The sequence below is a fragment of the Lolium rigidum genome, chromosome 3 (assembly GCF_022539505.1).
Source record: "Lolium rigidum isolate FL_2022 chromosome 3, APGP_CSIRO_Lrig_0.1, whole genome shotgun sequence".
In the NCBI taxonomy this organism is placed as follows: Eukaryota; Viridiplantae; Streptophyta; class Magnoliopsida; order Poales; family Poaceae; genus Lolium; species Lolium rigidum.
This window is the reverse complement of record NC_061510.1, coordinates 189,163,832-189,233,559: the sequence shown is the minus strand read 5'-3', so window position 1 is coordinate 189,233,559 and position 69,728 is coordinate 189,163,832. Positions and strand designations below refer to the sequence as shown.

Here is a 69,728-nt window from a genome sequence, read left to right as displayed (position 1 = left end):
TTGGATGGCATGCTACTTCATGCAAATACCCTATGCTCAATCGGGTACATCGACCAAGACGCAAGCCATGGAGACCAAGCCATTGGAGAGAGAGCTGGAAATGAAGAAGATGGAGCTACGGCGCCCCAGCCGGAACTTCCGCCCTCCGGGACCGGAACTTCCGGCCGGATGCCTCCCGGATGCTCTCAAGATGCTTCCCGGCGCCCGAGAAACGGGGTCCAGCCGGAACTTCCGCCCCCAAGGACCGGAACTTCCGCCCACGGAACTTCCGCCCAAGTTCCGCCCAAGTTCCGAAAGTCGTCGAAAACCTTCTTGGATGTTCTTTGCGGGACAATGGCGCATTTCGGAACAAGGCCGGAACTTGGCCGGAACTTCCGCCTCGACCGGAACTTCCGCCCCTCCGGACCGGAACTTCCGCCCCGACCGGAACTTCCGCCCATGATGACCGGAACTTCCGCCCCATCGAACTTCGACTACAATGACACTTTTAGTTGTAACTTATCCCTTCGCCCCACCTACTATATATAGCCTAGTTGGCTCGGATCCGAGATTAGACTTGATGTGAAATTAAACACGAGCTTAGCTCACCCTTGTGGGAACCCTACCTAGATCTATGATCTTGTACCCACCGGGCTCCTTATCGACTTGTCAAGATCTCTTTGGTGACTTCTACCGTTTGTTTGATCTTTTGCTTGCACTTCTACCTATTTGGTCTTTTGCTTGCACTTCCATCAACCTTCCGGTCTTTTCACCCTTCTAGATCTTGCGAGCTTCGATTGTCGATCTCTTTGCGGGACTTCTACCGGAAGGTCTTTTCTCGCAACCTCTATCGAGTAGGTGTATCGGGCCTACGAGGGAAAACCGGTTTGTGTGCGTGTGTGTGTTGTATCCCCACGATTCCCCCTCGCGTTCCTCGTGTTCATCGTGTTCATCCACCTACCCCCACGAGTTCCACCCAAATCCGTGAAGATCGGGCACATCCAAGGACTTAGTCCTCATCAGAAGCTAATGGAACATTATTAGGATCAACATTAGTCCTATCATTCGCAAGCATAGACATAATAGCATCAACCTTATCATTCAAGGAAGAGGATTCTTCAACAGAATTTACCTTCTTACCTTGTGGAGCTCTTTCAGTGTGCCATTCGAGTAATTAACCATCATATTATCAAGGTGCTTTGTTGCTTCACCAAGAGTGATGGACATAAAGGTACCTCCAGCAGCTGAATCCAATAAATTCCGCGAAGAAAAATTTAGTCCTGCATAGAAGGTTTGGATGATCATCCAAGTAGTCAGTCCATGGGTTGGGCAATTTTTAACCGAGAGATTTCATTCTTTCCCAAGCTTGAGCAACATGTTCATTATCCAATTGTTTAAAATTCATTATGCTACTCCTCAAAGATATAATTTTAGCGGGGGGATAATATCTACCAATAAAAGCATCCTTGCATTTAGTCCAGGAATCAATACTATTCTTAGGCGAGAGATAGCAACTAATCTTTAGCTCTTCCTCTTAATGAGAAAGGGAACAATTTTAATTTTATAATGTCACCATCTACATCTTTATACTTTTGCATTTCACATAGTTCAACAAAATTATTGAGATGGGCGAGCGACATCATCGGAACTAACACCGAGAAAATTGCTCTCGCATAACAAGATTTAGTAAAGCGAGGTTTAATTTCAAAGAATTCCACTTGTAGTAGCAGGTGGAGCAATAGGTGTGCATAAGAAATCATTATTATTTGTGCTAGTGAAGTCACACAACTTAGTATTTTCGGGGTTGGCCATTTTAGCAATAGTAAATAAAGCAAACTAGATAAAGTAAATGCAAGTAAACTAATTTTTTTGTGTTTTCGATATAGCAAACAAGACAGCAAATAAAGTAAAGCTAGCAACTAATTTTTTTGTGTTTTGATATAAGTGCAGCAAACAAAGTAGTAAATAAAATAAAGCAAGACAAAAACAAAGGTAAAGAGATTGAGAAGTGGAGACTCCCTTTGCAGCGTGTCTTGATCTCCCCGGCAACGGCGCCAGAAAAAGAGCTTGATGGCGTGTATTTCACACGTTCGTTGGGCAACCCCAAGAGGAAGGTATGATGCGCACAGCGGCAAGTTTTCCCTCAGAAAGAAACCAAGGTTTATCGAACCAGGAGGAGCCAAGAAGCACGTTGAAGGTTGATGGCGGGGGGATGTAGTGCGGCGCAACACCAGAGATTCCGGCGCCAACGTGGAACCTGCACAACACAACCAAAGTACTTTGCCCCAACGAAACAGTGAGGTTGTCAATCTCACCGGCTTGCTTGTAACAAAGGATTAACCGTATTGTGTGGAAGATGATTGTTTGCGAGAGAAAACGGTAAAAACAAGTATTGCGGCAGATTTGTATTTCGGTATTGAAGAATGGACCGGGGTCCACGGTTCACTAGAGGTGTCTCTCCCATAAGATAAAAGCATGTTGGGTGAACAAATTACAGTCGGGCAATTGACAAATAGAGAGAGCATAACAATGCACATACATGACATGATAAGTATAGTGAGATTTATTTGGGCATTACGACAAAGTACATAGACCGCCATCCAAGCTGCATCTATGCCTAAAAAGTCCACCTTCGAGGTTATCGTCCGAACCCCCTCCGGTATTAAGTTGCTAAACAACGAGACAATTGCATTAAGTATGGTGCGTAATATAATCAACAACTACATCCTCGGACATAGCGCCAATGTTTTATCCCTAGTGGCAACAGCACAACACAACCTTAGAACTTTACGTCACTTGTCCCAGGTGTCAATGCGGGCGTGAACCCACTATCGAGCATAAATACTCCCTCTTGGAGTTAAAAGTAAAAACTTGGCCAGAGCCTCTACTAGAAACGGAGAGCATGCAAGATCATAAACAACACATGTATAATAACTTGATAATTAACATGACATGGTATTCTCTATCCATCGGATCCCGACAAACACAACATAGAGTATTACGGATAGATGATCTTGATCATGTTAGGCAGCTCACAAGATCCAACAATGAAGCACAATGAGGAGAAGACAACCATCTAGCTACTTGCTATGGACCCATAGTCCGAGGGTGAACTACTCACTCATCACTCCGGAGGCGACCATGGCGGTGTAGAGTCCTCCGGGAGATGAATCCCCTCTCCGGCGGGGTGCCGGAGGAGATCTCCCGAGAATCCCCGAGATGGGATCGGCGGCGACGGCGTCTCGGTAAGGTTTTCCGTATCGTGGTTTTCGCATCGGGGGTTTCGCGACGGAGGCTTTAAGTAGGCGGAAGGGCGAGTCGGGGGCCGGACGAGGGGCCCACACTATAGGTCGGCGCGGCCAGGGCTTGGGCCGCGCCGCCTATAGCTTGGCCACCTCGTGGCCCCACTTCGTGTGTTCTTCGGTCTTCCGGAAGCTCCGGTGGAAAAATAGGGCCACTGGGTCTTCGTTTCGTCCAATTCCGAGAATATTTCGTTACTAGGATTTACGAAACCAAAAACACCGAGAAAACGAGAGCTGGCACTTCGGCATCTTGTTAATAGGTTAGTTCCAGAAAATGCACTAATATGACATAAAGTGTGCATAAAACATGTAGGTATCATCAATAATATGGCATAGAACATAAGAAATTATCGATACGTCGGAGACGTATCAGACAACATAACCCAGAAATATGACCTTATCTTTGCAAAATGTGCACTTCTCAAGATTACCATAGAGTTTGCTATCACGCAACACTTGCAAAACATGTCGAATATGTATAATATGATCAGATTCATTGCGGCTGTAGATTAATATGTCATCAGAATACACAACCACAAACTTGCCAATAAAATCACGCAAAACATGGTTCATCGAGTCTCATGAAAGTGCTAGGTGCATTAGTTAAACCAAAAGGCATTACTAACCACTCATACAAACCAAATTTTGTTTTAAAGGCGGTTTTCCACTCATCCCCTTCTTTCATCCTAATTTGATGATAACCACTACGCAAATCAATTTTAGTGAAAACAGCAACACCACTCAATTCATCTAGCATATCCTCTAAACGGGAATAGGATGACGATATCGAATAGTAATGTTGTTTATCGCTCTACAATCTACGCACATACGCCATGTACCATCTTTCTTAGGAACAAGAATAACGAGGAACAGCACAAGGACTAAGGCTTATGCGGATATAACCTTTGTCGAGTAGCGCTTGTACTTGCTTCCGTATCTCCTTCGTCTCTTCGGGATTCGTTCTATATGGCTCCCTATTGGGCGGCGATGCTCCGGGGATCAAGTCAATTTGATGCTCAATACCTCGCAATGGTGGAAGTCCTGCGGGTACCTCTTCCGGAAACACGTCGCTGAATTCCTGCAAAACATTAGAAACACCAAGAGGAAGAGGGGTCATGTCGTTAGAAACCAAAACCGTACCCATGTACATAAGCACAAGAGGCATGGCTGTAGGATCCTCACTAAATTCTCTCATGTCTTGTTTGGTGGCTAATGAGACTAAGGAATGCACTCTCTCACTTTTCGTTATATCACTCACGGCATTACAATTCTCTCGCATATCTATGGATGCATCCTCCAAGTTCACTTCAATCTTCTGACGAGACTCATTGACAATTTCTTGTGGTGACATAGAGCTGTAAGTTAATTTTCTTGCCCTTGAACTCCAAGTGATATGTATTGGCGCGGCCATTGTGTTGCACTGAACGGTCATAGAGCCATGGCCGGCCCAACGACAGGTGACAAACCGTCATAGGAACCACATCAAAGTCAATGGAATCCTTATACGGTCCAATCTCAAAATCAACACGCACCATGTGGCTCACCTTCATCTCACCATTATTGCTCAACCACTTGAATATAATATGGATGCGGGTGCGGTAGATACTTCGGTTTCAGCTTGGCACATAACTCTTTGCTTGCTAAATTGCGACAACTTCCGCCATCAATAATGACCTTGCAAGCTTTATCGGGACCAACTAGTGCCTTTGTTTGGAACAAATTACAGTAGTTGTGTAGATGCACTCGATTGCACATTAAGAACACGCTGCGAGACAACAATAGTTTGAGCTTCGGAAGGAAAGCATCAAAACCATCACTATCATAATCATCCTCATCACGGAGCATTTGGATCAACATCATCTCCGAGTTTCATACTCATTGTCCTCATTAATGATCATAACTTTGCGGTTAGGACAATCTCGCTTGAAGTGACCCTTGCCACCACATGTATGACAAGCCATATCGCGATTGCGCGCTGTCGACATGTTAGAACTAGTTCCACTTGCTGCAGGAGCGGGCTTCTTTGTGTTGGTAACACTAGAGACCGGCTTGCTAGACGAAGAAGGAACATCCGCAGGGCGCGATGACGGCGCCATGGAGGGCGGCGCGCGGGGTGTGTAACGCCCAGCGCCTGTAGCACGGCCCTTCATTTGTAGTTCTTCAGCCAACTGTGATTCAACTTCTCTTGCATGATGTAGCAACTCATTCATAGTAGCATAAGTGTGATGACGCACAATGCCCTTGATGTTAAATCTGAGACCATTCGAAATCTCGTAGTGTCATCTCAAGAGACTCACGGACACGGGCACGTTGCATAAGCATCTCCATCTCCATGTAGTAAGCATCAAGCTGTCAACACACCTTGTTTCAATTGGGTCAACTTGTCAAAGACGGAACGCAAGTAATTGGTAGGCACAAAACGAGCTCTCATTGCCGCCTTCATAGCACGCCATGTGATAATAGGCAGCTCACCATCTTCTTCTCGAGCACTCACAAGTCCATCCCACCAACGCAATGCATAGCCATCAAATTCGAGAGGAAGCAAGCTTGATCTTCCTATCTTCGGTATAGTCGGGATGTAAACGCCATAATCTCTCAATCTTCGGCTCCCATGTAAGATATTCTTCAACATCGGTACCTCCTTCAAATGCTGGGAATTGAGAACTTGGGTTTACCCAAACCATCTTCTTGTTGTTGAGGAACACGTTGGGCTCCGACGGGGACAAAACCACGACCACGGAAATCACCAACACCACGGCCAATACCACGACCCATACCACGCCCTTGAGCATTAGCAGCTTCAGCATTGTCGCCTTGCACACTGCCATCATCATCATGCGGTGGTTGTTGTGGTTGCACCATCGTACGTATCTCAGCAACGGCGGTTGTCAAAGCTTGTATAGATGCTTGAAGAGTCGTCACCGATGTTTGAACGGTGTGAACCGCTGTAGTCGCCTCATCGACCTTCAAGTGGACACCTTGCATTTCCTTGTCCAACACATCACTAGCAACTCGGATTTCACGTTGCAAATGATCACGAAGACCCTCATATTCACGCCAAGTAAGCTGGTGTAGCGGCGTCCTTTTTCTGCATCACATCAACATTCTCCGTAGAAGACATGATTAGTAGGTTAGTGCACTAAACAAAAATCTTTGGTGGTACTCTCACAACTCACTCAAAGCTGATAAGAAAGGTAAATCTTACCGCTCCAAAGTGAATTAGGATTGCTTACCAACTTGGATTGACGGACTAGTGCACGGATGTAGCGAAGCGAATATCAAGGGTATAAGAACAATCACACGACAAAGCGAGGATATATGTGGGGCTGTAGGTGGGCTACCTATTTGCACCAATAACAAGCTCTAGCGCTGACCGTAGACAACCAATGATACTCACACAAGACGATATAATGGGGCAATGCAACTATATGTGGGAAAGGTTGCAATGCACTAGAGAGACGCTAGCAAAGCTCAACGAGAAAGGCACAAGATTGCTCAACTACGGGTGCAGTAAAGTAAACTTAGGCCCTCACTTGATTCAACTAGCACTTCACTTTTCTTTTTGGATTTTTCTTTTTGTATAACACACGCATCTATGTAGCTCTTTTTGCTTCTTTTCAATTTTCTCTTTTTTTTTGACTCAACTCCTTGATAACACGGCCAACAGAAATTGCAAAGCACCAAAACCCTAACGAGCAGCCTGTCGAGCGGTAAAACTAGTCTCTTACGGGAAGTTCCTAGTCACTTTATATCGAAAGGTCTGTGTCTATGGTTGGGAACAAGCACAACTGTACGCTATGTGGACTCGGAGTAACAAACTGACACACTATGATAAACTAGATGATAGAGAAAACACAAACCCTAACAATTCTACTAGATGAAAGATAAAGATACGCAAAAACAACTACGAAAAGCAACTAAAACTCGAAATTAGTGCAATCTAAGGCTATGGCAAACCCTAACCCTAACTTTTTATGGCTTTTTCTGGATAGGAAAACACTCACAACTCAACTATGGGGTGGATTGTGGATGGCTTACCGAGAAAAACTGGAAATCTGATACCAAGATGATATGGGGTGGCCCGTTCTTCTCAGTAAGCAACGGGTGGTGATGAACACGTGATGGTAGCAGCGGATGAAATCGATGATGATGAGGAGGATAACTTGTATGACGCCGACGAAGTCTCTCGATTGATTCCTGATGCCAATGCAACAGCTCTCAACCACTGCAAGATATTCGCAACTCCACACACTTGCGCACGTAGCCGCCAACCACGAAGCGGTAGATTGCAATCTTCTAATCCCCAATGGAACGACGAGATCACACAAACTTTCAGTAGCATAAAACTCCAGATCGCAACGAATTGGAGAGTTGGGGAACAATAGTTTTGCTTAGCAAACAACTATGAACTAGGGTTTATCTTAAACGTGGTCTCAAGCCGCTAGGGGGTCGTCCAAGGCACTTATATAGGCGTCCGGGACGAGTTCCGGTCGAAAAATACAAGTAAAACCGACCCGGAATAGATGCGGGTCGAGACGGACTCGGACCGAGTCCGGTCCGGAATCCGGTCAACCGGGCCGTGGACCGGACGGGCCGGTCCGTGGTCCGGTCAACCGGGCTGTGGACCGGAAACTTCGCAACTTTCCGGTTTTACCCGGTAAGATAAATCTCATCCGGTTGGCGGCCGGTTGCCGACCGGTCGGCCAGGACCGGGGACCAGGGCTGGCGGTGCGAGGCCGGTCTCGGCCGGGTTCCGGACCGGCCCGGACGTCGTCTTCTCCTCTCGCGCATGCCTCCCGCTCCTCCCTCGCGCGTACATGAGATATCTTCATGTCCGGCTCCATGTCCAGCTTCACGGCCATCTTGACGTCCGTCTTCATGTCCGATTGCTCCTCTCCTCGTGCGATGCTTGTCTCCTCTTGATACCGATGACACATAAGTAATAGGACTTAGGCGAGTATAAAGTTCTCATCAATCAAAGTATCGTTTAGAAACAAGTTCACATGTTGTTTAAGTAGCTTCGCACGAGCTCTTGTAATTGGTCCAATCCGAACTTCATTGGACTTGAGCTTCACAGCAGGTTCATCTTCATTTGTTAATGACGGAGGTAGTGGTGAAGTAGGGATGTCCTCATCAAGAGGTGTCGTGGTACGGCGGGGCGACGCGTGGCCAGTACATGTCTATGGCGTGCGCGTGCGCGACGCGAGCGGCATGCTGGCGATTTTGGGCGCGTGATCTCCGGGGTGTGTCGGCGTCCTTGCGATCAACGGCGAGTACCGTCGTACTCAGGAGATCCAGGGGGATCTGGAGGACATGGTGGTCGAGTGTTGCCACTATAAGAGATCTGATATACTATGACGAGCTCAAGACGTCATGCAATAGCAATAAACGTCACGGAAGACCCCTACATGACGTAACTTGAGCGTCACGGCCATCGTCATGGAATCCCCGTCACAGATTACTCCCTCGTGACGCGGCGCACGAGAAAACGTCATGAAGTACGGATGACATCACACATGATGTCAGCACCTAGGATACCTTCTTATGCTTGGGAAACGTCACAGATGTGAATGACATCATATGTGACGTCATTTAATTATTTTAGAAAAAATTATAATTTTTCAATTTCTATTTTTCAATTTTTCAATTTTTTATCTTCCCCAAAACAAATATTTATTTCGTGTATATTTTTCATATATGTTTTAGGCAGAAATAATATTTATTTTTCCCATTTTTTCTGGGCATTGTTCTGTGGAACTATTTTTGCATTTCAATAATAAAAATTTAATGTATACATTAGATTTTGAACTAAAATTAATTGTAAATACATATGACAACATATATTTAAGTGCCATTGAAATCACAATATATATCTAGCTCACAACCAGATATCATCGTACATAACTAAATAATTTTACTATAATAATGGCATCCTCGCGCCATCAAGTATGTTGCCTAGTTTTGAGTTGCATGTTTGTGTAAAAGTAAGCTAATAACGTTGGCACGTCGATCTTGCTTCTTTTCTATGCTTAGTCGAGAAAATAGTTGCTAACCTTTTAGGATAAAAAAAGGAGAAATCTTATCAAATAAAACCAAGTGGCATCCCTCTCACAAGCATTCCATCAAACACCTCTTGTGCACATGTAGAAAAAATGAGCTAGCATACACCTCCACCTTCACCACCAAGGAAAAAATGAGGTGGGGGGTGGCTGGCTGCTTCTATATATATAGGGGGGGACATTTTGTCGCGGGCCGTATTACGACCCGCGAAAAAAGGGTGGCCACGTCGCTCCTAACCCTTTTGTCGCGGGTCGTAATACGGCCCGCGACAAAGGCCGCGACAAAAGCCTCCGCGCGCTCCACATGGTTTCGGGGCGACGTGGCCAGGCCATTTGTCGCGGGTGCAGGCGCGCCCGCGACAAAAGGCTCCCACGGAAGCCCTGTTTTCCACTAGTGATAGTTCTCAATTCTTCATGTTGCTTCCTTTGCATCTCTACTAGAAGTGTAGCCCCTTGTATACCGAGTGCTCATCTTCTGGTCGTGCTTGACTTCTTTTAGTTTCCATAGAAATCTGTATTAGAAAAGCATCATCCGTCAAGTTAGATAAAGGTGATATGGTCAATTAAACTTACAAAAACATAGTAGGAGCTGTAGTAAACACATACAAAATATATCATTGCCTTTCATGGAGCAAATAAGCAAAAACAAGTCATCAAGTAGCTCCACTAGCACAGATACAACCAAGGACATAGCAAGCAGCACAAAAACAACCAGCAGCACAACAAGCAACCAACAGCATAGCAAGCAGGATGCAACCAACAACATATCAAGTAACAATAAATACAGCCAACAACAACATATCAAGTAACCAAAGTCAGAGAGAAATCTTACATAAGATAACCATGTTTTCCTGTTCATTACGAACACCCCTTTTTTATATTAGGACAGAACACTTGGTCCAGCACAAGTAATGGAAGACATGTTGCGTGAGGCATGGAACTACAATGAGCTTGGTAGAATACTTACAAGTTGGCAGAAATGGGTAGGATCGGGCACACTTTCTTCCTTGTGGCTTTGTAGAAGCTTGCTTTGGCTGATTCAAACAAAATGGGAAAAAAAACCGGTGGTGAATCAACATTTACTCATAAATAATGGTCTTAACAAGTTGAAATCTGCATCTACTAATAAGATAGTAAATAGCAACCATGCCACTAGCTGTACACTTAAGGTCACATGTATTGCCAATTTAAATCACAAGCATGCCAACAATACATTTACAAGAGTGAAACTTAAATCTGAAACTATTTGACTACCATGTACAAATCTGCACTTGTAATAAACAAGTTAACTCATCAACTCTGTGGTCTTAACAACATGACTCCACTTAACTCTTTATTGGGACAATACACAAGAAGATGATCATAAACAGAATGCTGCTACAGTAGTTCTAACTTCTAGATTGGACTGTAATTTCGGAGATAGCATACATCGCTTCAATTTCAAAATCCATATTCCTTTTAGACAATCGTGTGCATAAAACACTCATTAACATAGTCATACTGATTCTATGCTAGCAAAAAAAAGTACCGCAGTGTACACCAAAAACAGAGATGTGTGTGCCTCTGTTTAGCTAGTTAACATATGTATACTACACTCTTGTGTGCAACACGCTAAAGGACTACAAATCAAAAGCTCACTTCACAAGAGCAAGTGATTCACTTTCTTTTAGTTAGCTAAAGATGATTATAAGATCTAAGAAAAAAATGCATATTTTTTGTATGCTTAAAAACATGTCAAGAATAATCATAAATTGTCCATAGATACTCTGTTTTGATACACATAAAATCAAATATTCCTGCTATCTTTTCCCCTTAAAAATGTTTATGAACTCACCAACAACCATGTACCAGCAAGAAAGGAAACCATTAATCGGAAAATCAACGGTCTGGTGACTCAACACTGATATACACATGCTCATGAACAGGTTAGAAAGAAGGGCATCATCTAGTATGTATGAAACTAACTTACATTACCTTTTCCTTTGACATATGTGGAGTTGGCTCATGCTCCTCTTCTGCATCACCAGCCTCCTCATCATCATTTGGCTCATATTTGGAGCCACTGCCACCATCCTCACCTTTGCGCCTCTGTTATTTGAATTCTGACCGTATAGCAGTTGACTATCTTCCGTATGTCCGCAAGAGGCCCTGACTCCTCAGCCATGCACTTCTTAATCCATGCCAACCTGTTTCTATCATACTTCGGAGTTGCGGGCAGCATTGTACTACCTAGCCAAGGATATCATGAAACATTAGTAGCAAAATATGTTAACATATAACGGTAAGATTTAGAAAAGAATTGACCATGAGCATACTGTCAGTTATTTGACAAAGGCCTTATGTACATGTCTAGCTGACCCTCTTAGCAATATCATGACTCACTTTATCTCTTTAATAAGGAAAAGCATGTAAACAAAGCATCACCTCAAAAGCATTTAGTTTCAGGACAGATTGTAGTAGTTTCAGCACATAGGTTTATGTTTTAGCATGCTTGTCTCCGTGTAGATTTGAAAAAAATGCTGAACCAAACTACTTACGTTGGATTCTTACTCTACTTCTGCATAATTCCTATAACTAAAGTAATCCTGTAACAGAATTCATACAATCAGCTCGAGTACCTACATGAAACATAAACTCGGGCGTAGCTTGTTGTAGTGTGAAGTGCATGAGATGGAATCAAAGAATAAGATTTGCAGGTACTCGCTATATATGTTCATCAGTAAGTTCACAGACCTGCTAGCACCGCAAAAAAGGAACAAATAAGAAGCAGACCTGTTGTATCCCACAAGCCGAGGTTGATGGTGTTCCTGTGGACAACAACGTTGGCGCTGAAGTTGTCGAAGACAGTCGGGACGTCCTGTACATCCCAAGCAACATATACTAAGCCACGAGTCGGAAATGCAAAACAATATACTAGACAATGTTACTGTATATATTGGCATAATGAGTTATGCACTGCCGCTGGATAATATTCATAGTGGAATACAGTAGAAAAATAAGTTGTTTTGCTTGGATGGGAACAAGAATCTGTCTAGGGGTCAGCCGATGGAGGGAATGAAAAGTGATACTAGTGAGATTCTACTATTCTTGTGATTTGGTATCCAGGTGAAGGAACTTACGTATGGAAAAAATCAGGCATTGAAACTGACGTGAGGAAGCCACTAATTCGTCACATGAACCTCCATCCACATATATTGATAGGTAAATACTATCTATCATAGTCCGATGGACAGCGAAACATCGGACTCATCCGATGCCGTCCGATTCCAGATACATCACATGGCCCGTACGCACGGTGGTTTCTCAGTTTTTTTTTTTTTTTGGGTCCGTTAATATCGGACGTTACCACCTCCACCTCCGATATTTTTGGTCAGCAACCTTTCAAATCGATCCCAAAAATCCCGCAACCTTCCTCAGTTTTCGTCGCTACAGCTCGTCTTCCCTGCCTCGCCGATGACCACGCCTCCATGCCGTTGTCCCGAGCGCCGCCGCCTCATGCTTACGAGAAGGATTATGTGGCCCTCCTCGCCATTCTCGATCCAAGCATGTGTCCTAGCGAGGTGATAGCGCCCAATACGACCACACGAGCCGCTGAACGTGCGGCCGGGACTGGGTCAGGTGCAGCAGCTAGCCGGGCACGCCGGGGCCGACGGTCGCAGCTCCATCCGGGCCTCATGCATGCTGCACCTGTTGTTGTGGGACTTCACGTCGCCGCCCCTCCCGCCTTACCGTTATCTAAACCACCGTCCATGTCATCGTCAATGGAAAGGCTGATGAGGCACCTCGAGTCGTCGATGAGCAATTGAGCACGTCCTCGTACAGGTATGCAGAATAATGCTTTCCTCTCCTTTGTGCTGGCTCACCTTGGCAGCGGCCGTGCCGCGTCCTCGACTTGCATAGGTTACAATTCATCTCCTCAACTGATCTACTCATTGTAAGTGATGCCCTTCGCTAAAATGTATCCAAGTTGCAGATTTTTCTCCGCCCATGCCAATGCGACAACTAGGCCGTTCAGAAAAAAAGAAGCATGGCCACCATCTGTAAGGAGCACAACCACCATTTGAAGGAAGCACGACCAGCGTTGGAAATTAGCATGACCCTCATATGAAGGAAGCACGGCTACCGCCGCGAGGATGCATTCCCCAACTGGACAGAAGCAAGACAACTACGGGAAGGAAGCATATTGGCAAAACCAAAACCAAGATGCCACATTTTATTGTATGGAAGCAAACACAATACACAGAGAGTATAGGATTCGTCAAGGGCGGGGGTTGCATGCATAGAAGCATGGTGTTGGTGCATATTACTAAAATATGTAAATTCATTTTAATATACTATATTTTTCCATGGAAGCAAATCTCCATTCAATAGGAGCAAATATTTATTCCATTAGAAGCACACATCCGGTTAGAGAAAATATTTATTTCGTGGAAGAAAAAATATGAGCAAATTTTGGGATTTTGAAGCAAGGCGAACCAGTACAGGAAACAAGCGGTGGAAGCATGACTGTTACTTTGAAGATACAATTTCATGTGCATAAGAAGGGAATGTGCTTAGTACATGAAACAAATGTAACTTCAGAGAGTTCGTCTACTTGCCACAACTTGTGTACAGTGTTGTGTTAAAAGAAATTATGCATTTGATATAGAATTTGTATCTGTAGGAGTTTAAAAAAATGCTATGCAGCAAAAGCTATGTATCAGTGAGCAGATCGAGGGGAGCATATTTGTAGAGTTTTCGAAACATTCTTGATGAAAGATTGAGCATAACAATAGTTGTGACTTAAGCGACTTAACGAAGCAAGATTATGTGATATTTTTCTTCAATGCGAACAAAGGTTCGTGGTTGGAAGCAAATGATTGTATGAATTAGTTTCCTTCAAATTAAATACCAGCAATAGTAGAACAAGATATGGGAGAAAAGGATTCAGGTGATCCGCCTCCATTGCTTTCCAGCAGGAGATAACTGAATTGTTGATTTACTACCGAGATTGCAAATCCTGGAAGCACCTAGATGCAGATTTTTGGAAGCAGGCATTGGATTCGATCTGCAGGCGGGACCTGATACGGGAGTAGTTAATTCTAGGCACGCTATTAGCGACGTTAACCAAAACTACCTAAAATAACGCGGGGTAGGTTTCCAGATCGTACGGAACGTGTGCTTCCTATCGAACGGCCTTCGACTGGTCCGATCTGATTGATATACTCCATGAATAGAGCTTCCTAATTCAGTCAACATTCTTTAAAAGATAGACCAACCTAGCTAAATACGTAGCACCCAAGTGTGATGTGTTATTATTATAAAACAAGTTTGGAAGCAATGTACATGTACCATGAACAAAATATGCAAACCAAATTATAAAGTAAAGTGATAGATTGCATAACTGCACTTGGTATTTACTGAACAAACACATGAATATGCCAATTTGAAACTGCATGGTTGCACTTCAGTTTGTAAAGAAATTTCAGTGACCCATTTGATCAGACAAAAAACATGAAAGATGTAGCTGTATCCTACAACGAGGTTTCTGTGACCAATCTAATTAGATAATAGATATATAGGAGTTGCGCAACATGTCCATTAATTTGCCTCAACTGCATATGTATCCTTCGATCTTGATAGGAAAATGTATCTCTAGATCTGTCACTAACATTTTCCCTATGGACGTATATAAACATAACTTTGGAATTGAATACGCGGCCAGCTATCTTCGCAAAAAGTTGGCTGCTGGCCAATACCATTATCCTCTACGGTTGGAATAGGAGGTTGTTACCTTGAGGAAGGCCGGCGGCGTTCTCGCGATTGTAGGCATAGGCGTTCTCGTGGATGCAGAAAAACCCGTGGGAGGAAACCAGGGAAGGACGCAGAGGACGTCGTGGGGGTGAGGCCGGCGGCTCCCATTCCACCGGTGAGGAGGATGGCGATGTTCGAGCGGGCTGGGGCACGGAGGAGAAGGTCACGGGTGAAGCCGGAAGCCCCAAACTGCAGATTGGGAGGGCAGCGCCATGTGACCTGGCCGGGGTGGGTGGATCAGAGGGTGCCTTCGATGGATCTGGTTCGTGGCGATAATGGGGAAGAGAGGAGGGGAAAGAGGGGAAGTGGAGAGAATGGCTCCCGCTCTGGAAAAATAGGGGTTGGATATTTTTCAAGTGACCGACAATTGGAACACAAGGTGTTGTCAGCCGAAATATTGAGAATTGGAGGGAAAATGGATTTTTTGGTGGAAAATTCCTCAATCAATAGTCTCCGCTTTTCTCAACGTGTGCGTACAGCTCAATAGATCGCACCAAGTACGGAGTATAGCTGAAGTGCCATCTTTTTCTTGATCGATGAAGCAGTTGTTGCCTACCTACACGAAGCTAGCAGGATGGAACATATCTTAGCGTACAGATCGCCTGGCAGGTAAATTAGTCAAAATTGTTCATCACCAAATCTTGTCGCACATTCCTTCCTCAGCTATATATTTAATAAGATATTTATTTATTTATTCCCCAATATGTGGATCTCACCTTTAGCTCATCTCGTTATTATAACGCAATACTATTTTCAGCGGTTGTGACCCATTCACGCTCATCATGGAAAGTATAGAGTCGTCACAGAATATGCTGATGTATGACGGTGATTGTGTGATCGTCACGGATATTAGAAAATACATGACATCATAGGCAAAACGTCACACATTATGATGTTATGTGACGTTACATACCACCGTCATGAGGGTTTTCGTCACAGTATATCAGATCTCTTGTAGTGTGCGTGGAGAGAAAAGAGGGGGTGCGGCATGGTGTGTGACATGGCCGGCATGGCCATGTCCTTGCCTCCATAGGGTTCCTCCTAGGGTTGCTGTGCAAGCATGAGTGAGAGAGGGAACCAGGGGACAGGTTAGAGTAGCTTTGGGCAGTAGGTTTGGCCAAGACACTATTTCAAATGGTGTTTGCAATTAACCCATAATTTCCCAATTCAAATTCTTGCCAAATTTGGTTGAGTTCATATGGTTGCAAAATTTGAAAGTGGTGAGTTTGGTTAAGTTGTAAATCACCAGAGACAACCATGTGTGGTGGTGGAATTTTAAAAATCAAAGAATAGCAAAATTTGACAAAGTGGGATTGTTGCTCATATTAAAAAGTCTCAACTTTGCATGAGCATGGTTTTTGATCCAAGATGATTTTGGCATGGTGGTCTTTACCAAAGTTGTTCACCTTGATGTGCTCTTGGATGACATGCAAAGAATTGGAAAAGTTTAGTTTGAAAAACTTGAGATAGAGGGGCTCAAAGTAGTGACCAGAATATAAATGGCAGATTTGACCATTATTCTATGTGAGCACAATTTGAGTTTGGATTTGATTTGATTTGTATTTATTTGATTCCAAAAGTTGTAATAAGTGTTTAGTAACATAATACAACTAATGGTGAAGGCCAAATTGGTCTAGATCAAAGATTTGTAAAAATGGCATATGCCATATGTTAGGGTTTTTAGGGTTTTATTCTTATTTGATTTCTTTCTCTTTTTGGTTTATTTGGTTTGTGATCTGCACTTGATCACTTTAGGGTTTTAGAGTTTATCATATAAACAACAAAACAATCATCATGGCATATCACTCAAAATGCACAAGTCCTATGCATGGCACTATATGCAATTTAATTTTTTTTGTTGGTTCTGAATTTTGGATCTCTGGAATTCTTCTTCTTCCTTTATTTGAAATTTGGGATGTTACACCCCACACCACACCTGGGCGCGGGCCCACTCCTGGCCGCGCCACCAGGTGGTGAGGGCACCCTGGTGCCCCTCCGCCTATATATGCTCCCCTTCGCCTATATATGCTCCCAGACGTGAAAACCCTAAAGAGATAAGCCACGATACGAGAAAATTTCTAGAGCCGCCGCCATCGCGAAGCCAAGTTCGGGGGACAGAAGTCTCTGTTCCGGCACTCTGCCGGGACGGGGAATTGCCCCCGGAATCCATCTCCATCGACACCACCGCCATCTTCATCGCCACAGCTGTCTCCCATAATGAGGAGGGAGTGGTTCTCCCTCGAGGCTGAGGGCTCTACCGGTAGCTATGTGGTTCATCTCTCTCTCCCATGATGTGATCTATATGAATGTGTAGATGTTACTCTTGTCTATTATGCACTCTAAAGGTTACTTTGAATATGAACTCCGGATGTTGTGGAGCTTGTTTACTCCGGCTTGAGGGAGCTCTTGTAGCCCTACACAATGAATGGTGTTTGTTATCCAACAAGAGAGTGTTTGAGAGTAGTACTTATTTGTTCATCTATGTGATCATAGGCTTTGCAATCTAGATGTCTTATGCTATTCAAGTGGATTTTACTTATGTGATCTCCGGAGACTCCTTGTCCCACGTGTGTAAAGGTGACAGTGTGTGCACCGTGTGGGTCTCTTAGGCTATATTTCACAGAATACTTGTTCACCGGGTTATGAATTGAGTTGGATGTATCTATGAAATTGTGGTGTGTTAGTACCTCCTATGAATGCTCACAGTGACAGCGTGGGGTGTTTATTAGTACTTGGGAATACATCTTTAAGGTTTGCTTTGCTGCCCTACACGGTGAATTAGTGTTCGTTATCCCGCCAGAGAGTAATTCAGAATAGCATAGTGAAGTTCTTATTTATATTCAATTATGATTGCAATGTTGAGAGTGTCCAGTAGTGAAAGTAGGATCCCTAGGCCTTGTTTCTAAGCATTGAAACAACGTTTCCAACAAGCTACATGTTTACTTGCTGCCATATTTATTTCAGATTGTTATTACCACTCATATTCATCCATATTACTTGTATTTCACTATCTCTTCGCCGAACTAGTGCACCTATACATCTGACAAGTGTATTAGGTGTGTTGGGAACATAAGAGACTTCTTGTATCTTAATTGCAGGGTTGCTTGAGAGGGATATCTCTGACCTCTACCTCCCTGAGTTCGATAAACCTTGGGTGATTCACTCAAGGGAAACTTGCTGCTGTTCTACAAACCTCTGCTCTTGGAGGCCCAACACTCTCTACAGGAATAGAAGCGTGCGTAGACATCAAGCTATTTTCTGGCGCCGTTGACGGGGAGGTAAGGTAAAAGGTATTCACATCCTCCGACTACTAAGCTATTTCCTAGCATTGTTGCGGGTGTGTGAGTGCTCGAAGATATTTCCTTTAGATCCTGCAATTATATCTTTTTGTTTCTTGTTTTCACTAGTTAGGCTTAATGGAAAACAACAACAAAATGAGAGATCTTTATGAACTTTATCTTGAATTAGGACATGATGTGTTTGAAGAGAGAATTAAAAAACCCATGGAACTTTATATGCATGCTAATGGGAATGTTATTAGTATGAATGCTTTGAACACCATTGTTGCTAATGCTATGGAAAATTCTAAGCTTGGGGAAGCTGGTTTTGATGAGCATGATATTTTTAGTCCCCCAAGTTTTGAGGAGAAAATTTTCTTTGATGATACTTTACCTCCTATTTATGATGATTATAATGATAGTGGTATTTTGGTGCCACCTACTATGGAGGATAAAGGTTATTATGATTATACCATGCCTGCAATTTATGATGATTACAATGATGGTTATGATAGTTTTACTCCCACTATTACTAATAAAATTGATTATTCTTATGTGGAGAGTAATGATTTTATGCATGTAGCTCATGATAAGAATGTTTCATGTGATAGTTATATTGTTGAGTTTGTTCATGATGCTACTGAAAGTTATTATGAGAGAGGGAAACATGGTTATATGCATCTTAATAATATTAAGTTTCCCCTCTTTATGTTGAGAATCTTGAAGTTTAGCTTGTGTTTCCTTTCTATGCTTGTTGCATTATGCTTACATGACTTGTTTATTTACAAGATTCTTTTTCATAGGAAGTGGGTTAGGCTTAAATGTGTTTTGAATTTGCTTCTTGATGCTCTCTTTTGCTTCAACTCTTATTTCTTGCGCGAGCATCATTAAAATTACTGAGCCCATCTTAATAGCTATAAAGAAAGCACTTCTTGGGAGATAACCCATGTATGTTTTTATTACTGTTTTGTTGAGTCTTGGAAGTTTTTACTACTGTAGCAACCTCTCCTTATCTTTACTTTATTGCATTGTTGTGCCAAGTAAAGTCTCTAATAGTAAAGTTGATACTAGATTTGGATTGCTGCGCAGAAACAGATTTCTACCTGTCACAAATTTGCGTACATCTCTCTGTAGAAGAATCAAAAAATTCTGCCAATTTACGTGCGTGATCCTCCGATATGTACGCAACTTTCATTAGTTTTGAGCTTTTTCATCTGAGCCTATTAAGTGCCACTAAAAAATTCGTCTTTACGGACTGTTCTGTTTTGACAGATTCTGCCTTTTATTTCACATTGCCTCTTTTGCTATGTTGAATGGATTTCTTTGTTCCATTAACTTTCAGTAGCTTTGGGCAATGTCCAGAAGTGTTAAGAATGATTGTGTCCTCTCTGAACATGTGAATTTTTGATTATGCACTGACCCTCTAATGAGTTTGTTTTAAGTTTGGTGTGGAGGAAGTTTTCAAGGGTCAAGAGAAGAGAATGATATACTATGATCAAGAAGAGTGAAAAGTCTAAGCTTGGGGATGCCCCCGTGGTTCATCCCTGCATGTTTCAAGAAGACTCAAGCATCTAAGCTTGGGGATGCCCAAGGCATCCCCTTCTTCATCAACAACTTATCAGGTCACCTCTAGTGAAACTATATTTTTATTCCGTCACATCTTATGTACTTTACTTGGAGCGTCTGTGTGCTTTTATTTTCGTTTTGTTATTTTCATTCTCTGAATAAATCGGATCCTATCATGCTTGTGTGGGAGAGAGACACGCTCCGCTTTTTCATATGAACACTAGTGTTCTTCGCTTTTACTTTTAATGTTCAACGGCGAAAGTTGATCGCTTCACTTATTGTTATTTGGTTGGAAACAGAAAATGCTTCATGTGGTAATTGGTATATTATCTTGAATAATTTGATACTTGGCAATTGTTTTGCTCAATAGATCATGTTTAAGATGTTGCATCATATACTTTGCACCTATTAATGAAAAACTACTGTAGAGCTTGTTGAAATTTGGTTTGCATGATTGGTCTCTCTAAGGTCTAGATATTTTCTGGTGAAGTGTTTGAACAACAAGGAAGACAGTGTAGAGTCTTATAATGCTTGCAATATGTTCTTATGTAAGTTTTGTTGTATCGGTTCATACTTGTGTTTGCTTCAAACAACCTTGCTAGCCAAAGCCTTATACTGAGAGGAAATACTTCTCGTGCATCCAAATCCTTGAGCCAAAACCTATGCATTTGTGTCCACCATACCTACCTACTATGTGGTATTTCTCTACCATTTGTGTCCACCATACCTCAAGTAAATTACTTGAGTGCTACCTTTAAAATTTCATTCCTTGTCTTTGCAATACATAGCTCATGGGAAAATAGCCTTAAAACTATTGTGGTATTGAATATGTTGCTATGTATCATATTTCTTATAAGTTGCTTGTTGAGCGGTAACCATGTTTCTGGGGACGCCATCAACTATTACACCTTTGTTGGATATCATGTGAGTTGCTATGCATGTTCGTCTTGTCTGAAGTAAGGGCGATTTTCATGATCAAATGGTTTGAGTATACATATTGTTAGAGAAGAACATTGGGCCGCTAACTAAAGCCATGAATCATGGTGGAAGTTTCAGTTTGGACACTAATCCTCAATCTCTTATGAGAATATTATCTGTTGCTGAATGCTTAAGCATTAAAAGAGGAGTCCATTATCTTTTCTCTATGTTGTCCCGGTATGGATGTCCATGGTTGAGATCTATTAAAAACAAGAAATCAAATGCGATTTATCTCCTTGGACCTTTGTACAGGCGGCATAGAGGTACCCCTTTTTGACACTTGGTTGAAACATATGTTATGCAATGATAATCCGTGTTAATCCAAGCTAATTAGGACAAGGTGCGAGCACTATTGGTATTCTATGCATGAGACTTGCAACTTATAAGATGTATTATGCATAACACATATGAATTATTACTACCGTTGACAAAATTGTTTCTATGTTTTCAAAATAAAAGCTCTAGCACAAAAATAGTAATCCATGCTTCCCTCTGCGAAGGGCCATTCTTTTACTTTATGTTGAGTCGGTTTACCTACTTCTTTCTATCTTAGAAGCAAACACTTGTGTCAACTGTGTGCATTGATTCTTACATGTTTACCTATTGCACTTGTTATATTGCTTTATGTTGACAATTATCCATGAGATATACATGTTACAAGTTGAAAGCAATTGCTGAAACTTAATCATCCTTTGTGTTGCTTCAAACCTCTTATTAAGAATTTATTGCTTTATGAGTTAACTCCTATGCAAGTCTTATTGATGCTTGTCTTGAAAGTACTATTCATGAAAAGTCTTTGCTATATGATTCAGTTGTTTAATCATCATCTTTACCATTGCTTTGAATCACTTCATTCATCTCATATGCTTTACAATAGTATGATTAAGATTATGTTGGTAGCATGTCACTTCAGAAATTATTCTTGTTATCGTTTACCTACTCGAGGGCGAGTAGGAACTAAGCTTGGGGATGCTTGATACGTCTCCAACGTATCTATAATTTCTGATGTTCCATGCTAGTTTTATGACAATACCTACATGTTTTGTTCATACTTTATGATGTTTTTATGCGTTTTCCGGAACTAACCTATTAACAAGATGCCGAAGCGCCAGTTCTCGTTTTCTGCTTGTTTTTGGTTTCGAAATCTTACACAGGAAATATTCTCGGAATTGGACGAAACAAAAGCCCACGATCTTATATTTCACGGAATGTTCCAGAAGTCCGAAGGAGAGACGAAGATGGGCCAGGGGGCCCCCACACCACACCTGGGCGCGGGCCCACTCCTGGCCGCGCCACCAGGTGGTGAGGGCACCCTGGTGCCCCTCCGACGCCGCCCCTTCGCCTATATATGCTCCCAGACGTGAAAACCCTAAAGAGATAAGCCATGATACGAGAAAAGTTCCAGAGCCGCTGCCATCGCGAAGCCAAGTTCGGGGGACAGAAGTCTCTGTTCCGGCACTCCGCAGGGACGGGGAATTGCCCCCGGAATCCATCTCCATCGACACCACCGCCATCTTCATCGCTGCTGCTGTCTCCCATGATGAGGAGGGAGTAGTTCTCCCCCGAGGCTGAGGGCTCTACCGGTAGCTATGTGGTTCATCTCTCTCTCCCATGATGTGATCTATATGAATGTGTACATGTTACTCTTGTCTATTATGCACTCTAGAGGTTACTTTGAATATGAACTCCGAATGTTGTGGAGCTTGTTTACTCCGGCTTGAGGGAGCTCTTGTAGCCCTACACAACGAATGGTGTTTGTTATCCAACAAGAGAGTGTTTGAGAGTAGTACTTATTTGTTCATCTATGTGATCATAGGCTTTGCAATCTAGATGTCTTATGCTATTCTAGTGGATTTTACTTATGTGATCTTCGGAGACTCCTTGTCCCACGTGTGTAAAGGTGACAGTGTGTGCACCGTGTGGGTCTCTTAGGCTATATTTCACAGAATACTTGTTCACTGGGTTATGATTTGAGTTGGATGTATCTATGAAATTGTGGTGTGTTAGTACCTCCTATGAATGCTCACAGTGACAGCGTGGGGTGTTTATTAGTACTTGGGAATACATCTTTAAGGTTTACTTTGTAGCCCTACACGGTGAATTAGTGTTCGTTATCCCGCCAGAGAGTAATTCAGAATAGCATAGTGAAGTGCTTATTTATATTCAATTATGATTGCAATGTTGAGAGTGTCCACTAGTGAAAGTAGGATCCCTAGGCCTTGTTTCTAAGCATTGAAACACTGTTTCCAACAAGTTATGTTGCATGTTTACTTGCTGCCATATTTATTTCAGATTGTTATTACCACTCATATTCATCCATATTACTTGTATTTCACTATCTCTTCGTTGAACTAGTGCACCTATACATCTGACAAGTGTATTAGGTGTGTTGGGGACACAAGAGACTTCTTGTATCTTAATTGCAGGGTTGCTTGAGAGGGATATCTCTGACCTCTACCTCCCTGAGTTCAATAAACCTTGGGTGATTCACTTAAGGGAAACTTGCTGCTGTTCTACAAACCTCTGCTCTTGGATGCCCAACACTGTCTACAGGAATAGAAGCGTGCGTAGACATCACGCCTCGTCCGGGAACGATCTCCATCGGGTCAACGAGGACATGCATGGCGGCCAGGGGATTTCGGTTTTTTATTGTTTGAGCTTGGGATTTGGGGTTTTTCGGATAGGGGAGGAGGAAGAGGAAGGAACAGCCCGCGTGCTTGGCGCGTGGCGGTGTGCTTGAATTTCAAATTTTTGTGAAATGTTTAAGTTCCCCGCTACAATTTTGCGGGTTCTCTTGACGCGCCAATGCGTCCCGCCGGGCAGCTTATGGGCCCCAGTTTCAGTGAGACATGTAATGACTAGTCACATCAGTAAGTTCAGTGTGTAATAAAATATGTTACCCCTCCCCTTATGTAGCCCCCCTTCTCTCCCGATCCAGTGCCGACCGATGCAAGCCGCTAGCTTGATCCCCTCCTTTCGCCTCCACCATCCAGGCATCCAGCTTGGAGGGGCAAGCTGCATCTAGACCAAGCGGATTAGGTAGTACTAGTAATGTTCTTTCCTTTCTCGATATCGGTTCTTTTTGCTCACCTCGAGATCTTGCGCATCTCTTTCCTATTATGGGCGAAGGGGTGTCTTTCTGGTCACCCTCACGCTGGGAGTGATTGATGGGGGTGGGGGCGGGGGCTACCTTTTTCTTGGATTGGGGTGTTCTTCCTTTATTTGTCGACATTTGCAACCTTTGAAGTTTCTGCTGATCCTCACTATATCTTTTTCAGCTTATACAGAAAGGAAAGACCTCGGGGGGACAATGGAGCGTAAGGCCACCACGCATGTGGGCAGTTGGCTGAGCCTGAGCTGCGTCCCCATCCCCGCAAAGCAGGTACTCCGTTTGCTTGTCCACTCTTTTCCTTTTAAGTGTATGTCTGCATCCTCAATCTGTTCCTGTTCTGGAATATGTTTAAAGTAGCGCATGTCTTCAGCTGTTTGTGCGTAAAGCCTCTGTGACACCATGCTCTATATTCTATGTATAAGGTTGGTACCACCAGGTTCTGTGCTGAGGCTATGAGGAACGAGAATAGCGCCCCACCTCCTGCAGGAGCATGGCCCGATCTGCAGCACAAGAAGCGAAATGCCACTGCTGAGCTGGGCAGGGACCTCCGAGGGGTAATTTTTTTAACCAACTTACCATGATGTAGTCTGAATCTGATACTCCCTCAGATCCAAATTAATTGACTCAACTATCTGTAGATACGGATGTATCTAGATGTGTTTTAGATCTAGATACTACTATCTCCATCCCAAAGCTTAGGGCTTATATTATTTTTAGAAAGTCAAACTATACCATGTTTGACTAAGCTTTTACCAAAAATCATTAACATGCAAAATACAAAATTAATATCATTAAATAGATAATGAAATATATTTTCCTACGGTATCTACACAATATTATATTTGTTGATAGAATGTTCTAAAATTGGTCAAACTTAACTTGTTTTGACTTCTCAAAAATAAATAAGCCTTAAGCTTTGGGATGGAGGTAGTACATGCATATCTAGATAAAGCTGAGTCAACTAGTTTTTTTTTGTCTGTCCATAGCTAGTGTTCATGGTGCAAAAGGCTAACAGGATCCACTATATGCATCAGTCTATCTCATACAGTAATTCAATATCACTGCTGAGGTCTGCCTTTTGCTATTCATATGCAGACTGAAACTTTAGGGCCTTTACTCAAAAGGAAGATCAAAACTGCGGCTGATCAGGCTACCAGTATGTTGATGCCGCCCCCATCTTCTAAATGCCTCTACAAGCACAAGGCCACACGCCAGCTGGGTGGTGACCTTTTAATGAATATGGTATATTTTCTTAATCCACAAAACATGCCTTGATTTTTGTCTGTTTATTGTCGGTTTTTTCTAATGCTTGCCAAAAGTTTAGAAACACCAAATTCGTTTGCTTACAATCATCATACAGTAATGTCCATCTACTCTCCAGTTCCCCTAACCCAACAAAAAATGATGTTAATTACGATTTTTAGATTAAAAGAGCACCATTAGGCTCTGTTAATTACGACTTTGAGATTAAAATGTCATTTGCAATTGTTAATTACAATTTTGAGACAAATGATTAGTTTAACCTCGATCTCTTCTGCTCTCCATTTTTCCCAACCGAACAAAAATGTAACCATTCCATTCCTCTGAAATGGAACCATTCCATTCCATTCCACGCTGTTTCGAACCGAACACACCCTTGCATTGTTGTGAACTGTTGTCCATACACAGCCATACCCTTCCACTTACATCCAGCACTACATGCATCAGTCTGTCTCAGAGTCATTCAATATCACTGCTGAGATCTGTTCCCATTCTTATGCAGGTTGAAACTGCTGCGCCTTTACTCAAGTGGATACAAAATGAGGCTGATGTGGCTGCTGTGAGGACGATGGTGCCGGCACCATCTTCCGAAAACCTCTACAAGCACGAGGCCATGGGCCAGCTGGGTGGTGACCTTTTAATGAATCTGGTATATTTTCTTAATCCACATACATGATTTTATTATTATCTGTTTAATTACTGTTGGCTTTGTCTAATGCTTACCAAAAGTTCAGAAACACCGCGTTTGCTTACAATCATCATACACTAAATTTTCACTTTTCAGTCTGTCTCATCCAGTATATAAACTGTTGAGTTCCGTTGGCTTCTTTTGTAATCATTTGCATTGTTGTCAACTGTATTCTATGCACAACCCTATTCTTCCACTTACATCCCGCACTATATGCATCAGTCTGTCTCATAGATTTATTAAATATCAATGAGGAGTTCTGTTGCTATTCATATGCAGGATGAAACTTCTGTGCCTCTACTCAAATGAATAAAAAATGATCCTGATGAGGCTGATGTGAAGACGATGGTGCCGCCACCATCTTCTGAAAACCTCCTCAAGCACAAGACCACGGGCCAGCTGGGTGGTATCCATTTCATGAAGCTGGTATATTTTCTTAATCCTCATACATGATTTGATTTTTGTCTGTTTATTGTCGGCTTTGTCTAATGCTTACCAAAAGTTCAGAAACACACACAACCCTATTCTTCCACTTACATCCAACACTATATGCATCAGTGTCTCATAGATTCATTTAATATCACTGCCGATGTCTGTTGCTCTTCAATTTTCATATGCATACTGAAACTGCTAAGCCTTCATTGGTCAAAAGGATTGCAACTGCTGCTGATGAGGCATCTGCAGAGGCAGCCACCAAGTTACTGTCAGCCCCACCTTCAGGATGCCTATATAAGCTCAAGTCCAAGGACCAGCCGGGCTGTAACCATCGAAGGGTTCGGGTATATTGTCTTAAGCCACATATACATGCCATGATTTATGTCTGATATTATCACCGGCTATGTCTAATGCTTTTTGGAATTCGGAAACACCAAATTAGCATGCTGATATTCATCATACACTAAAATTTCACTATTCAGTTTGTAACATAGTGTTATGCACTCGCTTGTCAACATTTGCATTGTTCTGAACTATGCAGTTTACACAACCTAATTCTTCCACTTACGTTCAGCGCTACGCACCAATAGTACCTCCCATGTTTCCTTCACCATCCCGATGCCAAGCTTGCAGGAATATGGCGGGCCCATGTACATACCCCACATATAACACCTCCTATGGCTCTATCTACCTTTCTAATAACACCTTCACAGAGTTACATGTATGTATTCTCAGTGGTTTAGCATGAATTGGCATATAGTAAAGTCTTATTTTTAGTCTTCCTGCTTCTTACATTAGTATCAATTTTCACATGTAGACTGTACCTTGTGAACTTCGTCCAATGATTAACCAGATGTATCCGCATGAAGGGTCTTTCACTATGCATGGCAATGGCAAATTGATGAACACCTACACGGCCTATGAGGTGTATGTCTACAAGACGCAGGCCATCACATATTTGTATGGACATGATTGGAGAAAGTTTGCTTTTGACTACGGTCTGAAGAAGGGCGACGAGTTGAGGATCAGAAACTCAAGCGGGCAGATATACGTAACTGCTTACAGAGTTGGAGACACTTCCAAATATATAATATGTAACTTTTTTGTACTCATATCCTTTGATTACTGCATTCCGAGCAGTTGTTCTAAACCATTCTCTCTGTTCTAGCTTGCTAGGTTTAACATGATCAAAGCTGCAGATCCCCTGATGGAACAGGAGCGGATGTCACAAAGGCACCCACACCAGCACCGGCACCGGCTTCCCACTCTCCTGCATCAGCACCGGTTCCTGTAGCAGCTCCGTTTACTGCATCTACCCAGCAGGCCCCTACATCAGCATTGGTTCCTGTAGAGGCCCCATATACTACACCTGCCCGGCGAGGCTCCTCGCATCGGCATTGGTTCCTCTAGAGGCACCGTTTCTGCACTGCCCAACGGTCTCCTGCATCGGCACCGGTTCCTCTAGAGGCACTTGTTTCTGCACCTGCCCGGCGGTCTCTGCATCGGCACCGGCTCGTGTACCGGCCCAGGCTCCTGCACCTGCCCCAGCCAGATCACTGAGGTCTCAGCTCATTGCTGTGGCCACCCGTGTGGTGACCAGGACGCATCTGAAGGCTATGTTCGTGAGTATCTGACAGCATAACTGCCCTTATCTTGATGTCTTCTCTGCTCAAAGTCTCACATGGTTCAGTGTATTGGTGCCATTGACTAATTTTTTGTGGTATCTCTTGCTTTGAATCAAAAATTGCCTAAAAGTATCTCCAAGGATCTCGTCATGGAGAGTGAAGGTCTCACCGTGGAGGGACGGTACTCCGTCAGTCCCATAGATGGCCGCTTGGCTGTTACTTCCAGGTGGAAAAAGTTCATTGACGGTGCCAAACTTCGCATTGGATCAAAGTTGAAGGTCAAGATCTTTCGATGCCGCTGTGACATGCTGGTCATAAAGTTCACGATTGTCTAGTTCTGTTGTCCCATGAGCCCTTAGCAAATGCATTTGTACTTATACTTATATAAGGTTATCATATCTGAACTGCTAATTAATTGTATCGGTGGTAAAACTATAGCAAGATTTTGCTCTTAGCAAGTATGTATGTATGATCAGCTATTATGATAACTAATGTTTGTGTTCATCTTAATTTGCATTTCCGTTTTAGAAAAAAACTTAATTTATATTTTGGCTGACCTGTTAGAGAACTATCAGATTGAACCCACAACATGATTCAAATAGATTCATTACACCGAGCCACATGTCTTGACCTTGCTATACACTACGTCCATTAATAAGTGCAAGAGGGCTTACCTGAGCTGCCTGAACCACGGCAGATTCGAATCCACCTTAGCTATCTAGAAATACAACCTTTGCAGAAATAGGATTTGTAGTACGGGGAGGCTGACATTGGGGACCCATGAGCTAGCAGCGTCGTCAATGTTTTAAAGGCGCAGGAGATCGAAAGAAAAAATAAGCCAAAAATCAGTTGGTAAACAAAATCCAAGAAAAGAAACATTTACCTTTCTGAGAGGATGACATGCGGGACCCATGAGGCAGCAGCATCCTCAACTATTCCAAGGCGGCAGGGGATCAAAAGAAAAAAAGGAAATAGCCAGAAATTAATTAGGGTCAAAAATAAATCAATCAAAGGAAACTTTTATTGTTCATAGAGGATGACATGTGGGACCGACCTGCCAGCTGCGTCGTCATCGTTTCAAAGGGGCAGGGGATCAAAAGAAAAAGGCAAATTGCCAGAAATTAGGGGTAAAAAATAAATCCAACAAAGGAAACTTTTATTGTTCATAGAGGATGACATGCGGGACCCATGAGCCAACAGCTTCCTCAACGTATCAAAGTCGGCATGAGATCGAAAGAAAAAGGCAAGTGACCAAATATCAGGAGCCAAAAATAATCCAAGAAAAGAAACTTTATTGTACATAGAGGATGACATGCGGGACCCATTTTGCAGCAGCGGTCTCAACGTTTCCAAGGCAGCACATGACCAAAAGAAAAATGAAGTAGCCAGAAATCAGGGGGTGAAAAAAATCCAACAAAAGAAAGATTTCAATTGGGCTGCATCTGGACATCTAGGCCTTCGAACTATCCTGCTGGGCCTTTTGACTCGTACAATTTCAGCCCACTCCAAAATAGGAAAGTTCGGATTTTTCTAAAAAAAACAGGAAAGTCCTATGGTTCGCAAAAACAAAAACAAGGAGATTCAACATATAGGTTTGTTTATGTAAAAATAAAGATTTAATTTATCCGTTTGCAATAGCTCAGAGTGAAATACACTGTTTATTGTCTGCAAAATAATCAAGATATCACATGTTTCTTGTACGGGGAGGCTGACATCGGGGACCCATGAGCCAGCAGCGTCGTCAACGTTTTAAAGGTGGAAGGGATCGAAAATAAAAAAAATTAAAAAATCAGTTGGTGAAAAAATCCAAGAAAAGAAAACATGTATAGTTCTGAGAGGATGACATGCGGGACCCATGAGGCAGCAGCATCCTCGACGATTCCAAGGCGGCAGGGGATCAAAAGAATAAAAAGGAAATAGCCAGAAATTAATTAGGGGTCAAAAATAAATCCATCAATGGAAACTTTTATTGTTCATAGAGGATGACATGTGGGACCGACCTGCCAACAGCGTCCTCATCGTTTCAAAGGGGGCAGGATCAAAAGAAAAAAGGAAAATAGCCAGAAATTAGGGGTAAAAAATAAATCCAACAAAGGAAACTTTTATTGTTACTAGAGGATGACATGCGGGACCCATGAGCCAGTAGCTTACCCAACGTTTCAAAGGCGGCATGAGATCGAAAGAAAAAGGCAAGTGACCAAATATCAGGAGCGAAAAATAATCCAAGAAAAGAAACTTTATTGTACATAGAGGATGACATGCGGGTCCCATTTTGCAGCAGCAGTCTCAACGTTTCAAATGCGGTTTGAGATCAAAAGAAAAATGAAAGTAGCCAGAAATTAGGGGGTCAAAAAAACTCCAAGAAAAGAAAGTTGATTGTACATAGAGGATGACATGCGGGTCCCATAAGTAAGCAGCTTACTCAACGTTTCCAAGGCGGCAGGGGATCAAAAGAAAAAGGAAATAGCCAAAAATCAGAGGGTGAAAAAAATCCAAGAAAAGAAACTTTTATAGTACATAGAGGATGACATGTGGGTCCCATGAGCCAGCAAGTTCCTCAACGTTTTCAAAGGCGGCATGAGATCGAAAGAAAAAGGCAAGTGACCAAAAATCAGAGGGTGAAAAATAATCCAAGAAAAGACACTTTTATTGTACATAGAGGATGACATGCGGGTCCCATTTTGCAGCAGCGGTCCCAACGTTTCAAATGCGGCTTGAGATCAAAAGAAAAAGAAAGTAGCCAGAAATTAGGGGGTCAAAAAAACCTCTAAGAAAGGAAAGCTTTATCGTTCATACAGGCTGACATGTGGGACCTATGAGCCAACAACTTACTCAACGTTTCAAAGGTGGCAGGGGATCAAAAGAAAAAGGAAATAGCCAAAAAATCAGAGGGTGAAATAAAATCCAAGAAAAGAAACTTTTATTGTACATAGAGGATGACATGCGGGCCCCATGAGCCAGCGGGTTCCTCAACGTTTCAAACGTGGCATGAGATCGAAAGAAAAAGGCAAGTGACCAAATATCAGGAGCCAAAAATAATTCAAGAAAAGAAAGTTGATTGTACATAGAGGATGACATGCGGGTCCCATGAGTTAGCAGCTTACTCAACGTTTCCAAGGCGGCAGGGGATCAAAAGAAAAAGGAAATAGCCAAAATTCAGAGAGTGAAAAAACCCTAGAAAATAAACTTTTATAGTACATAGAGGATGACATGCGGGTCCCATGAGCCAGCAGGTTCAACGTTTCAAACGTGGCATGAGATCAAAAGAAAAAGGCAAGTGACCAAATATCAGGAGCCAAAAAATCCAAGAAAAGAAAGTTTATAGTACATAGAGGATGACATGCGGGTCCCATTTAGCAGCAGCGGTATCACCGTTTGAGAGGCGGCAGGGGATCGAAAGAAAAAGGCAAATGACCAAATATGAGGTGCCAAAAATAACTCCAAGAAAAGAAACTTGATTGCCCATAGAGGATGACATGCGGGTCCCATTTAGCTGCAGCGGTATCACCGTTTGAGAGGTGGCAGGGGATCGAAAGAAAACGGCAAGTGACCAAATATGAGGTGCCAAAAATAACTCCAAGAAAAGAAACTTGATTGCTCATAGAGGATGACATGCGGGTCCCATTTAGCAGCAGTGGTCTCAACTTTTCCAAGGCGGCACGGGATCAAAAGTAAAAGGAAGTAGCCAGAAATCAGGGGGTCAAAAAAATCCAAGAAAAGAAAGAATTTTCGTTCATAGAGGATGGCATGCGGGACCCATGATCCTGCATCGTAAAAGGCCCGATCGGAGAGCGTTGGACAAGATGGCGCGATCGAGAAAAAAAACAATGCTAGAGAGGCTCCCATCTGGGCCCTACATCCCTGGGCGATGCGGATTTGCGTTGACTCGGCCGGCGAACCCGAGTATTCATCATGCACCACGTCCCGGGCCACCATACGCGACGTTTTGGCCGTTTTCGTCGGGCTATGTGGCTTCAAAAACGAGAAAAAAAAAGTTTTGAGATGCACCACGGAGAGACCAAAAATCGTCGGCCATGGTGCACCAGCAACCACGGCGCGACTTCAACTTCGTCGGCTATGGAAACTTTTCTTGTAGTGTAAGAAACAACAAGTTAAAATACAATACAATACAAGGCAAACAAACAACACGGTTGACATAATTTTGAAAGAACCATGGGCAGATATAACAAAGAAACCAGTTAAGCCACATGCCTCTTAGAACAAACCAAACTAGAGCATGGTGATAATGTATACAATGAACCATGCAACTAGACATCATGTGCCCAATAACGAAGCCAGGTCACTACACAGAAGAAATCTAGCAAATAGCCAAATACAGTCAAAAGGTGTGCATGTTGGATTGGATACAATTAGGAAAATTGTGTATGATTGATTGAAGCATGACTCAGATAGTGCCTTAGACATCATAGAAGGTCAATGCCACAATTAATTGTATGGCTTGTATGAAGTGCCATAACATTTAAATTAAGCATAACGAGGCATTGCTTAATCTGAGAACTAAGTGCTATCTCAGTGGCAAGGCTTGCGAGTGCGCAGCCAGCCCACCCAGGTTCGAGTCCCAACGGGACCGAATTAAACAGGGTGTTATCTAGCACGTATAAATTTCCTGATGGAGAGGTCTCATCATCCATCTCACAACGTATAGCCAAGGGAGGGAATCTTCCCACGTTGGTCAACGTTTAGGCATTGCTTAATCTTGAATTCATGATCAAACTCAAACAAAAAGGGCAAACAACCAGTAGCACCATGTGCATCATGTATAATAGATTACTAGAGAATGAATGAAGCAATTCAACCTGGAGCATGTTATATAAACAACCAGATCATTTGAATATGGAAATACCACATCATATCAATGGGACTCAGAAAATCAAAGCTAGACATTTAAACAAGCAATATAACTATTCTGTTCATCATGTTTCAAGTAGAACAGGAAGCTAGGTTAGCAATAAAGCAATCATGTTTCAAGTAGAATAGGAAGCTAGGTTAGGAATAAAGCAATAAAAAACACAAAGTGCATCATTTCAGCTAGGATCATTTCTATCAAGCTTCATGCACTAGCCATGGAACAATAGGCAAACTCAATGAAGCAACAGGCAAAAAAATAACATAATAGAATTTCAGGACTTGTATTAACATAGCCAAAGCATGTAACTTATACCCAGGCACGCCGGATGCTAGATGGGTCAAAGGCAGTGTACAATGTTTCATATGGTCATTGTTTATATTTTATTAGATTCCATTAGGCAACTTAGGTAGTGCAACATACAGAAAATGATGCAATTGAACTAAGCACGGGAGGTAAATTAACATTCCAAAAAAACAGGGAACCGATGTGAGCTTTTTTTGAGTCACACGGACCTCATCGGGTACTTGGACGAGAAGAACCCGGTGCCTCACTCGTTTCTCCTCTCGCATGAAGGAGAGGCCAATTGTAAACTGAAACAGGATCCAAGATATAGAAGTTTGCATTAAGCAATATACAAAAAAACATCAGGTACTTACATTATTATATGCGAGCTTTACTCTACGTTTCTAAGTGGTGCCTGTTGCACGTGTAATAACAACAAACAGTTACGAGTCACGACTTTGCTATAATTAAATTGACACCAAATAGTAGTAGAAGCATTATGACGTGCATAAACATGTAATACAGGATCGCAGAAAGATATCAAACATGAGGTAACTAGAGCAGTAGCCTACGGCCAAATAGTGAGAAATTGTAATCGTGTCAATTGTGGACTTGTATAGCCTACCCCAACTTGTTTGGGAATAAAGGCTTTGTTGTTGATGTTGTCAATCGTGGACATGTAGAGCATTCAACGACTCATGATCGGCGACTCATATTTTGTAGAGTTTCAGCGAATGCCACTACTAGAAAAAGGCCTAGCCGTAAGATCACTAGCACTGGCGCACCCCTCTAGTGGTGCTCCACTGCTATATAGCGATGACGCACCAATAATAGGTGCTCCACTCGCTACAAAAATACTAGTGGCGCACCACGAGCAACCATGCGCCATTGCTATTTGTTTTTCCCGATCCGGCTCCACCCCAGATTTAGCAGTGGCGCATCTAATATAGGTGCTCCACTACTATCTCAACTAGCAGTGGCGCACCTATAAATAGTGCGCCATTGGTAAGTGTGAGGCTAGATTATAAATCAGGTTTAGAGATAGTAGTGGCTATGTGCGCCACTGCTGCGTCAAATAGCAGTGGGGAACGTACATGTGGTGTGCCACTGTGCTACACACACACCGGCCCAGTAGCAGTCCCACGCCACGCTCCCCACCACGCAGACGCCACCTGCCCCCACCACGCACGCCGCGACGCCTCCTCGATCTCTCCAATAATTCCCCCAAGTCCTGCACAACACATGGCCTGGCCTGGCCTCCACCATCCTCTCTCCAATAATTCCCCCTTCTTCCCCGTAAGCCCCTTCCCCATGGGGAATCCCACGGAGGAGAAGCCTCGCAGCGGTGATGTCTACGTGTGCTTCTATTCTTGTAGACAGTGTTGGGCCTCCAAGAGCAGAGGTTTGTAGAACAACAGCAAGTTTCCCTTAAGTGAATCACCCAAGGTTTATCGAACTCAGGGAGGTAGAGGTCAAAGATATCCCTCTCAAGAAACCCTGCAATTAAGATACAAGAAGTCTCTTGTGTCCCCAACACACCTAATACACTTGTCAGATGTATAGGTCCACTAGTTCGGCGAAGAGATAGTGAAATACAAGTAATATGGATGATTGTAAGTAGTAATTACAATCTGAAATAAAAATGGCAGCAAGAGAACATGTAGCAGAACTTGTTGGAAATGGTGTTTCAATGCTTAGAAACAAGGCCTAGGGATCATACTTTCACTAGTGGACACTCTCAACAATGATCACATAATAAATAAATAACTTCTCCTCACTTGTGCTACTTTCAAACACTCTCTTGTTGGATAACAAAGACCATTCATTGTGTAGGGCTACAAGAGCACCCTCAAGCCGGAGTAAACAAGCTCCACAACATCCGGAGTTCATATTAAAGTAACCTCTAGAGTGCATAATAGACCGTTGCAATTTAGACCGAGTACTAACATAGCATACACACTCGTCACCAATAGCTATGAAAGGGGGAATAGATCACATCAATACTATAATAGTAATAGTTAACTTCATAATCTACAAGAGATTACAATCATAACCTACGCCAAGTACTACATGATGCACACACTGTCAACTTTACATCATGGAGGAGGAATAGACTACTTTAATAACATCACTAGAGTAGCACATAGATAAATAGTGATACAAAGCTCATGATCACATAAAGATCACACCATGGGAGAGAGAGATGAACCACATAGCTACCGGTAGAGCCCTCAGCCACTGGGGAGAACTACTCCCTCCTCATCATGGGAGACAGACAACGGCAATGAAGATGGCGGTGGTGTCGATGGAGATGACTCCGGGGGCAATTCCCCGTCCCGGCGGCGTGCCGGAACAGAGACTTCTGTCCCCCGAACTTGGCTTCGCGATGGCGGCGGCTGCGTAACTTTTCTCGTATCGTGGCTTTTTTTCTTTAGGATTTTTGCGACGGAGAGATTATATAGGCGGAAGGGCAGCCTCGGAGGGGTCCCGAGGGACCCACACCATAGGGGGGCACCCCCCTGGCCGCGCCGCCATGTGGGGTGGGGCCCCCTTGGCTCCCCTCTGTCCCCTCTTTGGTGCTCTGGAACCTTCCGTGGAAAATAAGGTCTTGGGCTTTTGTTTCGTCCAATTCCGAGAATATTTTCGGAAAACAGGAACTGGCACTTCGAGAAGATTTCTGGAACCAAAAACAGCAGAAAACAGGAACTGGCACTTCGGCATCTTGTTAATAGGTTAGTTCCGGAAAACGCATAAAAACATCATAAAGTATGAACAAAACATGTAGGTATTGTCATAAAACTAGCATGGAACATCGAAATTATAGATACGTTGGAGACGTATCAAGCATCCCCAAGCTTAGTTCCTACTCGCCCTCGAGTAGGTAAACGATAAAAAGAATAATTTCGAAGTGACATGCTACCAACATAATCTTGATCAACACTATTGTAAATCATATGAGATGAATGAAGTGATTCAAAGCAATGGTAAAGATGATGATTAAACAAGCTGAATCATATAGCAAAGACTTTTCATGAATGGTACTTTCAAGACAAGCATCAATAAGTCTTGCATAAGAGTTAACTCATAAAGCAATAGATTCTTAATAGAAGGTTTTGAAGCAACACAAAGGATGATTAAGTTTCAGCAATTGCTTTCAACTTGTAACATGTATATCTCATGGTTAGTTGTCAACATAAAGCAATATAACAAGTGCAATAAGTAAACATGTAAGAATCAATGCACACAGTTGACACAAGTGTTTGCTTCTAAGATAGAAAGAAGTAGGTAAACCGACTCAATATAAAGTAAAAGAAAGGCCCTTCGCAGAGGGAAGCATTGATTACTCATGTGCTAGAGCTTTTTATTTTGAAAACATGGAAACAATTTTGTCAACGGTAGTAATAATTCATATGTGTTATGCATAAAACCTCTTATAAGTTGCAAGCCTCATGCATCGAATACCAATAGTGCTCGCACCTTGTCCTAATTAGCTCGGATTTCCATGGATTATCATTGCATTACATATGTTTCAACCAAGTGTCACAAAGGGGTACCTCTATGCCACCTGTACAAAGGTCCTAGGAGATAGATCGCATTTGATTTCTCAGTTTTGATAGATCTCAACTTGAGGACATCCATACCGGGACAACATAGAAAACAGATAATGGACTCCTCTTTAATGCTTAAGCATTCAACAACAGATAATATTCTCATAAGAGATTGAGGATTAATGTCCAAAGCGAAAACTTCCACCATGATACATGGCTTTGGTTAGCGGCCCAATGTTCTTCTCTAACAATATGCATACTCAAACCATTTAATCATGATAATCACCCTTACTTCAGACAAGACGAACATGCATAGCAACTCACATGATATTCAACAAAGTAAAAAAGTTGATGGCGTCCCCAGAAACATGGTTACCGCTCAACAAGCAACTTATAAGAACTAAGATACATAGCAACATATTCATCACCACAATAGTTTTTTAGGATACTTTCCCATGAGCTATGTATTGTAAAGACAAAGGAATGAAATTTTAAAGGTAGCACGTAAGCAATTTACTTTGGAATGGCGGAAAAATACCACATATAGGTAGTTATGGTGGACACAAATGGCATGGGTTTTGGCTCAAGGTGTTTGGATGCACGAGAAGTATTCCCTCTCAGTACAAGGCTTTGGCTAGCAAGGTTGTTTGAAGCAACACAAGTATGAACCAGTACAGCAAAACTTACATAAGAACATATTGCAAGCATTATAAGACTCTACACCGTCTCCTTGTTGCTCAAACACTTTTACCAGAAAATATCTAGACTTAGAGAGATCAATCATGCAATCCAAATTTCAACAAGCTCTACAGTAGTTCTCCACTAATGGGTTTAAACTAAATGACGCAAAAGCTTAAACATGATCTATGAGAGCTCAAAACAATTGCCAAGTATCAAATTATTCAAGACAATATACCATTTACCACATGAAGCATTTTCTGTTTCCAACCAAATAGCAATCAACGAAGCGGTTTTCAACCTTCGCCATGAACATTAAAGTAAAGCTAAGAACACTAGTGTTCATATGAAAAAGCGGAGCGTGTCTCTCTCCCACACAAGGATGTTTAGGATCCGATTTTATTCAGAGAATGAAAATAACAAAACGAAAATGAAAGCACACAGACGCTCCAAGTGAAGTACATAAGATGTGACGGAATAAAAATATAGTTTCACTAGAGGTGACCTGATAAGTTGTTGATGAAGAAGGGGATTTCTTGGGCATCCCCAAGCTTAGATGCTTGAGTCTTCTTGAAATATGCAGGGATGAACCACGGGGCATCCCCAAGCTTAGACTTTTCACTCTTCTTGATCATAGTATATCATCCTCCTCTCTTGACCCTTGAAAACTTCCTCCACACCAAACTTAAAGCAAACTCATTAGAGGGTTAGTGCATAATAAAAATTCACATGTTCAGAGAGGACACAATCATTCTTAACACTTCTGGACATTACCCAAGGGTACTGAAAGTTAATGGAACAAAGAAATCCACTCAACACAGTAAAAGAGGCAATGCGAAATAAAAGCCAGAATCTGTTAAAACAGAACAGTCCGTAAAGATGAATTTTTTAGAGGCACTTAACAGGCTCAGATGAAAAAGCTCAAAACTAATGAAAGTTGCGTATATCTGAGGATCACGCATGAATTTTCGCAGATTTTTTTGATTCTTCTACAAAGAGATCTACTCAAATTCGTGACAGATAAGAAATCTGTTTCTGCGCAGAAATCCAAATCTAGCATCAACTTTCTATTAGAGACTTTACTTGGCACAACAATACAATAAAATAAAGATAAACAGTAGTAACAGCTTCCAAGACGGAACAAAACAGTAGCAAAATAAAAACATGGGTTATCTCCCAAGAAGTGCTTTCTTTATAGCCATTAAGATGGGCTCAGTAATTTTAATGATGCTCGCGCAAGAAATAAGAGTTGAAGTAAAAGAGAGCATCAAGAAGCAAATTCAAAACACATTTAAGCCTAACCCACTTCCTATGAAAAGGAATCTTGTAAATAAACAAGTCATGTAAGTATAATGCAACAAGCATAGGAAGGCAACACAAGCGCAACTTCAATATTCTCAACATAAAGAGGAGAAACTTAATATTATTAAGATGCATATAACCATGTTTCCCTCTCTCATAATAACTTTCAGTAGCATCATGAACAAACTCAACAATATAACTATCACATAAAGCATTCTTATTCACATGCATAAAAATATCATTACTCTCCACATAAGCATAATCAATTTTATTAGTAATAGTGGGAGTAAAACTATCATAACCATCATTGTAATCATCATAAACTGCAGGCATGGTATAATCATAATAAACTTTATCCTCCATAGTAGGTGGCACCAAAATACCACTATCATTATAATCATCATAAATGGGAGGCAAAGTATCATCAAAGAAAATTTTCTCCTCAAAACTTGGGGGACTAAAAATATCATGCTCCTCAAAACCAGCTTCCCCAAGCTTAGAATTTTCCATAGCATTAGCAACAATGGTGTTCAAAGCATTCATACTAATAACATTGCCATTAGCATGCATATAAAGTTCCATAGGTTTTTTAATTTTCTCTTCAAACACATCATGTCCTAATTCAAGATAAAGTTCATAAAGATCTCTCATTTTTTTGTTGTTTTCCATTAAGCCTAACTAGTGAAAATAAAAACAAGAGACAAAAAGATATAATTGCAGGATCTAAAGGAAATAGCTTTGAGCACTCACACACCGGCAACAGTGCTAGGAAATAGCTTAGTAGTGGGAGGATGTGAATACCTTTTACCTTACCTCCTCGGCAACGGCGCCAGAAAATAGCTTGATGTCTACGTGTGCTTCTATTCTTGTAGACAGTGTTGGGCCTCCAAGAGCAGTGGTTTGTAGAACAGCAACAAGTTTTCCTTAAGTGAATCACCCAAGGTTTATCGAACTCAGGGAGGTAGAGGTCAAAGATATCCCTCTCAAGCAACCCTGCAATTAAGATACAAGAAGTCTCTTGTGTCCCCAACACACCTAATACACTTGTCAGATGTATAGGTGCACTAGTTTGGCGAAGAGATAGTGAAATACAAGTAATATGGATGATTGTAAGTAGTAATTGCAATCTGAAATAAAAATGGCAGCAAGAGAACATGTAGCAGAACTTGTTGGAAACGGTGTTTCAATGCTTAGAAACAAGGCCCAGGGATCATACTTTCACTAGTGGACACTCTCAACAATGATCACATAATAAATAAATAACTTCTCCTCACTTGTGCTACTTTCAAACACTCTCTTGTTGGATAACGAACACCATTCATTGTGTAGGGCTACAAGAGCACCCTCAAGCCGGAGTAAACAAGCTCCACAACATCCGGAGTTCATATTAAAGTAACCTCTAGAGTGCATAATAGACCGTTGCAATTTAGACCGAGTACTAACATAGCATACACACTGTCACCAATAGCTATGAAAGGGGGAATAGACCACATCAATACTATAATAGTAATAGTTAACTTCATAATCTACAAGAGATTACAATCATAACCTACGCCAAGTACTACATGATGCACACATCTGTCAACTTTACATCATGGAGGAGGAATAGACTACTTTAATAACATCACTAGAGTAGCACATAGATAAATAGTGATACAAAGCTCATGATCACATAAAGATCACACCATGGGAGAGAGAGATGAACCACATAGCTACCGGTAGAGCCCTCAGCCTCGGGGAGAACTACTCCTCCTCATCATGGGAGACAGCAACGGCGATGAAGATGGCGGTGGTGTCGATGGAGATTACTCTGGGGGAATTCTCCATCCCGGCGGCGTGCCGGAACAGAGACTTCTGTCCCCCGAACTTGGCTTTGCGATGGCGGCGGCTGCGTAACTTTTCTCGTATCGTGGCTTTTTTCTTTAGGGTTTTCGCGACGGAGAGATTATATAGGCGGAAGGGCAGCCTCGGAGGGGTCCCGAGGGACCCACACCATAGGGGGGCGCCCCCCCCCCCCTTGGCCGCGCCGCCATGTGGGGTGGGGCCCCCTTGGCTCCCCTCTGGCCCCTCTTCGCTGATCTGGAACCTTCCGTGGAAAATAAGGCCTTGGGATTTTGTTTCGTCCAATTCCGAGAATATTTCCTGTGTAAGATTTCTGGAACCAAAAACAGCAGAAAACAGGAACTGGCACTTCGACATCTTGTTAATAGGTTAGTTCCGGAAAACGCATAAAAACATCATAAAGTATGAACAAAACATGTAGGTATTGTCATAAAACTAGCATGGAACATCAGAAATTATAGATATGTTGGAGACGTATCAAGCGGCCGGCTTCGTCTCCCACCCACGTGCGCGCCAGCCGTCCCCCCATCACGGCGACACCGCGCCTCGCCGCCTCCATCTGTCGTCCCACGTGCGCCCGGTCGGCTCCTCCCGCCCCTCATCACCCCCATCCCCCTCCTCCTCCCCGCCGCCGCCGGCTACCCTCTTCGCGCTCCCCTACCTCCAGCGCACCTTCCTCCACCCTCTCCGCCTCCCTGCACCCGCGCCGCGCGCCGGCGACCATACCCTTCCTCATCGCCGCATGCGGATTCGGGTTAAACATCCTCAACGCCTAGTGCAAGCCCGCTCCTGGACGCTCCCGCCCCCCGCCGCCGGCCCCGCGTCCGCATCCGCCTTCGCGCTCGCCCGCTGCCTCGCCGGGGTGGCCCTGTTTGCGTGGGGGATGCGGGTCAACGTCGCGGCCGACAGGCACCTCCTAAGGCTCGAGGAGGCCGGCGGCGGGTACAGGATCCCCCGCGGCGGGTGGTTCGACGCGGTCACCTGCCCCAACTACTTCGGAGATATTGTCGAGTGGATCGGCTACTGCCTTGTGGCGTGGTCGCCCGCCTCCTGGGGCTTCTTCCTCTACACATGCGCAAACCTCATGCCAAGGGCCATGGATCATCGCCAGTGGTACCTCAACAAGTTCGGCGCCGAGTACCCGGCGAACCGCAAGGCCGTCATCCCCTACATCTACTAGCACTCCTCTGTAAACTTATGTGGGCCGTGGAGAAAGCGAGGAGAGTTGTGATCCTCTTCTAGTCTTCTTCCTTACTATTGCTTGTAATGATGCTCGGGCACCACCGACGGCCGTCGACGCATCCCTCCACCGGCGACATGCGTGTGCAGGAAGCCGACATGCGCCATCCCTGTAGAGCAGGGACCTGATTGCTTTTTCGTTTTTCTTTTAGGGATTTAGTTGCAAAGTTACATAATGGTTGTATTTTTGGTAGTGTAATAAATGTTGAGTATATTTTAGTTTTCTTACCTTGGTGAACCGAGAGAGCATCGTCCGAGCAGCAGAGAGACACCGTGAGCCACCATATGGGGCACAATTCTTTTTTTTTGTTTTTTTCTCATACTAGTAGTGGCGCACCATTTAGGACCCTAATGGCGCACCTCTAGGTTGTATCTGTGGCGCACGTTAATGCTACCTGTGGTGCGCCACTGCTATGAGCCATATCTATGGCGCACGAGTGATGCGCCACTGCTAAGAGTTAGCAGTGGCGTGATATTAGTGGCGCACCACTAGTGCGCCACTGATAAGCAAAACAGGTGCGCCACTGATAAGCTGTTTTCTAGTAGTGTGGTGGGTTAGGTCACTCAGACCACCACACTCTGTATTTATATCATCTGAGTTAGGGTTACAATACTAATGGACATGGGCCTCTATGGGCCTCACACTTCGGATACAATATTACTACAGCGCTACTACTAAACTCACTCATAGTCCAACACACCCCCTCAAGATGATCATGGGTAAACAACCATGACCATCTTGCAACAATAACATGACACATATGACAACTACCAGTAATGAACATTCTGCATAACTCATAGGATACATGACAGCATTGCCCTTTCCATCATCTTGTCATCTCGATTCATCTCTTCATGAACGGCGAAGACATTCAGCTTCAACCATCTGGGATACGTACAACTCCTAACCATACACGTCCTCGAGCAACCCCGGCTGCCTCACCACACAAGTTCCGCAGAACCATCCACACTCGCCTCAATGTCCTCAGCCTCTCTTGTCCACTCTGCCCAGCCACTGACCTCTTCCGTCTCTCCCACAAACCCCCGGCCAACTCCTACCTCAACCATCGACTCCTCAGGCACCCATGCCTATCCCCCGGTCAGGCCTCAACCAGTCTCACCTCAGGCACGCATGCCTTTCCCCTGGACATATCCACAACCATCACCATCACCACTCAACTGCAACCTCATCAACTCCATCACCTCTCAACCGCAGGCTCATCAACTCCATCACCACATATCCTCACAGCCTCACATCTCCATTTTCTCCTCCCTTCCACTCGGATGGTACGTCGTCTGCGCGCCCTGGCCAACCTGGCGGTCCGCACATGGCCACATCAACCGGCCCGCGCTGGTCAACGTCCAGCACCAACCTTCGGTTCCGCCCTGCGCTCAAAGGCTCGCCCCACTTCGCACGCCTCCAACTTCTCCCCCTCACATGGATCCAGATCTCTCTGCGACGGATTCACTTCCTCTTCTCTCCTTTCTAAACCAAAATGATCTTCACCCTCTTCTTTCTCCCTGCGCGAGCAGCCGCCGATCTCACACAACTCACATTGCTGTGTGAGATAGTCGCAACCCACGCAGAGCACCTGATGCGGCCTCCCACCGCCTGGATTTCTACATCTCAACGGTGGTTTTTGTGGTCAAAGGAAGAACCTGTTTGGTACTGTTTGTGGAGGCTAGCAGGAAGGAAACATATGCTCTAATATCATGTAGAGTTTCAGCGAATTGGTGGGTTAGGTCACGGAAAAAATACTTATGCGTCGTGTTTAAACCTAAAGGATGAGGCGGTTATCAACGAAAGCACTTGTAAGTTAGCAATATAGCACGAATTTAGAAATACAGTCACCTGCAATACTCCTAACAGAACAAAATACGCAGGGATGTCTGGTTACCTATTTGTGGGCGGCGTTTAGACGTTTTCCGCGTTCTTACGGGTGACGTGGAGGTCGGCGGGGGGACTGCGGTTGCGGTGGGTGCCGGGGAAGCAGATCTTGGGGGTCGGAGAAGGACATGCTGGGCGGTCGATGATGTGTTCAGTGTGCCGGCCGAACTAGAAGGTCGGTGAAGCAGATGATGTGCATTGCACGGGGGCGTCGGTGTCGGCGAAGCTGGTCAGGTGCGGCGGTCGATAGAGTCGGCGAACTAGATACGGTGCGGTGGACACCGAAGTAGGTGCGGATCAAGCGGATAGGGCAGTCTCGGGGTTTGAAGCCATGGCAGCTTGAACGGCGAAGTGCGGCGGTGATTTTCCGGTGCGGCGGCCGTGAAGGTCTGGAGGTAGGTAAGAGGGGCGGTTTCTCTGAGGGCTTGCGGGCGAAACTAGGGCGATAGAGGTGGTGAATGAAGATATTGTACGAACATACCTCCGCACCAACCAACTTTACTACTACTACTTGCATACGAGGAGTCGAACGTAATTTCGCAGTCCATCTTTTGAGGGCTAAAATATTCACAGATCTTAAAATTTTTGCGGCGCGAGATATTTGGGCGTTGGTGGGGAATTTTACCGCTCGATGAGATTAAAATTTGGCTGCAGTAGGTAATAACAAAAAAATACTAGGCCCTACTAGTTTCAGGAATCCAAGGGGATAGAGGTATAATAGATACTAGGAAGTTTCAGTGCACCTCCGCGCCCGTGTGGTGGTACTGATTCCTGTCTTTGTTAGATTAGGTGTTTCAGTAACACATATACTGGTTTTCGTGAGTGTTGTGCAAACCTGATGTATTGATATAATGAACAATGACTTGCTTGCAACTATTTTACAACATATAAGCTGAGTAGTATATATGCTACAACTTGCCCTTCTCTCAGCTGAGCTAAGGAAAACTATGCTCGAACTAAATATGACTACATCTGCAGGTACCACCTTGCCAGGAAAGTCCGAGTGAATTAAGAGCAAGCCTGGACCAATTACAGTGGAAGACAATAAGGCATGTAGATGTACCATCTTTGAAAGAACTTGTGGATCTCGAGGAAGCCAAGGGACATCCATATGGCAGTATCAACTCTACATGAAACAGAGATATATTTACGTACGGTCAGAAATTTGGAAATCTTTGATTTTCTACTAAATAAATGATTCGCTGTGACCAATACCATGGGTCAGAAGTTCACCAATTAAATTCTGAAACTAATGCAAACTATTTGAATAGATAGCGCCAAACCATATTGACATATTGGAAAAAACCAAGTCAGTGAAACATCAACCAACTTTTTTCAACATATGTAGTGGTTCTACCGATATCTTTGGCAAGGCCTCACCAGGAATAATTCAAGGCCAGACAGTGATAGCCCATCTCTCTCAAAATCTCTACAGCTTTATGTTGTCAAGTGTCAACCATAACATCCGTTTATCATTGTAAGTTTGAAATAAAATGCATTTATCCAACAGGTCGGATCATTTTAGCCATGCTTCATCTCACATGCTGATTTTGTATTTATGGTATTGATCTACAGTTACAACAACAACAGTCACTCCGAAACATATTATGGCTGTTAAAACTCCAAATCACAATTAGGAAGACGTAAATGCATGATAGCTCACGCTTACAGGGCTAGAGGAGCTATATAATGTCTGAATGTGTCCAATATATTGTCCTCAACAATGGCGTATTCAGTCTGAGAAATTTAAGGACTTTTTGATAGTAAAATAGAAAAAGTGTGTCAGAAAACTTCTAAAGCTTGTGATAGTTCTGAAGATGCGATGGAAGAATCATGTCATACATACAGCCTTACGACGCTGATTAGTACTCCACTCCATGCTAACATACTAACATACATGCATATGGAATCACCAGAAAACTGAACCACTCACCTTACCGCAAACGCAATTAACCCCAGTCTTCACATATGTTGTGCGTGACCTCATCGTTTTGTTTATCCTACGCACAAAACAGTTTCAAGCCATTTAAGCTTCACTTTTTTCTCATACACTCAATAATCTTGAAATTATACAGTGACATCAAGAAATGGGTGTTTACAGTAGCAAGCAAGAGAAAACAAACGTAATGGAATACTTACTGGTGACGCTTGTGCTTCGAAACATTCCCTGCAAAGCAAATAAAATTTGTTGTCACATTGTGTGCACGACACCAATTAATACTGATGTATGTCCTACTGAATATGAGATATATTGCTCCGCATAAGATAGTGCTAGGTGCTGATCTGATACTTGACACCGAACAGAATCTATCCCAGAGTTAACCGAAATCCTGGTGGTTCTGAACCTAAGAGAGACTGCGTGCATGTGAACCTATATCCAGAAAGGAAGAAAGAATTTTCTTGTTCTGGGGGATCTGTTAGTTGATCAGTTCATGGACAACGTGTCTCACAAATTAATCTAAATCCTATGGCCAATAATACTGCACGGACGATGTGCTGCACAATTTGACCCAAAATCTAGGTGATTTCAAACATAAAACGGCCAGATCAAAAACATTATTTGTGGAGGCAAGAAATCAATGCATAAGATTCCTAGGCATACCCATAGCATGCTCAAGAGGACAAACATGCGATAACCCCTCACAGGCTCAAATGCAGCCTACAACTCACTACTTACATAGTATTGTTATGAGCAGTTTAGAGAGTAATAAAATTGAAGAAATCACCAGTTGAATGATTTATTTGTAATCCAAGACAAAAATCTGTAACTCCAAGGGGACATGCTCGGTCACGTGAAATGTAACCAGATCATGTTAAAATATAGTACCATAGTAAGAAAATTACTATGCTTATGAAGCAAACCAAGACAATGGTGGTATTTTAGATATTTTCAGTTAGAAAACTGGTCACGTGAAATGTAACCAGATCATGTTAAAATATAGTACTCCCTTTGTCTAAAAAAGGATTTCTCAACTTTTGTTATCACCAGAATTTGACCAAGTCAGAGGTGGGCCGCGATTGAAGATGGACGTGAAGAAATATATATAGGAGAAGTATGTGGATCGGCCTTTTTACCAAGTTGGGCTTAATTGCCCATGTATCTGTAACATTTTAGATCGTATCTTAGTTTAGAGATAGAATCTTAGTCGTGCACGGTTTAGTGCATGCCCACATTAGAAAGTCCCCTGGACTATAAATATGTACCTAGGGTTTATGGAATAAACAACTCACGTTCAACCCCAAAAACAAACCAATCTCGGCGCATCGCCAACTCCTTCGTCTCGAGGGTTTCTATCAGGTAAGCGACATGCTGCCTAGATCGCATCTTGCGATCTAGGCAGACACAAGCCCCACGTTGTTCATGTGTTGCTCGTATCGAAGCGCTTTTGATGGCGAGCAACGTAGTTATCATTAGATGTGTTAGGGTTAGCATTGTTCTTCGTTTAAGCATGCTTACGTAGTGCAACCCTTGCATATCTAGCCGTCCTCACGCCTATCCCGGGTGTGGGGGCGGCACCCCGCTTGATCATTATTTAGTAGATCTGATCCGTTACGATTGCTCCTTGTTCTACAAGGATTAGTTTAATATCTGCAATAGTTTGGCCTTACAAAGGGGGAGGATCCCGTGGCACGTAGGGGTGGCGTTCGCAAGTCCTAAACGGGATGTTCCTAGGATCAACTTCATGTTGGTTTTCTGGCCTTGTTTAGGATCGGCTTACGAGCACCGTGCGTGGCCATCCGGCCCAACCTGGAGTAGGATGATCCGATTATGTGGTGAAAACCCTAAATCGTCGTAGATCTCATTAGCTTCATCTTGATCAAGCGGGACCACCAAGTATTCGTACACCCCGTACGGATCATGGGTGGATCGGCTCTTTGAGCCGATTCACGAGATAACCTCGAGAGCCGATCGAGGCTCGTATTTAACGTTTACATGTATGCCCCGCGCAGAAACTAAGCGAGGCAATCTCATCACCTTCCCGACCAGGTATAGGTCAGGTGGCACGCCCTTGCACTTCGCAACGCCGCGTGTGACCGAAGAGCATTGCGGGCCGTCGCTCGGAGGGGTCTCAGCCAGCCGCAGCTCTAGGCTCCCCCCGGCTCTACGGTGTTGACAAGGCCGCTGCCCGCCGGTGGGTTTTGGCAGTCAACACATTCTGGCACGCCCGGTGGGACCATCGTCTACATCAGCCACATCGCCATCTACATCTGAGATGGCGGACGGCACGCCAGTCACCTACGAGGAACTGCCTGACGACCTCAAGAAGCAATACAACGAGATCAAGGCTACCCTCGAAGCCGACCTCATCGGCTTGTATCACAGGACCCATCCGCATGGCGTCACGCGGAAGGATTTCTCACCGGAAGGCGCACTCGACGAAGTGGACCTATCTGTCCCGTCAGAAGAGCGCACCAGGGCCGTACGCCACGAGATTGGTGGCATGGTGGCTCACTCGTTGCGCCTCCATTCTGAGAGCCTGGTGAATACTTTGGAGCATGTCGCCGTTCGGATGGTCAGGCAGGTCATGAAGAATCCGCACTCTTTGTTGGAGTCAGCTATCAGGACCTACCAAGGGAAAGTGTCACCCCACCCCCGCTTGCCGTTGTCGCGCACATCGGCGAGACTGGGAATGCGTAATTCACCTGCGCGTGCCGTTGACAGGGTTAACGGTACTCACCCCTGGAGGTGCCAACCAGGACATTCATTCAACATCAACATGATAGAACTGGGACACCCCCTTGAGGAAGATGAGGGCGAAGGCAACTCCTCTTATGGCAAAGACAAGGAAGAAGCCGCTCCATGTGATCGGCCCCGACACCGCCAAAACATCCTGGTGATGATCAAGGTAGAAGCCGACGCTAGTAATCGGCCCGCTGTATCCGTATCGCCCGCTCTCCCGAGTATGCGGAGTCGACCTTACGGGTGACGGGAAGGCCGGGGTACGGGTTCACATCGGCCGATGAGCCGGAGGAAGTTGACATCGGTCCGGGGATAAGCCTCGACCTACCTTTATCGGCAAGAAGTTAGATCCGCAGCTAGGGGACAGATGATAGCCCTGTTGAAGGAATACCCGGATTGCTTTGCATGGGATTATACAGAGATGCCTGGTTTGGACAGGAGCATCATTGAGCATCGACTTCCCCTGAAGAAAGGGTTTCGGCCGTTCCAGCAACGAGCACGTCAGATGAGGGCCGAGATTCTGGAAGAAGTCAAGAAGGAGATTGAGAAAATGTTGGCCGCCGGATTCATCAGGCCATGCAGGTATGCTGAGTGGATCTCCAGTATAGTTCCGGTGGAGAAGAAAGACGGCCGATGGCGTGTGGCCATCGATTTCCGAGATCTTAACAGTGGCTACCCCAAAGGACGAATACCCGATGCCCGTGGCGGAAACATTGATAAACGCCGCGGCTGGCCACAAGGTGTTGAGCTTCATGGATGGTAACGCCGGTTATAATCAGATTTTCATGGCTCCGTAAGACATACACAAGACCGCATTCGGAGTACCAGAGGCGGTAGGCTTGTTCGAATATGTGGTCATGACCTTCGGGTTGAAAAATGCTGGTGCAACGTACCGGCGAGCCATGAACTATATATTTCATGATCTGATCGGCAAGTTGGTGGAGATCTATATCGACGACGTGGTGGTCAAATCGGTATCCATGGAGGGGCACTTGGACGATCTACGGCGCGTCCTAGAACGGACTCGGAAATTCGGGCTGAGGATGAACCCGAAGAAGTGTGCCTTTGGCGTGACGGCTGGTCAATTTCTGGGTTTTCTGGTTCATGAACGAGGAATTGAGATCGGCCTGAAAAGTCAGGAGGCGGTGCGTACCATGCAGCCGCCGACCACGAAAAAGGAGCTTCAACGCCTCATCGGCAAGATCAATTTCGTCCGGCGGTTCATCTCTAATCTGTCGGGACGAATCGAGCCGTTCATGGCGCCGGTGAAGACCAAGTCCGACGACGAGTTTCATCGGGGGCGGAACGACAACGAGCGTTTGACGAAATTAAGCGATATCCGACAACGCCGCTCGTGCTAGTTCCGCCCCGAGCAAGACAGGCCATTCTACATCTACCCGTCGGTAGCCGATACGTCCATCGCTTCGGTAGTGGTGCAACTCTACGACGGTGTTGAGAGAGTCGTTTTCTACCTCAGCGAGGAGGATGTCTGGACGCGGAGACAAGATACCCCGAGGTCGAGAAACTCGCCTTTGTTTATTCTTCACCCGCACCAAGCTCCATCACATCCTTCGACGGCGGAGATCATCGTCATTTGTAAATCAGACGTCGTCAAACACATGTTGTCGGCCCTGTTTTGAAAGGCCGACTCGGTAAGTGGATGCTTGCGCTTGTCGAATTTGATCTCCGGTACCAGCCTGCGAGGGCGATTAAGGGCCAAGCGTTAGCCGATCTCATCGCCGAACGGATCAGCACCAATATAGCAGCACTATCCATTCGTGCATGGGCTATGTTCTTCGATGGATCGGTTTGTGACGGTGGATGCGGTATCGGCATTCTACTCGTATCACCTCGGGGGGCAGAATACTCCTTCTCCATCAGATTATCTACCCCTTGCACCAATAACGTAGCGAATATGAGGCAATACGTAAAGGAATGGAATTATTGTTGGAAGTCGGAGCTGAAGCTGTAGAGCTCTTCGGGGACTCAAAGTTGGTAATTAACCAGCTCACGGAGGAGTATAGTTGCGAAAGTGAATCGCTGTTCCCATATTGGGTGGAATGCCGTGAGTTGATGACACAGTTCCGGTACATTAACTTCAATTGGATCCCGAGGTCCCGGAATACCGATGCCAACAATCTCGCACAAATGGCGTCAGGCTACATAGATATAGCCGACGGAGCGAGAAGTTCGGATACAATTCCTGGAACGAGAATGATTGGAGAGCCGAAATCTTCGATTATTTGAACGATTCGGCTCGGGGGGCACCTAAACGGGTGAGATACAGAGCCATGAAGTACGTCCTTATAGGAGACGAAATGTTCTACCGGACATTAGAAGGATTGTTACTCAAGTGCCTAGGACCGACCGAGTCAAATCGGCTCTTACATGAGGTGCATGAAGGCGCCTGTGGAACACATCAGTCGGCTCATAAGATGAAGTGGTTGATCAGGCGATCAGGGTTTTATTGGCCCACTATGCTTGAAGATTGCTTCAATTATTACAGGGGGTGCCAAGCATGTCAGATGTTTGGAAAAATTCGGATGGTGCCGGCATCGGCGATGAACCCCATCATCAAGCCTTGGCCGTTTCGGGGTGGGGCATGGATATGATCGGCAAAATCCATCCAGACATCAGTGTAAAAAACATGAATGGATTTTGGTTATCACGGATTACTTCACCAAGTGGGTGGAGGCCGTCCCTATGAAAAAAGTAACATCGGAGGACGTGATCAAGTTTGTGAAAGAACACGTCATTCATAGGTTTGGAATTCCCGGACTATCACGACCGATTGAGGTTCGGTCTTCATTTCTAAAGAATTCAGGAAGTTCCGTGATGACGTAGGGATTAAACTGATCCGATCATCCCCATACTATGCTCAAGCTAACGGACAGGCCGAGGCGACCAATCAAAGCCCGATCAAGCCGATCAAGAGGAAAATTGACGAGAACCCTCGGGATTGGCACGAGAAGCTATCGAAGCGTTATGGGCCTACCGCATGTCGTGCCATGGAGCTATAAAGACCTCGCCGTACCGGCTTGTCTATGGACGAGGAGGCTGTATTGCCTTGGGAAATTACGAGCTGGATCAAGACGCGTCACGTTTCGGAATGATCCGACGAGCTGAAGAGTATGCGGCTTTGATGAGCGACACTATTGAGGACGCAACGTGAACTCGGGCTTTGGTCGTTGGAGAAGATCAAGGAGAACAAAGCCGGGGTGGCTCGTGCTTACAACAAAAAGGTTAGGCCAAAGGAGTTCCAAGTTGGTGATCTTGTGTGGGAAGGCTGTGTTGCCATTGGGAACCAGGGATAAGGCATATGGCAAATGGTCTCCTAATTGGCACGGCCCGTACAAAGTGGTCCGGGCCTTGAAGGGTAATGCGTACATGCTTGGAGGAATTGAGCGGCGAAAAGTTCCCCGTGGTCGTTAATGGTCAACACCTCAAGAAATATTTCCCAAGCATGTGGGATGATGGACGAGTAAGATGTGGGGGCCGATTTCGGAATCGACCGATAAAAAAAAAACATATATACATCGGAGCCGATGCACGGGCATCGACTCGAGAAAACGTATGGAGATTAACAAGTATGCAAGTTCAGCCGATGCACGGGCATCGACTTCGGAGAACGAGCCGATACGCCGATATCGACTTTAGCGGAATAAGTTTATACAACAGCTTGGCCTCAGACAGCGAGATGAGCCGATATTTCGCCATCGGCTCCCTGTACGACAACTCCATTCGGTAATCGACAAGGGAGCGAAATTAGTTGAGGGATTTTCTTCATTTGATGAGGGGATTCCTTACAAAGAAAGAGCCGATTGCTCGGGGAGGGAGAACAAAAGAAGGGTCTATTGACCAATCTACTATTGCTAGGCCTATACTAGTAGATCTTAATCTACGGGCCGTCGCTTCCTTCGTCGTCGTCCTCGGAACTCTCATCGGCACTCGCTGCCGATGGGTTCCTCGTCGTCTGCTCCCGTAACCCTCTACGGGGGCTTCGTCTTCGTCTTCATCGTCACCGCTCGTCGTCGTCCCACCACATGCGGAGGCGCTTCGCCGGCGGGTAACCCTCGAGGGAGTCGTCGTCGTCGTCATCGTCTTCCTCTTCCTCTTCTTCGGAGGTGGGGCAGCCGTCCCGGGGAACCGAGTCGTCCTCGCTCTCCGACTCCGAGTTCCCGACGGCGAGGAACCGAAGACTTTCATCCCCGCCGGTCGGGGACCGGTCGTCTTCGGACCGGACGGAAGAGGCATGGTCTTCCGGGTCCCATGCTTCGGGGCGCGGATGTCCGGTGGCGTCTCGCGGGAGGAGGAGGACCCGTAGGAAAGCTCGGAGGAGGAGTCGTGGAAGACCGACGAGGAGGAAGAAGAGGAGGAAGACATGGCTGTGGGAGTTTGGGGGTTTTTGGTGCCGATGGCCAGAACAGAGCAGGATGGTGAAATGGCGAACTGCTCAGAGCGGTTAAATAAAAGGGGGCCACGGTGAAAAAAATTCAATGCCACAGCAGTTTTCGAGGAGGCAGTACTCAAAGACAACGGTCAAATTGTGCGGAGCAATGGTTCTGCTCTGCCATGACATGACCCGACGAAAAATGCTGCAATGGTTCTGCTCTGCCATGACATGACCCGACGAAAGGAAAACATAATGATTTTGGAAATATCATTTCCAAAACCAGGGGGGCATGTGTTATCACCAGAATTTGACCAAGTCAGAGGTGGGCCGCGATTGAAGATGGACGTGAAGAAATATATATAGGAGAAGTATGTGGATCGGCCTTTTTACCAGAGTTGGGCTTAATTGCCCATGTATCTGTAACATTTTAGATCGTATCTTAGTTTAGAGATAGAATCTTAGTCGTGCACGGTTTAGTGCATGCCCACATTAGAAAGTCCCCTGGACTATAAATATGTACCTAGGGTTTATGGAATAAACAACTCACGTTCAACCCCAAAAACAAACCAATCTCGGCGCATCGCCAACTCCTTCGTCTCGAGGGTTTCTATCAGGTAAGCGACATGCTGCCTAGATCGCATCTTGCGATCTAGGCAGCACAAGCCCCACGTTGTTCATGTGTTGCTCGTCATCGAAGCGCTTTTGATGGCGAGCAACGTAGTTATCATTAGATGTGTTAGGGTTAGCATTGTTCTTCGTTTAAGCATGCTTACGTAGTGCAACCCTTGCATATCTAGCCGTCCTCACGCCTATCCCGGGTGTGGGGGCGGCACCCCGCTTGATCATTATTTAGTAGATCTGATCCGTTACGATTGCTCCTTGTTCTACAAGGATTAGTTTAATATCCGCAATAGTTTGGCCTTACAAAGGGGGAGGATCCCGTGGCACGTAGGGTGGCGTTCGCAAGTCCTAAACGGGATGTTCCTAGGATCAACTTCATGTTGGTTTTCCGGCCTTGTTTAGGATCGGCTTACGAGCACCGTGCGTGGCCATCCGGCCCAACCTCGGAGTAGGATGATCCGATTATGTGGTGAAAACCCTAAATCGTCGTAGATCTCATTAGCTTCATCTTGATCAAGCAGGACCACCAAGTATTCGTACACCCCGTACGGATCATGGGTGGATCGGCTCTTTGAGCCGATTCACAGGATAACCCGAGAGCCGATCGAGGCTCGTATTTAACGTTTACATGTATGCCCTGCGAGAAACTAAGCGAGGCAATCTCATCACCTTCCCCGACCAGGTATAGGTCAGGTGGCACGCCCTTGCACTTCGCAACGCCGCGTGTGACCAGAAGAGCATTGCGGGCCGTCGCTCGGAGGGGTCTCAGCCAGCCGCAGCTCTAGGCTCCCCCCGGCTCTACGGTGTTGACAAGGCCGCTGCCCGCCGGTGGGTTTTGGCAGTCAACAACTTTAGACAAATTTAGATGTATCTAGATACTAAAATAGGTCTAGATACATCCAAATTTTGATAAAGTTGAGACATCCCTTTATGAACGGAGGGAGTACCATGGTAAGAAAATTACTATGCTTATGAAGCAAACCAAGGGATATACAAGGAGACATCCCATGGTGTATGCTCTTTGCGGATGATGTGGTGCTAGTCGATGATAGCCGAACGGGGGTTAATAGAAAGTTAGAGTTGTGGAGGCGAACTCTCGAATCGAAAGGTTTTAGGCTTAGTAGAACTAAAACTGAATACATGAGGTGCGGTTTCAGTTCTACTAGGCACGAGGAGGGAGAGGTTAGCCTTGATGGGCAGGTGGTACCGGAGAGAGACACTTTTCGATATTTGGGGTCCATGTTGCAGAAGGATGGTGATATCGATGAAGATGTGGGCCACCGAATCAAGGCTAGTTGGATGAAGTGGCGCCAAGCTTCGGGCGTACTCTGTGACAAGAGAGTGCCACAAAAGCTAAAAGGCAGGTTCTATAGGACAGCTATCCGACTCGCGATGTTGTATGGCGCCGAGTGTTGGCCAACGAAGAGACGACATATCCAACGATTAAGTGTAGTAGAGATGCGCATGTTGAGATGGATATGTGGCCACACAAGAAAGGATCGGGTACGGAACGACGATATACGGGAGAGAGTTGGGGTAGCACCGATTGAAGAGAAGCTGGTCCAACATCGTCTCGGATGGTTTGGACATATCCAACGGAGGCCTCCGGAAGCGCCAGTGCATAGCGGACGGATAAAGCGTGATGAGAATGTTAAGAGGGGTCGTGGTAGACCAAACTTGACATGGGAGGAGTCCGTTAAGAGAGACTTGAAGGTTTGGAATATCGACAAAGATTTAGCCATGGATAGGGGTGCGTGGAAGTTAGCTATCCACGTTCCGGAACCATGACTTGGTTTCGAGATCTTATGGGTTTCAACTCTAGCCTACCCAAACTTGTTTGGGACTGAAAGGCTTGGTTGTTGTTGTTGTTGTATGAAGCAAACCAAGACAATGGTGGTATTTTAGATATTTTCAGTTACAAAACTGGATTTTACCTTTTCATTGTGATTTTGATTCTGCGAGAACCCAGTACTTTGTCTAGCTGACAACACTGACTGCGATTTAAGCTGCACCATTCAGAACAGCAGAATCAGCTGATACAACAACAACGGATGACATGGCATGCGATGGGATGACATTATAAATATATAGATGCAAAATAACTATATAAATGTAGCCATAAGTTAAGAGAACAACCTTACACTAAACGGTATCTAGTTTATACTATATAATCCTCCGTATGTGTATCGGGTGAGCTCTCGTACTTCTGCATTCACAAAAGTTGCATTTTTTACTATAAGTCTCGACTCCACAGAAGAAGGCAAAGTGGGAGCTATCAAAATATAGTCTCAGGTTATTAACATGTGAAACTGCTCAAAAAGTTAGTAAAGATCGAAAGAAACAAAGCGTTCATAATTAAAGCAACTTCACCTGCTAAGTGCTAACCAGATGAACATGTTGCGCTCTGGAGTGTCCCAGTTTGGCTCTACTCCATCGCAAACCAAGCTATCCTGTTTGGCTAGCCTGTAGACTACACTGCGAAACCTGAGGACTTGCTCCATACAGCAGACTCATCAAGATGAGCAAGCTGGGCGGTATTGTCATGATCAAGGCCACCACCATGGCAGCCTCCCAAGACAGCTCACCAAGATATTTAGTCGTAATGCAAAATAGGCAGGCTGAATCAAACAATACTTTGTGTCCTAATTGTATAATTTGAAGCAGGTCCACTATTTGATGAGCTACATCATTTGTGTGTATCAGATCATCACCACTGAACAATCGAACAACAAAGAGTGGCAATGGAGAAACATAGCTATCGTTATCCAAAGCCAGGTCGAACCATAGGTAGGTACTACAGAAGACTAAATTTTATAGGATAATAAATAAACTACATTGAGCAAGTGGAGCAGGCTTAAAAATGTCTCACTCGAAAGTCAGAAACACACTAAAAGGAAGACCCTGCACACCTGATTCCTCTAATGCAAAATAGGCTCTGTAGATAAAGAAACATAAAACGATATCAGGATTCAAGCATCAGAAAGTATGGGCGTGCCAATATATATATCCTACTTGTGATTGTTGACAACCTTCTCTATGAATCTCACAGCTAACACACAGATAAAGAGAAAAAAAAATGAACGCAAGTTTTTTAGTGTCGTGTAAAGCCTTACGGCTTTTGTAATCGTTCTTTCCTTTATTCTCCTTACAACTGAATTAACTGAGAAGGTGAAGAGCTGAACGCGCCATGATCTGCTTTGATAGTGCCATCCCACTCACGCATCTGAACCTGCAGCTGGACACATGGCAGCTCTGTCACGGAGAAAAACAGGAAAAATCCCCAAATTTTACAGCAAGAACACCTCAGAAAAAGGAAAGCGTAAGGAAAAAGAAATTTCCCACAACATAGGTCGAGCTCACCCGGCGTCGCGGCCGTTTCCATTCTCGTCGGCTGCCCCGCTCTCGTCGCTTGGCCGTGGTCATTGCGTTCGTATGCGCTTCTGCTGCACCCGCTGTTGATGAGAGGAGATCAGAGAGAGAAACTGATACGGGGCGATCTTCGGTCTCCACCGCATCATGTGCGTCAACGCCGACACGTCACCCAAAGGTGAATCTTCTCCTTTATGCGTGCCTACAATTGTCTCTCATGAATGGTATGCTACTTCATCCTCCTTCATATGACCATGATAGGAACACATCGCCAAGTACGGAGGAAGTGGACGGCACCATGGAGGCTCGAGTACTCAAGGCCGAGGTCGCGGAAGCATGGAAGAGAACGTCGAGGATAAGGAGACGCGCCGAGAAGACCGGCACTCGCCGCACCGCCACTACACTCGAGGACGACGGCACGCGCCGCCCTACCCGCGCCGGCCCTATCGCCCTACATGTGCCGGCCCCGACGCCCCACCGCAAAGAGCATCAAATCCGAACCCTTTATCCCTTTGTATGCCTAAACTACCCTTCCTTTGGTGGCTCCCTATATATAGGCTCCCACCTCCCCCTTCATTAGGTAAGACATAACTTGAGTGAGAACTTGGCTTATGCCTCCACCATCCCTTTGGGATTAGGGAAACCCCCTCCTTAGATTTACCCAAATCTATTGTACAAGGCACTCCTTATATGATTAGTCTCTCACACTCGTGATTCAACCACCGGTCTCTCACTCGTGTGATTCTACCGATCGTATACCGATCTTCCTCTCGGGGATTCTACCGCGTGTCTCTCTTGAGAGATTCTATCGGGATAGTGGTTCGGGCTATCGGGAGTAAACCGAATTGTATCGGGTTGGTGTGTGTTTGGGTGTGTCCATCGTGTTCATCGCCGTGTTTTTCGTGTTCTTCCTCTCCCCCTGCCTTTCCCTCGGTCAATTCGTGAGATCGGGCAACCCACGTGGCCTTAGGCCGCATCATATGGTATCAGAGCAAAGGTTGCCACGAATTTGACCCCCAAATCTGTCCAATTTCGCCCAAAAATTTTCCCAAAAAATTGCCCCAAAAAATAGCTCGAAATTTGATCTCCGAAATTGTTGCGTTTTTTGTGGTTTTGATCCACAGATCTGGTGTTACTGGTGTTGATCTACACTTCCCCAATATATTCCCTTCTAATTCCATCGATTTCAGCTCCAATTTGAGGATTTTTCGAGCTTCCCGTGTGCAAGTTCGTGAGGAACAGTTCATCCCGATTTGGGAATTTCCGGGTCAACGCGCCGCCGCAGGGCCTCTCCATCCGCTCGCATCTGGCCGCGCCTGCGAGCACCATCCGCGCCTTGCTCCTTGCTGCGCCTTCCCACGACGCCCGCCTCCACTCCGCTCCGCTGACCCAGCTTCCGCCTCAACCGCGCAGCGGCGCACCAGCAACTCGAGCCCCACCTCGCGCCTGCACCTTGCTCGCCCAAGCCGCCGCGCAGCTCCTGCTCGCCAACCACCACGCCGCCGCGTCCGCCTGACCAGGCCCAAGCCGCCAGGCTCGCCTCCCCGCGCGCCAAGCCACGCAGGCCCGCCCCCAACTCCCGACGCCCACGCGTGGATTCCCCGCCGCACCAAGCTCCCGCCAGCGCTGCTCCGCTCCACGCCTCTTCCCTAGCTGAGCAGCACGCAGCTAACCTCATTCGGCTCAGCAGCAGGCCGCTCATTCCACCCAGAGCGCGCACGCCCTGTTCCGCACCGCTCGCAAGCCAAGGCTCGTCCGACCCGTCCTGGCAGCTCGCTCGCAGCGCTGCTCCCCCGCGCCAGCATCGCCTTGCTCGCGCCCAACCACCGTGCCGCCGCTTGCAACCTGGCCGCTCAACCACCACCAGCCACCAGACCCGCGCCCACCTGCCCCGCTCGCCCCTGGCCTCCACTCCTCTCTGCTGCAAATCGCCCGCCCCGCCCTGCTCGATTTTGGCCGCAGCTCTTCCCGGCGCGTACGCATCCAATTTCCTTTGCCGCACGCGCAGCTACAGCTCGCCTCCACTGCCGCATCAGCCGCGCAGGCCTTGAATCGCCAGCAATTCTTCTCCCACTTGATTTCTCCACCAACCGGAGCCAAACCGGGCTGTAGACCGGGAAAATTGCTCAAACCGGATCCCAACCGGGCCCCACGCCGGATATCTCGCAAAATCAGCTCGGACCGGGCGCCAACCGGGCGGCACGCCGGACGGTCCGGCCAGAAATCCGGTTGACCGGCTCCTGGACCGGGTTTGACCCAGTTTCGAGCCATTTTGACTCCATTTTTGCCCCAAATTTTGACAACTTTCCGGAGCCCGTTTGACTCCAAACTTTTACAGCCATCTCACAATATCGTGACTCTAATTTTGACACCTTTTCCGAAATTTTTGGAGCCCAACTTTTGACCGCTCGTTTTGACCCAACTTTTCGGGCATTGACTTAGTTTGCTCGGTTTCCGATTTGGAGTGCATCGGCTGTCTATTCCGCTTCCGCGCCTACATCAACTCCGCGACGACACCGTTGGCACCCCGGATCCCGGCGCATCTTCGCCACTTCGACACCACCATTTCGCCATCGCAAGTTCGTGTGCTTGACACCGCCTAACGTCAATAGGTATAACTTGCCTCCCCTACCCCTAGTAGCCTTTTCTTCCTTTGCGTACCTATCCCATTGAGAGTGGCTTTCCGAGCGTTGCGAAGCATTGCACAAGTGTCACGACCGTGAGAGGGTGTGTGTGTGCGTTGTGTTGAGCAAAGCTCCGAAGCAAGCTCGGTGAGAAAGATACACAAAAGAAGAAAAAGTGTGACATATACATAGAGAAAAATAAAGCTTCTAAGCATAGAAAAAAAAGTGAAAAAAAAGAGAAAAAGAAAAAAAAGAAATAGAAAAGTGTGTGTCCACCGATACCGAGAAGTGCAAAGCTTGTGCGCACTAAGAGAGAAAAGAGAAGAGTGACATTTGTGCAAATCTTGTTGCTTCTATCTTGTGCAACCAAGCTACAGTCTCTCTTGTGTTGGCGTGACACCGAGCATATAGTCTTCGTTAGGATCATCTTTGTCACTTGCTCACTTCCTTGGTCGCGCTAACCCCATTGTTCTTCTTGTGTGTGTTTCCGTGTTTCCTTGACATAGATCACCACTTTTGACATTTGACTTTGGATCTTACCCACATTAGACAATAGACTTTTCCGTTGATCTTTTTCGTTTGCTATCCACCCCTTACCCACCACATATAGAGTTCTTAGCCTTTTGCGTGTGCTTTGAGTGTGTGTGTGAGTAACCCGATACATTTCGACTTTGCTCTTGACTTGAACCATTTTCCGATACTTTCTTGATAGGTGGGATACTTGTGTAGTTTTCCTTCCACCATACATATACACCGATCCTAGTGAGAGATACACATGATGACCCCACTAGAGCAAGCCGAGATGAGAGCATACTTCGCCGAGCTAGATGCTCGAGAAGCCCAAATGACACCCAAAGAAAAAGCCGAGTGCAACGCATACATCAAACACCTTGAGAGCAAGAGTGATACACCCCATGAGTCGAGTGAGGATGTTTCGATTTCTAACAAATTAACCTCTACTCCGCTTGTGTTGTCTTCCTCTTTGCTAGGTTGCTCGGACATCGACGACGCCATTGCCATGGAGATGAGGGACTCCACTATATGTGAGATGAGCGACTCCACTATATGTGAGATGAGCGATTCCACCATATGTGAGCTTGGGTGCCACCACTTCGTGAGCATGAGCGATACACCAAGTGAGATGAGAGTGGTAGTTGATAGGTCATGTGAGGCCATTTCGAATTCTAACAACTTACCCTCTACCTCTAGTGTGTTTCCTTGTGTCTTATTAGGTCCCATGGATGACGAGACGCCGATCATGGAGAAGATGTACATGGTGCATGAAGATGATGATATCACACCATGCTTGTTGCTTGAAGATGAACATGGAGGCCACATCGAGCCTACCTCTTCCACAACACCTACCTCATATGAGCGGGACTACAAAGGTACACATATGGGTGTTGATGATGCCATGATCCCACTAGTGGACATGATGATTTGTGAGTGCTTGCATGAGTTGGATGATCTTATTGCTATGTCATATGCTTCTTTCACTTTCCCTTGTGATACTTGTGCCATTGTTGATCATGTGGAAGTAGTTGCTTGTGACACTTTGACCATGCCATGCTATGAGTGTTTCGATTTCTATCCTATTGCTTGCAATATGTCGAACAATTTCTCTTTCCCATGTATTGCTTGCAATGTTGATAATGATGCTTGTTTTGTGACAACCTTGCCGAACAATTGCTCTTTCCCTAGGTTTGTCGACAACAATGATCAAATGTTGAACATGTTTTGTGCTACATGCTTGCAATATTCTCCCATTAATGCAACCAAAATGTTGAATACTTTCTCTTTCCAATGCTTGGTTTGCAATGATGTTCATATGCTTGTGAATGAGATTGCCCCCATAGCTCTCTCACCTTTTGGAGACTTTGCACCTATCCATGTTGAACATGTTCCTAAGTTTTCCCCGCATATTCACAATGTGTACTATAATATCTTGCTTACCGCTAATGGTGATGTGCAAAAGAAATGGCGCATCATGATGGATGATGTGTTCATATACCATGCACACACATTGTTCTTGTTGTCTAACATGTGTGTAGGTACCCACACTCCAATGTCAACCTCGATTGAGCACGAGTTGACAAAAAGAGCTCTTGAGAGCATGATACACGTGAGCTCCAATGAGTGGTTTTGCCCGCACACTTCCACTACACAAGACCTCTCAATGAGAGCACACCGACACTTTGATAAGGTGACCTCCTTCTACTTGCGCCCTCTTCCTAAATCCATTGAACTTTGGCTACGCTTTGATTGCTCCTTTGCTTTTCTTGTGCTATTCATATGGCTCTTGACAAGTGAAGGGACATTCAAGCGTTGGTGTCATCTACCTCCTCTACACGTTCACGAAGACTCATCGTCGAGGACGACTCTTTTTCAAGTGGGGGAGATGATACGGGCGACCTTCGGTCTCCACCGCATCATGTGCGTCAACGCCGACACGTCACCCAAAGGTGAATCTTCTCCTTTATGCGTGCCTACAATTGTCTCTCATGAATGGTATGCTACTTCATCCTCCTTCATATGACCATGATAGGAACACATCGCCAAGTACGGAGGAAGTGGACGACACCATGGAGGCTCGAGGACTCAAGGCCGAGGTCGCGGAAGCATGGAAGAGAACGTCGAGGATAAGGAGACGCGCCGGAGAAGACCGGCACCGCCGCACCGCCACTACGCCCGAGGACGACGGCACCGCCGCCCTACCCGCGCCGGCCCTATCGCCCTACATGTGCTCGGCCCCGACGCCCCACTGCAAAGAGCATCAAATCTGAACCCTTTATCCCTTTGTATGCCTAAACTACCCTTCCTTTGGTGGCTCCCTATATATAGGCTCCCACCTCCCCCTTCATTAGGTAAGACATAACTTGAGTGAGAACTTGGCTTATGCCTCCACCATCCCTTTGGGATTAGGGAAACCCCTCCTTAGATTTACCCAAATCTATTGTACAAGGCACTCCTTATATGATTAGTCTCTCACACTCGTGATTCAACCACCGGTCTCTCACTCGTGTGATTCTACCGATCGTATACCGATCTTCCTCTCGGGGATTCTACCGCGTGTCTCTCTTGAGAGATTCTATCGGGATAGTGGTTCGGGCTATCGGGAGTAAACCGAATTGTATCGGGTTGGTGTGTGTTTGGGTGTGTTCATCGTGTTCATCGCCGTGTTCTTCGTGTTCTTCCTCTCCCCCCCGCCTTTCCCTCGGTCAATTCGTGAGATCGGGCAACCCACGTGGCCTTAGGCCGCATCAGAAACCAAGAAGAAGGAGCAGTCAGGCAACATAACTGCTCCTTGATGCGGCTGGTGTCGACAGCAAGACTGTCGTTCCCCAACGCCGCTGGGATCTGGTCTTGTTCCGGCGACCTCCTCCGTATCCCATTGGGGGAGAGCAGCAGAGCGGCCTCCTCCTTGGTCAGCGGCGCGCCTGAAGATGGAGTAGACGCGCGTGAACGTGCCGGAAGAATGGCTGTTGGAGCTGGGACGGCCGAGCCTCCACGAACTTTACCGCCGCCGAACGGGACCGGATAGAGGCGGTCCAGCAAGGGCGCCGACGGGAGAGGCGGCGCTAGGGTTCGAGCACGGCGTCGCGATTGGGGGCGCAGATTTAGTAGGTTTGCGGGGGAATCTGCTGGGGCATGGTTGGGCGGGGAGATGCGGCGCCATTGGAGCTCGTCGAGGAGCGGTGCATCGAAGAGATCGATAGGGGATGAGATGCTGCCACGGGGTCTTTCCAGAGAGGCCACGAACCCATGAGTGGAAAATTATAACCGCTACGACTGGAAACCGAAAACGCATGGAACGCCGTGAAAAAGGCACAGCAACCGGAATCAAACTACAGAGGGTAACCGGAAGGAGCAGGTAATTATGGAATTTGCAAGGAAAGAAAAAGAAGAGGAGAACTCGATGTACCCTAACGATCGTGCGATCAACAGTGAAAAAAAACATCGTGGCAACCTTCGATTGGACAAAACGACCCTGTAAACAGTACCCCAATCGCTGAGGTTTCAGCAGAAGGATGTAACTTTGATATAGTTATATATAATCAATGGCGTGGGCTAGGAGTTTCTAAACTTCTTATGGCACCTTAAATAAAATGTTGTTCAATCAATAATAACAATGTGCTTATGATTGTTACTCCCTTCCACCATGAATAAAGTCCACATCGGTTTCGTGTCAAACTTTGACTCAAGATTTAGGTACCCACATCTAATTATATGACATCCGCGAAATATACCATTGGAAAGTTCATCGAAACAAGCATCCGATGATATAGTTCTCCATGACATGCAACCCATAATTGGTGGGCCCAAGTATTAGTATAAGCTTGCCTCTCAAAACAAATTGGCATTGTACTCTAGGAAAAAGGGAGACTACTCACAATGGCAATATCAGAAGTAGTATAATGCACTACATGCATGCAAAAATGCTGATGTGTCATATCAATTAATGATGAAAGAGATGATAGTGGTATCATAGGTAGATACCGTATCATAGCACGACTAGAAAAATTACTGCCAAACAAATCTTTTACACACTTTTGTATTGAGATTCTACAAATCATTAAATACATGTAACATATGATACTACTACATGATGATACTATGGATTGTGAAGATAATATCGTACACTAGTATCATATGCATGATACTACTATATGATACTCCCCACTATGACTAGTCTAATAATAACAATAGTACTCAACTTTGCTTGGTCCCTCAAGTGTTTAAAAGTCTATGTTCGGTCCCTCAAGTATCTAAGAGTTTATGTTTGGCCCCTCAACTCTATTGTGGTCAAAATCGAGCACTTAAACACTTATTTAGGTCTAGCAATGATTAAAACATGATTGATCGGTTTATTACTTGTTCTCTGGCATGACGGCAAAGCATTTTGCCAAATCTCAACCACACATAGTTGGGGCCCATTAGAGGGACTAATTAAATCAAAGTACAATGGATGTATAAAAGAAGGTTTTGTCATTGATTAGCTTTGCAACGGCCCATCAACTGTAAGTGTTGCATGTGTTCTAAAGAACTATGTTCATCGTGACAGATCAAGAGGAGTACGCAGTGGACGGCGCACAAAACTACCGTAGTGTGGGCACACCTTACTAATTTACTTTTTTGCACTTTTATATGTGATAAATTTTTGCATAAATAACTAACTAAAACATTTTTAAATAGGGTGGGCCATCCCACCCAAACACCCTGTTGCATACATCGCTGAGGGTAAGGGGTTTCATCTTCGTTCTATGGTATGAGTATGTAAATGCACGTGATACTCATCGAAGACAATATATATATAGCAGACGTCACATCAGATGAGCCTATGGATAAAAATGGGCCAGATCATATCTACTAGTGCACATATGAAGTTAAAATAGGTCAACCATCATTAAATCGATACTACTTAAAAGACCATTGTTTGACCTAATTAAGTGTATATATGAGGTCAGTAATGCTAGTCACAATGCATAGTATCATATATAAAAGTACCGTGTGTATGATACTATACTACATTTTACTATGTCCACGATGCATGGTATCATGTACTAGTATCATAATCTTCTTATATTAATTGATTTGTAGAATCTCAATGTAGATCTATGTACAAGATGTATTTGACATTAAATTTTCTAGTACTATGTGCTATGATACGGTATCTACCTATGATATTATAATCCTCTCTCTCAACTTTAATTGCACTGCCACATCAGCTTTTTTGCAAGCATGAGATGCATGATACTGTACTACCTATGATACTCCCATTGTGGGTAGTCTAAGGGGGCAATGTTAGACCTAATTAAGTGTTTGAGGTTAGTTATGGACCACTGTTATATCTAATTGTGTTTGAGGTCAGTTAGGGACCTTATTATACATAATTAACTGTTAGAGGTGAGTTCAAATGATAATATATAGTTGGGGTCTAAAGTTCACCAACGAATGTAACACACGAGGGGCCAAATTTGTACTTAATTAACCCTATTAGGGAAACACATGATTATCTCATTCAACAAAATATTAGGAAAGAGTATCACAATTGTATTTATCGCTTATCTCTTTCATGTTAATCGAGACAAGAGTTCGTTCTAGGTCAGATCTACGACCATTAGCATCGCATGGTGACATGGGTGTGCAGTTGCGAAAGTTTTTGCCCAAGTTGTCGACTTCCTCAATCCACACTTAATATTTGTGCATGTGGGCCTAAGTATATGGTACTACTTAGTCCTAGTCCTAGTATATATGTTGGGTGACTTAGAAAAAGGAATTGTTCGATGATTGAGAAATTAAACTTCAAAAATACTAAATTACTTCTAACCAGATATTAATTACTTGGAAATTAATTGCAATATATTTAGGGAGTAGCTAGATCGACAACCGCGTATGTTTAAAAACAAATTAAAAACATTTCATATTTTATGTGTATTATACCATTTCACTTATACAATATAATTTCTTAGAACATTGCCACTGCAATGTGTGGGGTATCCTTCTAGTTTCACTAGAGATTGAGTGCATAACATAGTTGTCATAGACTCATAGGATTTTTTTCAAGAGGCATAACTAGAGTAGTACTAAGAAAACAATCGATAGGAATTTTTTAAGGTTCAATCCTTTGAACCAAACGAGCTCTATAGGAAAGAACCATATGGGTAAAAATCATACTCTGTACAAGATTCCTTCAAAAATCCTTTAGGGCATCTTCGATTCGTTGGTATAAGAATTATAGGATTTAGATCTTATAGGAATATTTCCTACACTAGTTGTTTGATTCATATGAACATATCCAATAGGAACTAATCCTATAGGAATCATCATGTAGTGCAAATCCTATAGTATATGATTAAATATTTGGTCCTACCTCATAGAAAAATTCCATTGGCACAATCAAACACAACACATCTTCCTATAGGATTTAACTACCCATGTCATCCCAAATCCCAATCCTACTCCTATGATTTCCCTATCCTGTGAATGAAAGGAGCCCTTAAATCAAACTATTCCGCACCTCGTCGATTCGTATAAAACCGACTCTAGCCAAGAACTCTCCGCCCGACCTTTCTTCTTCACCATCAAGCCACCACACACTGTCATTTTCCATTGCAACGCATCTTACTAAAATCTTCTTGTGCTAGGGAGATTAAATTTCTTTCTTCCATTAAGTATTACATGCATTACGTACACATGCAAGATGGAAACGAGGAGGCCCAAATATCGCGGGAAAAATAGGGAATCCTCGCCGGATTCCGGTTCGATCGCGTGTTGTACTGCTTGCTCATGCTTGTTCAGCGAGTCCTATCCCATCTTGCTACTACCGAGACATGTCAATGGCAACATGGCGACTCAGCAGCTACGCCATCTTTCATCATCAGTAGCATCGAGGAAATCCATCCTTGATTTCGTCGCGCATTAGGTAAGGATTACGTGTAATAACATGAATTACATAGACGACCATAGTAGGTTTGTCCCTGTTTTCCTAGTTTAAAGGCCTACTTGCATTACCCTACATCATCAATGCCCCGCGTACTTATCCGCACCGCCGACTGCTCTGCACTCCTATGATCTATGCATGGCTGGGCAGTCAAAAAAAGTTGCGTCACCTGGGAAATCAACAAGCCACGCAAGCAAGTCGCAAGCATCAGAAATTCCGAATCAATGCCTAGCTACAATCTAGCTGGCCTCTTCCCAACTCATTGCCCTTGAGGCCTTGACAAAGCCTTCTAGAAGGGTTTATCAAAATATTCCATATGGATTAAAAAACCACACCTGCTAGAGATTCATATATGCTCCCTATGGTAAAAATATGCGTCTCAAATTTATATGGATAGACATGTATATCTAACTAAAATGCATGTATCTAGACATAAGTGAAACACCTATATATTTTCAAACGGGGATGTAGTAGATTTTATGGGTCATGTGTTGGCAATAAAAAATGGATTCCCCATTTCATCTCTCCACAAGGAGGGCAAAACGAGTGGTCTTTTGTGAAGTGTCTCTACCAATCTACAATCACTTCAATTTTCACATGTACGCTAGACCCAGAAGGATGGCCAAATCCAAGTTGCAGTGTTTTATCTCGATCCACATCTACATATGGTTTTATAATTGATCTTTATCCTATTGAATTCAAAATTGAACTGTATATACATAAATTATAATTCAAAAAACAGAGAAAATACTTGTTGGAGGTCAGTTACCACACATATAACAAATGGTACATACCGCAAGTTTGAGCCAAATTTTAAAACAAGAAAACGAGTTTTTTTGCAAAAGTTGGGCATTGAGCCAAAACATATGATGTAGATCCCAGGAAGGGTTCATGCAGGATCTGTAGCAAACTTTCTTGTGAAGACACATTTTGGCACATATGTGAATCTTCTCACTGCCATCAACTTTGCATACTCAAGTTTTTTGTTGCTAAATATGCAAAAATGATATCAGTGTATTTTCCATTTTACTTATTCACAATGTTGGCACAAATTTTGATTTTTTTGAATTTTTATACCCAATTGAATATTGGTTTTTCATTTTTTGATTTCTTTTTTGAATTTGTATTCTCATTTGAATCTTGGTCAAATCCTAGATTTGACCAAGATTTAAACAAGCTTAAAACATGAAAATGAAAAACTAAGCCTCGATCCTTCTTATTCACTCTGAAATGAAGCTTTTGGAAGGGTTTTTTAAATTTCCATGTTTGAAACCCAAAACCACTTCTCTTCGTGCTTGACTTCATAAGACAGAGTTTAGGGTTATTGATAGATACATGATTTTTCTGGTTTGAATATGTCTAGACCTTGTTTATCAACTTGAATGCTTACTATATGACATAAGAGACTACATGCTTTTGGTTTTTCATTTTTTTTTTTGAATTTTATGCCCATTTGAATGTTGGTCAAATCCTAGGTTTGACGAAGATTTAAACAAGTTTAAAACATGAAAATGAAAAGTTAAGCATGGATCCTTTTTAGTCACTCTAAAATGAAGCTTTTGGGAGGGTTTTTGAAATTTCCATGTTTGAAACCCAAAACCACTTCTCTTCGTGCTTGACTTCATAAGACATAGTTTAGGGTTAGGGGTAGATACATGATTTTTCTGGTTTGAATATGTCTAGACCTTTTTTATCAACTTGAATGCTTACTATACGACATAAGAAGAGACTACGTGCTTTGGTTTTTCATTTTTTTCATTTTTATGCCCATTTGAATCTTGGTCAAATCATAGGTTTGAGCAAGATTTAAATATGTTTAAAACATGAAAATGAAAAGGTAATACTGGATCCTTCTTAGTCACTCCAAAATGTACCAATTGATAGATGAGTTAACTTGGCTTCATGGAAACAATAATGTCATGTAAATGAGTTAACTTGGCTTTCGTACCCTTTAATCCATATGAAACTTTGTACTAATGCAGTATAATAATCAACCGAGTTTTTACACCAGCAGGTATGTCACTTACGTGTGGTGCCCATGCGCAAGGTCCCACACTTCAGTGAGCACAAGTCAAGTGCGGTAGGTACGCAAACTCCCAGCCATCTTCTTTATCAAACGCATCAGGATGCGTATTGGAAGTCTCTGGGTCCTTCAGGATCCTTCGGTTGTCCTTCTCACAAAAAATCTCTCTCATTCTCGGCCTCGCTCGTGATGAGAACATCTCTATGATAGATACAACCAATACTCCTACAACCACATCTCAGGTACATTCGTTACTAGGAATCCTTCCTGATATATATGAGAATATGATGCTGCCTAAATCAAATGTATTTATATTATTTAGGAATGGATCTAGCATGGATGCCAAGCATTGGATTAGGAACGTGCATGGAGATGGCAGCAGACTCGCAAGGATTCGGGATGGTGTTGCAAGCGAGGATTTCGTAACATTGAAGCCACCATAGTGAAGCAACGATGCTTGGATGAATTATACAAGTTACTCCATCATAAAATTCGTCCAAAGAGTTATTTGTGGTGTTGCGTCACCTTATTTAATGGGCCAGGCCCATGTATTTTCGGATTAGGTATTTTAGGGGATTTTAAGAGGCCATATAAGTGGAGGAAGGCCCATTTAGGGGTGTTTTTGGCCAACCCTAGCTGGTTGGACGAAAATCCCTTGACTTCCCCCATATATATCCCTCTGTACCGTCATTAGAACTTGGATTTTGATTAGATTAAAACTTAGCCAATTGCTGCAACTACGTGTACTTCTTTTGAGGCCAACGCCCAGAACAAGACCGACTATTCGGAATCCCACCATTATCAATCAAGCTTTCATCTATATCCGCAATATTCTGATTGCATCTTTAGTTC

The 69,728-nt window shown here is 44.3% G+C and overlaps 1 long non-coding RNA gene and 1 pseudogene across 1 annotated transcript; one reads left to right on the top strand and one right to left on the bottom strand.

The window, feature by feature from the left end:
* Nucleotides 1-33,773: 33,773 nt before the first annotated feature.
* LOC124695919 lies at nt 33,774-41,777 on the top strand (annotated as a pseudogene).
* A 2,766-nt stretch (nt 41,778-44,543) lies between these two features.
* Nucleotides 44,544-55,448, bottom strand: LOC124698780. Its single transcript, XR_007001118.1, has 4 exons — nt 55,354-55,448; nt 45,864-45,891; nt 45,658-45,724; nt 44,544-44,850 (listed from the first exon to the last, which is right to left on the bottom strand). It is a non-coding gene; the product is annotated as an uncharacterized LOC124698780 (long non-coding RNA).
* Between the last annotated feature and the right edge of the window lie 14,280 nt (nt 55,449-69,728).